This window comes from Lontra canadensis, unplaced genomic scaffold (genome assembly GCF_010015895.1).
Source record: "Lontra canadensis isolate GAN:19392208 unplaced genomic scaffold, GSC_riverotter_1.0 scaffold29, whole genome shotgun sequence".
NCBI lineage: Eukaryota > Metazoa > Chordata > Mammalia > Carnivora > Mustelidae > Lontra > Lontra canadensis.
Genome location: NW_022631023.1, coordinates 1 through 67,755, shown reverse-complemented (window position 1 = coordinate 67,755; position 67,755 = coordinate 1). Strand labels below are relative to the sequence as shown.

Here is a 67,755-nt window from a genome sequence, read left to right as displayed (position 1 = left end):
TATATATATATATATATATATATATATATATATATATATGTATATGCCACATCTTCTTTATCCATTCATCTGTTGACGGACGTCTAGGTTCTTTCCATAGTTTGGCTATTGTGGACATTGTTGCTATAAACATTTGGGTGCGTGTGCCCCTTCAGATCTCTACGTTTGTATCTTTAAGGTAAATACCCAGTAGTGCAATCGCTGGGTCATAGGGTAGCTCTATTTTCAGTTTTTTGAGGACCCTCCATGCTGTTTTCCAGAGTGGTTGCACCAGCTTGCGTTCCCACCAACAGTGTAGGAGGGTTCCCCTTTCTCCGCAGCCTTGCCAGCATCGGTCTTTTCCTGACTTGTTAATTTTAGCCATTCTGACTGGTGTGAGCACTTTTTCATGTGTCTGTTGGCCATCTGGATGTCTTCTTTGCAGAAATGTCTGTTCATGTCCTCTGCCCATTTTTTGATTGGATTATTTGTTCTTTGAGTTTGCTAAGCTCTTTATAGATTTTGGATACTAGCCCTTTATCTGATATGTTGTTTGCAAATATCTTCTCCCGTTCTGTCAGTTGTCTTTTGGTTTTGTTAAAATTGTATTTATTGGAGAGAGAGCGAATGAGCCCAAGCAGGGGGAGGGGCAGGCTGAGGGAGATACAGGAGGAGGGAGAGAGGGAGAGCAGGCTCCCTGCTGAGCAGAGAGCCCAATGCCGGACTCGATCCCAGGACCCTGAGATCATGACCTGAGCCGAAGGCAGATGCTCAACCCACTGAGCCACCCAGGCACCCCAGCGGATACAATTTTTAAAAGAAGAATAAAATTTGAAGAATTACGTGCCTGACTTTAAAACTTAGCGTAAAGCTGTGTGGTAAAGACAGTGCGGTATTGGTGACAAGACAGACACATGGGTCGATGGCTAAAGTAGAGACACTGATCCCTAAAAACATGGTTAACTAATCTTTTAACGGGAGCAAGATCAGTTTAATGGAGAAAAGATAGACTTTTCATTGGAAGATATTGGCATAGTTAGTTGGCCATCCACATGTGAAAAAGAAAAGAGCCTCATACGTTCTTCCAAAAAATTCAAAATTGATTCTAGATCTAATAGCATAGACTGTAAAACTATAAAACTTTAAAAAGAAATCTTGGGAGAAAATTGTCATGGGTCAGGCAAAGAGTTTTTGGTTGATTCTTAAGTATGATCCATTAAAGGAAAAGTGCATATGTCAGACTTTATCAAAATTAAAAATGTCTGCTCTGTAAAAGAAAATGAAAAAACATGGTAAGAGTGGGAGAAAGTATTTGCAAATCACATATTTAATATGTGTCCTGAATATACAAACAACTCTCAAAATTCAGCAGGAAGAAAGTAAACAACCTAAGTGAAAAATGTGCAAAAGACTTGAACAGAGAGTTTGCCAGAGTATACAGATGGCTGAGAAGGGAGCGTGTGAAGAGACAGGAAGCACCGCAGTCATCGGGGGGACACAGACTGTGGCTGCACGTGGCGCCACTGCACGCCTGCCGGGATGGCTGCGGTTTCTGTGATTCCGAGTGCCATGGACCGCCGAGGCTCCCGGCACGGACGCAGCCGCTCTGGGGTCATTGGGCAGTATCCTCTGGAGGTACCGGTGCACATGCTGTGTGACCCGGTGATTCCAGTTCTGGGTACTGACACGGAAACGCCGGCGGTGCCCACACAGAAAGCTGCACGTGCTTACACTGCTCCAGTTAAAATTGCCAAAAACCTGGAAACAACCCAAGTGTCCGCCAGCAGGTGACTGGATGAGCGTCTGGGGTTTATTTGTATCAGGGCTGCCGCCAGGCGATAGAGCATGAGCGGCTGGTGCCTGGGTGCCAGGGACAGACCCCAGAGAGCCGGGTGGCATCAGTAAGGGTAACGGAATCAGTGTGATACTGTAACAAGGAAAGACATAGAACAGGATGGAAAGCACAGGACAGAACCTATTAGTGTAGAAAAAAGTTGTTATTATGAGGGAAAGAAGCCAGTCTCAAAAGTACGTACTGTGTGATTCCCTTTGTGTGACATTCTCCAGAAGAGCTGCGGGGAGGCCGCTGAGCGGTTTCCGGAGGTTGGGGCTGGTGGGAGGAGGGTTTTGGGGTCATGCAGCTGTTCTGTGTCCCGATTGTGGTTACACAGATCCATACAAGGGTTAAAATCGGTAGACTAACTGATTTACCATAGATAGTGTAATAAAATAGAATTAAAAATTATCTGTATATGGTTTTCACCTGCATGCGTGTCTGTGCACGTGAAGAAAAGTCCTTGGGATAAAGTGCCAAGCGAGCAGTGGTTCCTTTGGTGCTGGGTTTACTCATGACTTTTGTTTAGGTTTGTGCTTCTCTGACTTTTCTGAAGTTTTCCATACTGAACATCCACTACTTCTGAAATGAAAACCGCCTGAAATTATTTGAGAAAAAACCCTTAGTGGCTTCCCTTCAGCCACAGAATGAAGTGCCTCTAGCCTTACCCGCACACTCCCCGCACACGGCCATTCCCCACAAGCTCCCTGGCACACTCCAGCACACTCGTGGTGCGCTCCCGGCACGCTCCCGATACACTCCCCGCACTCTTCACACTCCCTGGTTCTGACACAAAGGCTGGCTTCCTGCCGCTGCTGACAGCCAGCGCTCCCGCCTGTCCGGGGAGCTCTGAGGGTGGCGGGTGCTGTTAGGCTGCTCTTATGACTTAAGTGCCATGTGAACCTCCGCGGCGCGCCTGCTTTTAATGTTTCATGTTTTTAGGAGGTGATTTCAGTGAATTTACAGGATTGTGAAAATTCTGAGCATACCCCAGGCCAAGTTTACACAGTCTGACAGCGGAAACTCCGCAGCCCTTTGGGGCTGTTAGAAATGGGGTACCAGCTGGCGTGGGGCGGCGGGGGACGGGGGGAGTGAAGTTGTTTCCTGACGGGCGGCCGCCTGGCTGTAGACTCAGTCTCACGGGAGCTGGTGGGACGCTGGCCGAGGCCGTGGTAAGGGTCAGCGCCACCGCTGCTGTGGGTATAGGTCGGCTCCCTAGACAACTGGTCACAGACGCGGCCTCCGCCGCCGTGTCCCCTGTGTGTCTCCCTCCTGTGCAGTTTGAGTTCATGATCGAGTCGATCCTGTACGCCCGGGACGTGTGGCTGAAGGAGGGCGGGGTCATCTGGCCGACCACGGCCGCGCTGCACCTGGTGCCCTGCAGCGCCGACCGGGACTACCGCAGCAAGGTGCTCTTCTGGGACAACGCCTACGAGTTCAACCTCAGTGCCCTCAAGTGAGTGTGGCGGGGCGTGTGCCCGTGTGTTCTGCTGCGCGGGCTGGGGAGACCCGAGTGCGGCCCGAGTGTGGAGCCCGCCACGGCACTGACGGGGGTTCACGCCAGGCCTGAGCACTCGGCAGGCTGACCCTCGAGCCTTTACACTGGTAGCAGGTGTGATGGGAGTTAGTTAGCAAGGCTCAAATATAGTGGGAAAATGTGGTCACGGTTACAGATGAGGCCTTTATGGGTACATGGTCTGTTAACACACAAATACGTGTTCCTACTAAGATCTCTTCGGTTTTAAAGGATCAGAAAAGGTTATTTGTGAGGTCATCCCTGGCAGTTTGCAGAGGAAGCAACGCCCCAGAGTGCTTGTACAAGTGGTACGCACTTGTACCACTGAACTTGGTTGTAATCTTAAAATGATTGGCTGATGAGGCCTTCATGTTCTCGCTGTTGCTGCTCATAAGAAGATGGTGACAGGGCTGGCATGCCATGGTTGTCTGGGGGTGCCAGCGTCAGTTTTGGGAAGTAGGGGGCCCCACTGCTCAGTACTGCAGGACGTCTCATGTATGCCATGAGGGCCCGGTGAACATGAACGTCTGCTGGGTGCAGAAGAAGGGAGGCTCTGGGCCCTTTTGCCCTTTATTAGGCAACTCAGAAAAAGAGACGATAATGCCAAGGGAAGACGCCTTCCCCAGTTAACATGTTGGACCACTGCACTCTCAACCCAGACCCCAAAGGGGATGGGGAGGAGACGTCCCCGGCAGAGCCGGCCCGTCGTTCATCTAGGGCCAGGTGTGCGGTCTAAGCTGGGGGCCCAGTGATGAAGGCAGAGTGGTCCTGAGACAGGAAAGGACAGAGCAGCGGCACAGGACGGGCCCGTGCAGTGTGTGTGGGAGACGTGGGGCGTGAGGGGCACAGGCGGCAGAGTGTTCTGGGCCACAGATGAGCCCCTTGAGACTTCTTTCCTTCTCTCATACTGTGCGCTGAAATTTAATTTCACATGGACTTAAGAGTTTTGTGTTAAAGCATGTGCATCAATTCTCAGAATCGGTGGGGGCCCATGTGTCAGGTTTTCGATGGAAAGAAAGTGAATAGAAAGAAGGAAAGCACCGCTGGACTCGAGTCTGTACAAACGGACAGCCTCCGCGTGTCAGCAGCTTTAAAAGGTTTAAAAGGCAGCCGCGGCTTGGAGGGAGGTGCCCGCTGGCAGACCCTAGAGTCAGTTAGGAAAAGCTGAGTGTCCAGTGAAATTACAGCCCAGTCACAGGAATAAGCAAGTCACAAAAACTAAATAAAGTCACCAGTAAATATTTGAAAGAAATCCCAGCATCATTAGTGATTGAAATGCAAATTAAATGCCAGTTTTGCCAACCGGATGGACAAAGATCACATTAAAATGGCAGTTGGTGCTGTCTGAGCTGCAGGTGATATGGGGGAGGCGAGCCCGTGTGCCCAGAGCTGTGGGTGCGGGGGGCATCCACCACCTTCCCCGTCGGTTCTGGGGCCACGGCGTGCTCTGGAACACACAGCACAGGGAACAGACGGTTCCGTAGAGCGTGGCCGGATTGCTGTACATCCGTCCGATGGATTAAGAGATGGTGACACCGGGAGGCCACAGACCACATACGCAGAATGGCTTCTACTTGCATAAAACATATAAATCAAGCTGCAGGGGAGAAAATGACTGTAGCAGAGTGCCGAGGCAAGGGCATGGGAGACTCAAGTTTTTTCTTTGGACTTTTCTGTATTTTCCCAATTCTTTATATGTGCATAATTATTTTTATCAGAAAAATATTTTTTAAAAACTTGGCCATATCATGGCATCATTAAAATGTTGACTTTTAATTGTTATTTTAGAAGTTAGTGCTGTGCTTAATTTTTGAACCATTTCCCTTGGTAAGTGGCGACTGGGCAAGCACCACGTTCCGCGGTGGGGTTAGGCGCAGTGACAAGGAGGGACGGTGCGGGGGCTCAGCCCCTGTGTGCGGGGATCCCTCCTGAGAGTCGGGCTGATTCAGGTCATAGAGGGTCACCTAGAACAGGAGTGTCTTATTTACTGTGAATATCTTACTGTCCTGTACTCACCCTTCTTGTGCTGTGAGATGACGTGTCCACGTGATGAGGTTGGGTCAGGCGAGTGAGCCGCGCTGGGCTCCCACGGACTCTGTCCACGTGTCAGGAGGAGGGCGGTGGGATGGGTCTGGGCACTGCCTGCGTGGGAACGGTTGGTTTCCAGGAGCTCAGGCCCTGCGAAGAGGGTGGAGGTGGGAGGCGCTCACACTGCGGTCTCGCCAGGCCGCCTGTGGGGACCTCCAGCCCGTCTCCGTGTCCTTGTGCCGCAGGCCGTGGCTTGGAATTCCTGCGAATGCTGGAGAGAAGCAGCGAGTGCTGTGGTCGTGCATGTGTGTGTCAGAGCCCTAGATGTTGGTCTGCGTCTCTGAGCAATGCCTTTGACTTTTTCCCTAGATCTTTAGCAATTAAGGAGTTTTTTTCGAAGCCCAAGTATAACCACATTTTGAAACCAGAAGACTGTCTCTCGGAGCCGTGTACAATATTGCAGCTGGACATGAGGACTGTGCAGATCGCGGACCTGGAGGTGAGACAAGACGTGCGCTTCCCTCTCATGTTGTCAGCGGCGCACGCACACCGAGACTTCTCTGCGAACATCATGAACCTTGCTTTGATTTTCCCAGTCTTTGCTTTTTTATGTTTGATTTTGTATTTTATACTTTTAAGTTATTTTCTTTACCGCTGGCCTCTTCAACATCATCTGTTCTTTTCATATTTATGTTTAATATTTTCAGCGTCTTTGGATTCTAATACATCATATCCGGTTTCTTCAAGGACTGAATTAAAATTGTTTTCACTACCGTTGAGGACAGAATTCTTAATTCTTACTTTCACTTCCCCCTGTTGCCACGAGGTGGCGCATGTGGCCGCGGGACCTCATTTTACGGTGTGCGGGAGGTGCAGGAGCAGCGAGCGAGTGTGGGGTCCCGGGCAGCCCCTGCGGGGTTCCGACGGGCAGAACAATGTGGACACTGAACTCTGGAGTCTGCACGTAGTTGTGCAGAGTAGAGGTGGCCTGGAATTTCACTTGTGCAAAGAATTGGGAGGAAATTCGGTTCCACTCACGTCTGGGCGGATGAGGCCCAAATTGCTTGAAACCTTTTCTCATTATCTGCAGCATTTGGATTTCTGATGCCAGTTTTAGTAGTTTCAGGAGGAGGAAGTTTTACGTGGTGTTGGAGGTGTTCAGCTAAACCGGCGAGTCCCGTCGGCCGTTCCTGAGCTAGACGGTTCTGAGGGCAGTGCAGGGGGCGGTGGGGTCTGTGAGGCGGGCCCGGGCGGACAGTTGCTCGTTCTTGCTCTGGGGGACCCTCGTGGCCCAGTCCTGTGCTTACAGAACCCGTGCCCCCTTCTTACTGTCCACTTCACAGACGATGAAAGGCGAGCTGCACTTCGAGATCAGGAAGGCCGGCGCGCTGCACGGGTTCACGGCCTGGTTCAGCGTGCGGTTTCAGAGTCTGGAGGAGGACGAGCCCCAGCTGGTGTTGAGTACAGGCCCCTTCCACCCGTGAGTGTGCGTCTCCCGCGGGGGCCCCCGCCAGCAGCCCGGGAGGAGCTGACGCAGCTGGCCTGCCTGCGGGTGGTCAGCCCTCTGGCCGAGACCCAGCAGTCCTGGGCCGCGGAGCAGGCTGTGCGGGCCCTGGGTGGGCGAGTCGGGGCCGGGCCCCAGCCGCCCCCGTGCTGGGCTCCCCTGGGCTGCCCTCTGACCCCTTCGTGACTAGGAGCAGACTTGGTCTTGGCCCTGGAGCTGCGTTAGCGTCCCATGGTCTCCTAGAGCTCTAGGGGCTTTCCACTCCGACTTTCTGGGAGAAGGTCAGTGCTTGAGACAAATTTCTTTAAACAAGATTTTACTTATTTACTTGTTAGAGCACAAGCAGGGGGAGCGGCAGCCAGAGGGAGGAAGCAGGCTCCCCGCTGAGCCAGGGAGCCCGATGTGGGACTCGATCCCAGGACCGTGGGATCGTGACCTGGGCCGAAGGCAGAGGCTTCACGGACTGAGCCCCCCAGGTGCCCCTTGAGACCGTTTTTCACGCAGTAACGTGATGCCGCTCACTTGCTCGACACACTGGGAAGCTGACGTCTGCTTCAGTGGCTGACAGCAGCCCCCGTGGGGATGCTGCCTCCCTCTGGGGCCTTTGTTGTCCTGTTCGGTAACTGATCTGGACCAGGGAGGGTTGCGGCAACACCCGGTTAGATGCTGGCTATGGCAGTGGGCCCAGATGCCCTTCTGGAAAGTGGGGGCAGAGGCGAGGGACTGTGCACCCTGAGTGTCCTGTGGAGGAGGCGGGGCTGGGGCTCTGGCCAGCTTTCCTTCCAGGTCCCACGAGCACAGATGTGAGGTGAGGGTAGGACCATGGCAGACACGCAGGGGACGGTCCTGTGCCCAGTGGTCTTCCCCCGGTGCGTCTACACACAGGTGGTGTAGGCGCGCAGGGCGCAGACACGGGACAGGCGCTCTGTGAGGGCAGAGAGAGACCCTCCCAGTGGTTGAGGCAGGAGGGAGAGTGGGCTGGTGAGGGGGACCGTGGGCCGCATGCCAGGTGTGGGGTGGTCGTGCCAAGCTGTCAGAGCCGGTAAGACCTGAGGAGCTCGGGAGTGTGACTGCGTCTCCTCGATGTTACGGCTGTCCCGCTCACCTTCCACCGGACTTGCCCGGGAACGACGACTTGTTGGGCTGCAGAAACGGGGACTCCAGCACTGGCAGCTCAGAGACCGAGCAGGGGACTTTGGGGAGGTGTGGGGCTGTGGCAAGGAGCGAGGGCCCTGGGCCCGGCTGTGTGTGCTCTGAGCCACCAGTGCCAGCTGCCCTCCCCCGCCCGGAATCTGTGCCGTGTCCAGGAGCTGCCGCCGCCCTGGGTCATAGTAACTCAGTCCCTGCCCCCACAGAGGCTGTCCGGGTTGTCGGGCTGGGGTGCGTCCGTCCTGCGGGGAAGCCTGGAGGGTCCGGCTCCAGCGTGGTGACCCCTGCCCCGTGCCTTGCAGAACCACCCACTGGAAGCAGGTGCTCTTCATGATGGACGAGCCTGTCTCCGTCGTCCCGGGGGACGTGGTCACGGGCTCGGTTGTGTTGCAGAGAAACCCCGTGTGGAGGAGGCACATGTCCGTGGCGCTGAGCTGGTCTGTTACTTCCACGCAAGACCCCACGTCACAGAAAGTGAGATACTTAGCTGTAAAGTCGTGCGGGGGCGCTGGTCTTGGGAGACGGGTCTGGGGTGATCATGGTGGCCAGCCCTTGACCAGCCAAGACACGGCCTTGTCCGCTGCATTATTTTTCTGATCCTCCTGATGGGAAGAGGATGCTGTTATGTGCAGAACAGGAAATAGAGGGCAAGAGGGTGAGTCTGTGACGGCAGAGCCCGGCCCGGCCAAGGTCCACCCTTCCTGTGGCCAGGAGGCCCCAGTGGAGAGCCGGGAAGGCTGGGGGCGGACGCGGGGCCGGTGGCGTGTGGCGTAGGGGTGTGGTGTGGGTCATCTTCTGACCACGGCGGTGGTTTGAGGGTAGTGGAGCCATCCTGCCCACTGTGAGGCTGTGGCCAGCTGGGGCCTGGGGCTTGGTGTCTCACAGAGACTGCTGAGCTGGGGACACTCAGTGGTTAGTGTAGAGCAGAAAAGAAAATCAGATGGTTTGTCTGTATGTTTCAATACCTCTTTTATACTTTGTTTATGCTGATTTCATGTTAAAAGTTTTAATGTGTATTTAGAAAAATTTCTGCAGCTAAATGTCGTTCTTTTGTACGACATTCAGTTATCAGGAAATACTGCACGTTAATCATCCTGCAGTGGTTGCTGATTTGATGGCTTTGTTTTCGTTGTCTCTGCCAGGGTGGAGAGAAGGTCTTTCCCATCTGGAGATGACAGCTGACGCTCTGTGGGGAGCGGGGAGCTGACCTGACGCTGCAGGAAGGAGCCCGAGCGATGAAGACGCCCTGGGACAGGAGCCCCCGTTCTCGCTGCCTGGCGGGCGACAGCACCCGCCTCTGCGGGCTTGGTCCCGTCGTCAGAGTCATCTGCCGACCGCGCCAGTCTCGGCGGGAAGTCCCTCGCCACCGTCACTGCCTGTGTCCGTCCTCTAGAAGTAGGCTGTGTTTGCAGGTGTCCACCAGTGGTGTCCACAGTGCTGGCTTGTGGGTGAGTTGGTGGCACAGTGTCCCTAGCTAGGTCTAGTTCTAAACTCGTAGGACACACACACATCACCCTTGTCGTCCTGTGAAAGTGACTGTTCACGCATCGTGTGTCGTGGTGTCCTTGCTGCCCGAGCCCCCCCCCCCCCCCCCCCGCCATGCAGGACGTGGGGCTGTCCCAGGCCGTGCGGGCCCCGGAGCTGGCCGTGCATGTGACGGGGCTCTGCATGGGTAGTACAGTTGTAGAGATGTCTTCCAGATCCATTCTGTGTCGGCACATTGCATGTGCCCAATAAATATTTTTAAATAAATGATGCTGGCGTGTAACCCATTGCTGTGCGCACGCTCTGTTTACAAGCGTAGGGTCACGCTATCTGCGTTGCTTCGGAACCTTTCTCCTCTGATAGAAACTTCTATGCCTGGAGGGACAGGTCCACAGTTTTTTGTATTGTTTGGATTTTTAGTTAACTTTTTATTGAAATACAAGATCTACAGCCCAAACTGTGTAAGTCATGAGCCTGTAGATGGGCAAAATTTCAGAGCGGACGTCCGTGTACCAAGCGCTCAGGCTGAGACACTTGAGCCTGCCGGGAGCCTCCAAGTGCCCCTTCCCCTCGGTACCTCCCAAGGGTAGGTAATGCCTAACTTCTGACACCACAGATCGCTTTTGCCTGGTTTTGAACATTGTGGAGTGGAGTCATAAGTTCTGTATGGACGGTTTGTGTCCTCCCAAAGCTCCTAGGTCGAAAATGACCTCCCAAGATGACGCCATGAGAAGGCGGGGCTTTGGGGAGGTGGTTAGGCCGTGAAGGGGAGCCCCCTGTGAGGAGACTCGTGCCTTTGGAGGAGGGAGTCCAGAGGGCATCCTGCCCCTGCCCCCACGGGAGAACCCAGCAGAGGGTTGCTATCTGGGAACCAGGAGATGGTCTCTCCAGACACCAGATGCACTGGAGCCTTGACGTTGGGCGTCCAGCCCTGCAGACTGTGAGAAAGAAGCTGCTTCTGTTCAGCCACATGATCATGGCGGGACGGTGTGACAGCCGTGCAGGCCAGTGTCCTTCGTGTCTGCCTCCTCCAGCTCTCGGGACATGTAGGACACCTGCCCGCAGGTTGTGTGTCGTATCCCGCCAGCTGGTGTGCCACAGCTCGTGTCTTCCTCCCCCATGGGGGGACGGCTGGGCTGTTTCCCATGTCTGGCTGCCACGATGGGTGCCCGTATGTATGTGCACGCCCGGAGTTCAGCTTCACTAGGGACAGCCAGATCGTGCTTCAGAGGTCCCTTCTCACGGCCGTGAGACGCCCGGCACCGCACACCCTCGGCCCCCACTGTCGTCTGCGGTTTGCCTCTAGCCCGTCCTGGCACCAGATGGTTGTGGGCAGTTGTCTGTGTCTCACCAGGTCTGCAGGGCTCTTGAGGGCTTCCTGCAAGGAGTCCTGTGAGTGTCGACTCTGTGAGCATCAACTCTGAATTGTCCTTTCCTCGCTTTAAAGTGTTTTGATAAACAGAAGTTCTTAAGTTTTATTTTGTCCAGTTTGACATTGTTTTTCTTTATGGGTAATACTTACTGTGTCCTGTTTAAGGAATCTTCTCCTCTTCCAAGATGTGTGAGATGTTCTGTCGTCTTGTGTATGCACGTATTGTTTTATCCTTGGCTTGTCGATTGGCCTCCACCCGGCCGTGGTCCCTGCCATCGACGTGAGGGAGGGGTTGAGGTTAACGTCCCCCAGGAGGCGGGTGCTTCAATCGTGGATTCCACCTTGTTTCCTTTCCTGATGCACCAACACCTGATTGTCCTCTAGAACTGCTTGAGTTGCAACTACGTATCTTGATGTGTTTTCAGTTATCTCCAGGTTCCTATAATCTCTAATTCCCATTCTGATTTCTTCTTCTTCGTCTGTTGTACCATGGGCTACTTAGAAATTGTGGCTTACTTTTGAAAGATGGGATTTCCTAGTTATTTTTTCTTATGAGTCTCTCGCTGAATGTCACTGCGGTCTGAGAACAGCCAGGGTAATTTCGCTGTCTTGGAACTGGTCGACTCGCCGGTGTCTGCTGTGTTCACAACTACTTGCGTGCGTCTCCGGTCGGACACAGAGCTCACAACACATCCTTGAGATCAGGTCTGTCAGATGTCTTGTTCACGCAGTTGGCTCTTGACTCAGTTTTTTGTCTGCTTGTCCTGTCAGCAGGACTTGGAGTCTCTGAGTGCTTGGGCAGCCGTAACCAAGTACCGTCGGTGGGGCCGGAACAGCGGCTGAGCTCCGGAGGCTGGGAGGGTTGGACAGTTTGGTTCCAGATGGCCGCCTTCTTCATGTGTCCTCCCACGACAGGGCGATGGAGCACGGGTTCTTTGGTGTCTCTTTCTGGAAGGGGACACATCTGCCTGAAAGAGGACAGCACCTCAGCAACCTCATTTAGCCTCACTGCTTCCGCGAAGCACTTGTCTACAGTCACCTGGGTGTCAGGGCTTGGCTGTGTGCTGAATGTTGGTGTCCCTCCAAAATTCGTATGTTGAAATCTGATCCGCCCACTGTGATGGTGTAAAGAGGTGGGGGGTCTCTGGGAAGTGATTAGGTCATGCCTGGGATAAGTGCCCTCATGGAAGAGAGCCCGGGAAGCTCCCTTGTCCCTTCCTGCACATGAGCACGCGGCGAGAAGGCTGTGTGGGAACCAGGAAGCGGGCTCTCACCAGACACTGCATGTGCCGGCACCTGGATGTCGGCCTCCCAGGCTCCGGACTGAGACATGAGCCTCTCTTACAGCCCCGAGTCTATGATCGTCTTAAGAGTGCCTGGAGCAGACAGGCCTCAACCTCTGGAATTTGAAGGACACAATTCAGACCACAGCATCCTGCTTCATTGCCCAAAATTCATGTCCTTCTTGAATGCAAAATACATTCATTACATCCCAGCAGCCCCAAAGTCTTAACTCCTTCCGGCACCTACTTCAAAGTCTACACCAGACCCCGGGGCGGAATTCCTGTCCTGTGGCGAGCTTCTCAGTGCTGCTGGGCCCGGCGCCCTGCAGACACTGCTCAGAAGAGAACTTGGAAGAACAGAAAGGTAGAAGCCCAGCAAGCAAAATCCACCAGCTCTTCCGGATCGTGAACGCTCTGTGGTCGGATGCCCCAGAGTGGTGGGCGAGGCGGGCCTGGTGCCCGACGCTTCCTGGCTGGCGGGGCTGCACCGGGGTCCCACGTTTTCCCGACTTTTAACCTTTGCTCTGCGGCTTTGGTCTTCGGTGGTTTTATCGTCTTGTCTCTGTGTATTCTTCTTAAGCAGCGCGGAGTTCGAGAGCTTCTTGCGTCTGTGGAGGGCAGCATTCCTCAGTCTTGGTGCAGTCTGGGGTTTTTGCTTTCCGTGCGTCTGCCCTGTGTTCTCTCTTCTCTGCATTCAGTCCCAGTTGCACGTTTGCCAGCAGACTATTGCCATGCCTCACGGCACTCACGGTCTTCTTTTGGTTCTTCTGGGTGCCCGTGCTTCTGCCTCAAGCTGTCCTATCTGTGCCCGGTCCTGGGCTCTGGGGCGCTTTCTTGTCCACAGCCACGGGGAGCATGGGGGACAGAGGCCCTGCTTGTTTTCAGCACCTGGGAGACGCCCAGCAGATGGTGCCGATGAGCTCCCCGCCTGGAGGATGGGAGGAGGGGGAGGCAGCCTGGAGCCAGCAGGACAGAACTGTCCTCAGACACGGGCCGGCTCAGATGGGGTGTCTGGGGCTGCTGAGCTGTGTGTTGTCCCGGGTCTCCGTGGTCGCGTGCCAAGGAAGCCAAGCAGATCCGCAGCAGACATGCAGCCGGGATGGCCAGGGACCTCAGAAAACCCAGTGGGGTTGGGCGACCCACGGGGGACACACGCTGTGCCTGGGAAATGGGGCAAGCTCAGAGGAGTCACTTTGTAGGTTTGGCCAGCACGTCTGCAGAGTGTGGCAGTCTCCCGGGGCGGGGGGGTGCTGAGTGTCCAGCCCCATGAGGACGTGTGGGAGGTATGGGCCTTGCCGGGGTCCGTGAAACCCCAAGGGGCCACTGCCTCTGGGCATGGGAGGTGGGTTTCTGTGGACTTCGAGGAGCACCAGGCTTGGGGAGGACCTCGGGGACGGGGAAGGCCCTGAGTAACAGGCGAGCCACCAGGGAGGGGCGCAGCTCTGTCTTCAGCTGGTTTACCGGAGAGCTGGACATGGCAACATGGGGGAATTAGGAGTCCCTCTCTTACCACCTGACCCTCCCCACAGCCGGCTCCTAAATGGAGAGCAGTGGGTCCGAAGGGCTGGGCAAACTTGTAAACAGTGTCTCTCTGGCTGGTCCCATGACTCAAGGTTCTCCATCTCACTGAAGATGCCAGAGCAGGGGCAGTGCTCACTAGAAGCCCTCGCTCCCAGGGGCACGGAGCATGCAGGCTCTGTGCCAGGCAGGAGCCCAGGCTGGATGCAAGGGGGCTCTGTAAGCCTGGATCTCCCTTCTCATCCCAGGGCTTACCCTCTGTAGCATATCTGAAGTGCAGCCGGGGCTTGCTCGCCCTCCAGCACATCTGGAGTCCAGCCAGGGGCTCACTCTTTCTGCAGCACATCTGGAGTCCAGCTAGGACTCACTCTGCAGCCCATCTGGTGTCCAGCCAGGGGCTCTCTCCCTGCAGCACATCTGGAGTCTAGCCAGGGCTCGCTCTCTCTGTAGCACATCTGGAGTCCAGAAGGGGCTCCCTCTCTCTGCAGCACATCTGGAGTCCAACCAGGGTCTCTCTGCAGCACATCTGGAGTCCAACCAGGGTCTCTCTGCAGCACATCTGGAGTCCAGCTGGGGCTCGCTCGCTCTCCGCAGCACATCTGGAATCCAGCCAGGGTCTCTCTGCAGCGCATCTGGAATGATGAGGAAAACCTGTGGAGCTCTCCCCACAGGCCTTGGAAAAGTAGCCAAATGAAACACCCCTCCTTCTTTAGTTAAAAATGTTACTGCTTATCTAGATTTAAAATGACCTTTTGTCTTCAGTGAGAACATGTGTAATATTTATGAGTCTAAAAATGAGGATGGAACACATGTTTTGGTACAACAAGTTTTAATTAGACAATAATAGATGCAACCTAAATATTTGATTTCTAAAAATGAAATTAAAAAAAGACTTAGGATAGATATTCATGTTATACAAAGTTGGATTTTCAAATGTGTCTAGAATCATGGTAGCCCACACCAAACACGTTTCTGTGTCCTTCTGTCACAGTTGGGCTGGGACCCCTCAGCGGTGTCCAGAGCCTCAGAGCATGGTGGTCACCTCGTACACCTGTCCTCCCTGAAGCCCCTACTCTCAGCAGATGACTGTGCTTTCCATATCTACTGAGAAAGCAACTGTAAGAGGGCTTCTGCACTCTGGGAGAAGAAAATCAACAAACTCAGAAGGTTGGGTGATGGTAGAGCTGTGAAGAGAGTGTTCTGGATGCTTATATCAAGAGCAACATCTGTTCCGTGGGTTGCCTCTTGTTTTGTTGACTGTTTCCTTTGCTGTGCAGAAGCTTTTATCTTGATGAAGTCCCAAAAGTTCATTTTCACTTTTGTTTCCCTTCCCTTTGGAGAAATGTCTTGAAAGAAGTTGCTGTGGCTGATGTCGAAGAGGTTACTGCCTATGTTCTCCTCTAGGACTCTGATGGATTCCTGCCTCACGTTGAGGTCTTTCATCCATTTTGAGCTTATCATTGCATATGGTGTAAGCAGTTGGTCGAGTTTATTCTTCTACATATAGCTGACCAATTTTCCCAGCACCATTTATTGAAGAGACTGTTTTTTTCCCACTGTATATTTTTTCCTGCTTAGTCGAAGATTATTTGACCATAGAGTTGAGGATCCATATCTGGGCTCTCTATTCTATTCCACTGGTCTATGTGTCTTACCATGCTGTCTTGGTGATCACAACTTTGTAGTACAGTTTGAAATCAGGTAATGTGATGCCCCCAGCTTTGTTGTTGTTTTTTTCCCAATATTTTCTTAGTAATTCAGGGTCTTTTCTAGTTCCAAACAAATTTTAGGATTGTTTGCTCCAGCACTTTGAAAAATGCTGGTGGAATTTTAATTGGGATGGCATTGAAAGTACAGATTGCTCTGGGCAGTATAGACATTTTAACAATGTTTATTCTTCTGATCCATGAGCTTGGAATACTTTCTCATCTTTTTGTGCCTTCTTCAGTTTCTTTCATGAGTGTTCTGTAGTTCCATGAATACAGATCCTTTACCTCTTTGATTAGGCAAATGACACTACAGACAAAGGGCTGATATCCACGATCTATAAAGAACTCCTCAAACTCAACACCCAAAAAACAGGTAATCATGTTAAAAAATGGGCAGAAGACATGAACAGACACTTCTCCAATGAAGACATACACATGGCTATCAGACACATGAAAAAATGTTCATCATCACTAGCCATCAGGGAGATTCAAATCAAAACCACATAGAGATACCATCTTATACTAGTACTAGTTAGAATGGCCAAAATTAACAAGACAGGAAACAGTGTATGTTGGAGATGATATGGAGAAAGGGGAACCCTCTTACACTGTTGGTGGGAATGCAAGTTGGTGCAGCCACTTTGGAGAACAGTGTGGAGATTCCTTAAGAAATTAAAAAATAGAGCTTCCCTATGACCCTGCAATTGCACTACTGGGTATTTGCCCCAAAGATACAGATGTAGTGAAAAGAAGGGCCATCTGTACCCCAATGTTTATAGCAGCAATGGCCACGGTCGCCAAACTGTGGAAAGAACCAAGATGCCCTTCAACGGACAAATGGATAAGGAAGATGTGGTCCATATGCACTACGGAGTATTATGGCTCCATCAGAAAGGATGAACACCCAACTTTTGTAGCAACGTGGACGGGACTGGAGGAGATTATGCTGAGTGAAATAAGTCAAGCAGAGAAAGTCAGTTATCATATGGTTTCATGTATTTGTGAAGCATAAGGAATAACATGGAGAACATTAGGAGAAGGAAAGGAAAAATGAGTTGGGGGAAATTGGAGGGTCACCCGGCAGGGAGCTGGCTAATGCATGTGCAGCCATTTGAGTGCAGACAAGATCCCTGGCCGCAGGACCACCAGCTGGCAGTCGCTCTCTCTGCAGGGCCATGAAGGTTCTCTGCTCTGCCCTGCCTTGGGCTGACCCCGGCTGGGGGGGTGGGTCACAAGTCCTGTCTTGGGCCAGGGCTGCAGCCCTCTGAGCGTTTGCCTCATTCTGGCCAATCCATGCACCACAGGTTCTCTGGGTGTGGACAGTCCTGCTCAGCAAGGGGGACGAGAGGCCCCATGTCTCACTGGGGTTTTCAGCGCTGTGGGGCTGAGTCTTCCACACAAGTCGCCACCCACCTCCAGCCAGCACCAAGGGCAGGAACTCCCTCCCCACTACACAGCTGAGGTGGGTCCAGAGGCAGCACAGGTGTCACCTGAGTGTGGAAGATGATTGGTGCCAAAGCAGGGGGACCTGAGGACCAACCTCTGGGGGACCCAGAGCCTCTCATCAGCAGAGGACACAGGGACCATAGACGACCTCACTTAGGTACATCGCGTGGCTCTCTTGCCACCCATTAGAGCCAGTGGATTGTCCGCCCGTGGAAGTACCTGGTGCAGTTTTCCTTTAAGTAGGAGGCTCTTGGAAGTTCCTTCAGTGTGTAGAGCCTGGAAAGAGACTTAGAGGTCACTCGCGTCAAGTCCAACTTTGTGTCACTCTCCCACTCTCAACTGTGCCTCAAATGCTGTTGGCCTTATTGCCTGGAATACCATGGCCCTCTGATGCTCTTCGTGTCTCGGGGCGACTGCCGTGCTCCCTGGCTGACAGGTCTCTGTGTCCATCAGTTCTGCCCAGTTTCTTTGGAGCAGTTTAAGTAGGGAGAGCAGCTAAAATGGTGACCGACCCTCACATGCAAACTCGGGCCCTTCTTTTCCACCCACTGACCCTGCGTGGACCTCCGCTTTCATGGGCTTAGTGGGGGGAGTGGAATTTGTGGCCTCCAACCCAGTATCCCCACCTGAGCAGGGTCACCCTGGGCTGTGGCCGGCAGGGACTGGGACAGGGAGCCATGGCTGAGGGGCTCTAGCCCTGCATGCCTCCAGGACGGGTGTGCACCCCTATCTGGTGGGCCCAGAGGGGCTTCCTCAGCTCTCCCATCGGGACCCTGCTTCTGGGTGCCCCTCAGTCAGGCTTCATCGGGCTGGGCCCCTGAGGGTTTATATTCCTCCCCCAAAGTGAGGAGAGCCAGTGAACTCTGGCCTTCCTCCCCGCCAAGGCTGACACTCACGCCAGCAGCTGGTGAAAGGAGAGGAGGGCGTCCGGGCCCTGGGATCCCTGGACTCTGACCCAAGCAAACACTTGTGGTCTCTACAAAGAGGGTCCTGTGGAGAGTTTATGAGGAAACCTACAAGCAGCTGTGGGGCCATGCAGGAGAGAGGAACAGGGCTGGTGTCCAGACACTCGAAGCCGAGGACCAGGGACTACTGGTGCCGTCCCTACATGTCAGCCTCCAGTGGGAGAGCACAAGTGCAAAGCGCCTTGCTGGTTGAAGCTGGCCCAGCCAGAGGAACTCAGCAGCCCTTTCTGGGTGAGGCTCAGCTCTCCCCCCACACCTGCAACCCTACAGGCACAGGCCAGGTCCTTGGTTGGAGCCCCCAGTGGGCATGGCACGGCTGATGCCCTGAGGAGGGCCTGTGTGCACCCTTTGCCTGGCTGCGTGGGAGGAGGAGACTCAAGGAAGCACCCCCTCCCCAGGAGTGAGAAGGGGCAGGTGGGAGGACAGTTGTAGGGGAGGAAAGTCAGAGGTGACCGCAGGGCTCTGCCCTGGTGAGGGCCGGGCTGGGCCAGGGTGGCTCTTGGGTTAGACACTACCTTTGCCTGTCTGTAGCTCTCTCCTGGGAAGTTAAAGATCATGACATCATCTTTGTGATGACCCAGAACGTTGAGAGAAGCCCGTCTGGGATGGATGCCACGTCCCAGCCTGTGACTGTGGCCACTCCACTTTCACAGGATGTGAGAACACGCAGAGTGGAGCCCCTACAAAGGCCTGGTAGTCCTGGCCTGGTCCTGAGCAAGGAGGGAAGGTCCTTGGAGCTGAGCGGCTCATCTCTGGAACCCTCCCCTGCAGCTTGAGGCAGCCCGGAGGCCTGGGGACTGCATGTTACTGGTATTCAACATAGGCTTGTGTTCCGAGTTTATATTCGCAAACCTTTAAGTTATATGATAAAGATAATTTAGGTTGACATAGTGAGATAGAAGTTTTTTTCTTTAGAAATTGTCCATACATTATCCATGCAAGAAATAATTGACCTGACACAAGACACATGTCCTCAACTTGGCAACATGGTGAGAGGTAAGCAGGATACAGTGCACTTTACTGTGAAAACCAACAGCCACTTCCACCCCTGCCAGAGGCTTGCGACGGTTGTCTTATTTCCAAGGGGACTTCATGTTCCCTGCCCACGTCATGAGGGTGTGTCGAGGGTCAGGTATATGGAAATGCATGGGAATCTGCAAGGCAAGGGGTACACTCCATCCAGCCGTCCCTCTGTCCACTTGTCCACCCATCCCTCTGTCTGCCCATGCGTCCGTCTGTCTATTCATCTGCCTTTGTCAAGCTTTCTTCGCTGGTCAGCCGCATTCACACTCGGGAACTCGGGTGCTCACAGAGCCGTGAGAGCCTCACTAACCCTCTTCTACAGACTAATAAATGGGACTTGAAGAGGTTAAGAGGTTTTCCCAAGGTCACCCAGCTGCCAGGCAGGCGCTGGACGGACCATGTGTTGTGACAGGCATCGGCATGACGGACGGTGATTTCGGGTGTGTTAAGGGAAGGCCCCTTGTGGGTTGGGAGGGGCTGGGGACAGGCTGCCTTCTTCATTGCCCTGCAGCCCTTGCTTTCTCCCTAATGCGTGGACCTCGTTGGAGCTGTTCTGCTCCACTGCACCGGGCCCAGAGGGCCGTGAGTAATGCGGGAGGAGCTGCGACCTTTGGGGAAAGCAAAGGGTTGGCTTTTGGGAAGACTGGCCACATCAGCTGGGGGTACTGTTAAGTGTGGCCTGGGCAATGAGTCCCATTTTAGAGACTAAAATGCCATTTCATAAGCTCACTTGGAAGTGAAAGCATTTTCTGCCGAGCGAGGAGCTCCGCACGCATTGAGAGCAAATAGGTTGTGGTGATGCTGGTGAAAACGATGACCGTGGACATTTACGGGTCTTATGACTTATGCCGGCCTCTTGACGGAGGGAAGACAGCCAAGTTTACAAAATGGAGATGGGCTACATGTTCAAAAACACATAAAAGTAGAGTTTGAGTGAAGCCCTAACTGGAGCCGGTTTTTTTAATGTGCTAGAACATAATTAATATTAAATGACTTCCAAAATAAAAACTCCCTGGGAAAACACACTGGAGCCTTCAGCAGTCTACTCTCTTTTCCATCCAAGGGCAATCACTCACCTCCAAAATTCATCAAAGTTCAGTCTGAACACAGAAGAGACAAAATGGAGGCAAGCATAACCTCAATATTTGCAGCATTATTTCTTATTAATTTGATGTTTCATGTTGCCCTTTTCATATTTTGGGGAGCTATATTTATTGAAATATTCTCCCTTAAAAAGTACTGTATTTGTCAGGATTCTCCCAAGAAGCAAAACCAATAGGATTTCTGTGCCTGCACCTCTATCATCTCTCTATTTCTACACCCACCCGCATCTCCTGTACCTTTATTCTGGTCATCAAGATCAGCATAGATGGATTGGTGTCCTCTGTCCCGCAGGCTGGAGACCCAGGAGACTCATGCCGGAGTTTGAGTCTGAAGGCCGTCTGCTCTCAGAAACCTTTGTTTCCCGGGAAGGTCGGGCTCATCTCCACTAAGACCTTCATCACCCTAGAGAGTGTCACCTGCTTTACTCAAAGTCTAACAATTTAAATGTTAATCACATCTCACATGTGCCTTCACAGAAAGGCCTAGCCAAGTTGGCACAAAATTCGCCATCACAAGTACCATTCTTTTTGTTTATTTAAAAAAATATTTAGTTATTTAAATATTCTTTAAAAAAATGGATCCTGCCTCTAGTCAAACACTTAGAGCTAACTTCTACTCTGCAGGAAACAGATGGTAGAAGGACAAATGGAGCAGCCGTCCACGGGGCTGCAGGCCGGGTCTGAATTCAGCAATTCCGGAGGAAGAGTGCACGGCTCAGCCCCCTGACATGGCAGTGACAGGACAGAGCCCGTCCACTCTCGCAGAGGGCGGGCTGAGAGAGAGGGCTGTGGTAAAGAAGAGGGTTGGGGAGACACAGGAACAAAATGCAGTGCGTACTCCATGTCTGAGTCCTGATGGGAATAAAACCAACCGTGAAAGAACATTTTTCTTTTTCAGACAATATGGCAAGTTTAGATTTGAAATAGGCACAAACTGATACAAAGAAACTGTGGTGAATTTTCATAGGTGGGAAAATGCCATCACGGCCAAGTAAGAAAACGTCTCTCTCTCTCTCTCTTTTTAAGATTTTATTTATTTATTTGAGAAAGCGAGAGCGAGGGAGAGAGAGAGAGAGAGCAGGGGGAGGGGGAGGGAGAGGGACAAGCAGACTCTCCCCTGAGTGAGCCCAACTTTGACCCCAAGACCCTGAGATCAGGACCTGAGCTGAAATCAAGAGTCAGACACTGAACCAGCTGAGCCCCCCAGGAGCCCCAGGAAATGTCTTTTTTTATTTGAGATGAGACTGACGGTTTTGCAGGTGAAATGACATGATGTTTGGGGTTTTCTTTGAAATTATTCCAGCAAAAAGAAAGATGAAGATTAGTGAAACAAATATGGCAAAATGCTGATAATTGCCAAAGGTGGGTGATGTGCATGAGAGGCCCACTGCTCTATTTCTGTGTATGTCTAGACATTTTCACCAATAGAAGTATAAAATAAGTAAACTTGTTAAATATTAAAATTTTGCATATTTACATATACATATAAATAGGTATTAATAGATCTATTAAATTTTATATTGCTTTTCCATATAAAAATCTTATGTAACAATTTGAATTTATGTTGGTAAAATTGTATTTGTTGAAATTCTTTTCAGCATCTTTCAATGCACCTTGTTTCCAAGATAAAAGTCACATGCTTCCTAGTCTGTTACAGCGATAAAACCCAGCTGTTCCTGCCTCATTCCCATCTCTGCACTAGGACATAAATCTCATTAGGGGAAATGTTTGTTCACTGATATGCCCTAGCACCTGTAAACTAATATTTGTTGAATGGATAACGGTTTTTTTTTCCAGAAAATACTCTAAATTGTGAATAATCATTTCATAAATTTGAGCAATGTTTCCATTCAACACAGCCTGATGAGGAGCCAATCCAACTTTCCAGTAATGAATGAACGAGTATAGTGTCAGCTCTTATCTTCTTTTCAGAGTTTCTTTTTTATAATCTATACATTTTACAAACTTGGTAATATAGTACGGTCACGGGCAGATGACCAACGATTCACATTGAGTTGTTCTAGGAGCGCATTTATGAATCTTAGCAGAACACATGTAAGAACATCTCACACTTTTCTCAAATGCAACCTGACACACAACACAGCTCAATAAAGGGAAGTCAGTTTGTCCTGACCAGGTGGGTTTATTCCTGGGTTATCCTAATAACACGTTTTATCTATAAAATGGTGTGCTGTCAGGAAACCCAGGAAGTAGGTCTGAGTCTGCAAAGCCCAAAGCAACATCAGACGAAAATTTGATTCATAGCAAGTAAGCAATGTTTTTTTAAAAGATTTTATTTATTTATTTGAGAGAGAGAGAGAGAGAGAGCACACGCAGGGGGAGGGGCAGAGGGAGAGGCAGGCTCCCCTCAGAGTAGGGAGCGGGATGTGGGACTCGATCCCAGGACTGTGGGATCATGACCTGAGCCAAAGGCGGACGATTTACTGACTGAGAAACTCAGATGCCTCAAGAAATGTTTTCCGAAGGACAAAATTCTTTGTTGGTTGCTTCTTGAGACCACAGAGCCAGCAAAAACGGATTTTAGTGATTTAAGACAGTGTTACACTGTTAACCGCTTATTCGGGCAAGGCCACCAAATAGCCAGCCAAGAAAGAGAAAATTGTTGGAAGACTTCAAGCTGCGTTCTCCACTTCTCACGCAGAGCTGCATGACTCCCAACCAGGAAAGCGTTGACCTTAAAAGACAAAAATGTTTATTTTTACCAACAAAATGGGTTTATCCAGGAACCAGAGGAACTGCGATCAGCACCTGTTGGGAACCACAGGCCGGTCTGGAGAACCGGGGTGCGGAGGCTCTGTTCTAGGGAAGAGGGGGTGGGCGGGGCTGTGTGGACCCTAACCCTCTGCAGGGCTTCGGCTTCTCCTTGCGGCGGGGATGGCAGCTGCTGTGCGGGGCTGAGAGGAAACCTTCCGTCTTCCTGGGAGCTGTGAGGGAAGTGGTAAGGCTTGTCCTTCCCCTCCAGGGCCTCACGACTTAACTTTACTTTATTTTTAAAAGATTTAATTAATTAATTTATTTGTTGGAGAGAGACAGAGGATGCACACCAGCAGCGGGGAGGGCAGAGAGAGAGGCGGGCCCCCCGCTGAGCAGGAGCCCGATGCGGGGCTCGATCCCAGGACCCTGGGACCATGACCTGAGCGGAAGGCAGACCCTTGAGGACTGAGCCCCCCAGGCGCCCCGTCCTCCTGACTTTGTATGAAGTGAGGTTTCCTCTACTTCTGGAAAGTACTGGGGGAGCGGCGGGGAGGCCTCTCTGGGCGGCGTCAGGGGCCCACGGACTAGCTAATGGGACCGACCTCGGGCTGCCCCCGGAACGGCTCCGTGTGTTCACTGCACGAACGCTGAGCTTCTGGGCCCGGCGTCGGGGCACAGGGGACGCAACGGGAAGGTCCGGCCTCCCGTGGCCTGGGGTCCGCGGCGCAGAGCCGCGGGGCAGCGCAGCGCGGCTGAGGCCGCCGAGACGGGGCGGGGGTGCAGGGCCTGGGGCGCGCCAGGGGAGCTTCTCGGGGGCAGCGCGTGCGGCGACGCGGAGCCACCGAGGCGGAGCCCGGGGAGGCCCCGCGGGTGCGGAGGGCGGAGGCCCCGCGCCCCGGAGCTCCCGAGGCGGGAGCGCGCGCGGATCCGACCCCGCCGTGCGCGCACCACCCGGTCCACGCGGCTTTGTTCCGGCCGCGAATGGACCGAGACAGAAATCGGCGCACAGAAGTGGGTGTCGCCGTGACGAACACCTGGAAAATGCGGCCGTGGCGGTGGACCCGGTGCCGGGCAGAGGCTGGAGGCGCTGGGAGAAGCCACGAAGGGTTAGGGTGGACCGGGCTGGTTCCGCGGGGGCGGGAAGGGGCGGAGGGGGCTGTAGAGCTCTAACCCGAGGAATTGCGGGGTAAACCTGTTGGTGGAAATGCGGGGGGTGAGGGCCATCCTGATGGCCTCCGCCGGACACGGGGAAGGGCCATCCTTGCCGCAAAGGGGTAAAGAACGTATCCTAGTGGTTTACTGACGGTTGGGGTTAGGTTGGGGTTAGGGTAGGGTTAGGGTAGGGTTAGGGTTAGGCTTCCAAGGGACGAAATCCGATGCTTGGCTGAAGCGCTTTCCAAGCCAGCTGTGGAAGGTGCGCCTTGGCCACTCGGGACTGCTTATAGCAAAATGTGAGAAGAGAGACGTAGAATTATTAAGCAAAAAGAAAGCAGAACTCAAAGATTTGGCAAATTCTCAGCTTATCCATGTTGCAAAAACAGAGAACACTGGTGTGTGGCCTGACTGCAGGGTAGGCCAGCTCCACAGAAGCCGGAGCTACTCCCTGAGACAAGGGAAGATGCAGTTCAGAGACGCACAGCGCTGCCGCAACAGTGGAAGCGGGGCGGCCGGTGCCTGGGGTCCTCGGCAGGTGCTGCCCCAGGTGTGGCTCGGTGAGGCTCCTGTGGTGCCCGCTGCGCTGGCCTGCACTCCAGAAGGTGCAGGCCAGCTGCGGGGCCATCTCTCCCCGGTGCGCAGTGCACGGGCTCAGGGTGCAGGACACCTCTGCCAGGTTTTGAAGGACAGAGATGGCCAGCGCCATGGGCACAGGACCCCAGGCCTGGAGAGCTGCCATGGGCCATCCCATGGTGTTACCACCCCATTGTGCTTGCGAGGCAGGCACTGTACTGCAGAGATCATTCTTAACCCTTAGATCTTGTGAAGTTTGCCTTATGGCTGGACTTACTTGGGATCCTTGTCCCCTTTCTTCTTCACTATTTCTCCACTTTGGAGTGGGAATGTGTCCCATTGTCGTGTCTGGGAAGTACATAACTTCTGTGGCTTCAGAGGTTCCCATCCAGAGAGGAATCTGCTTCAGGAGAATCCTACCTCAGGTCCAACATCGGCCTTAGACTTCAGAGCAGGTGCTGGAGTGGGTTAAGACTCTGGGACTGCTGGGACCGCGTGAGTGCATCTGCATGTAGGAAGGACACAAATTTTATGTCAGGGGCTGAATTCTGTCCTCCCAAAATTCATGTTGAAATCCTAGCCCCCTTGTGTCATGGTATTAAAAGATGAGACCTTTGGGAAGGTGAGGTCATGAGGGTGCAGACCTTAATTGGGATTAATGTCCTATAGAAGACACCTCTGGGAGCTCCTGTGCTCCTTCTGCCACACTGAGGACACAGTGAGAAGATGGCTGCCTGAAGCAGGAAGTGGCCCTCCCCACAGACTGAGTCTCCGGACCCTGCCGACTGTGAGGGACACGCGTCTGGGTGAAGCCCCCAGGCTGTGCTGTACTTGTGACAGTGCCAGAATAGACCAAGAATGGTAACCTGTAGCGTGGAATATCCTCCCAGGAAGCAGACAGGGTTCCTGGGGCCCTGGAGGCATTTAAGGAGAGGACTGTAGTGTTGTCTCATTTCTGTATTTAATGGTGCGTGTATGCGTGAACTTTTTTCTAGTTCAAATATTGCATAAATATGACTCTTTGAGACACCAAATGTGACAGTAGGCAGCAGCCTGGTTTTACAGAAGGTTACTTTCTGGTCTGTTCACATTAATACTGAAGGTTTTAGCTGTGTGCTAGAGCTCGTATTCTGTGAGCTCATGGACTTCTCTCTGGAAGTAGGGGTTGACCGCCTAGTAGGGGTTGACACACTCTCAAATCTGCATGTGTGTGTATGAGTGTGTGCAGTCTGTGGGGTGAGTGTTTCTGCCCTAAGATCTCCACAGACTGCCCTGTCAAGGGCCCCAGCTCCCACGTTGCACCCGACACCTCCTGACTCCAACACAGGCCACCTCCACTTGGGTTCTGTCCTTGTCCTTTTGGGCTATGGTTTCCCTCCTTCAGTGTAAATCCCACTTCCTTGTGGTGTCTGGGGTCTCTAGCTTGTGGTGGTGTGTGGGCACCATCTTTACCGAGAGCATGTCCTCTCTGCCACTGGCAGGGATAGGGTGGGATCACAGCTCCATGCTGGCTCAGGAGGGCTTTGCTGGGCAGAGCATCACTCTGGTTACTAGGATACAAAATGCAGCACAGACAAGCCATCTTTAGGTCATTGGCAAGCCCGGTCCCCCACTTGGGGCACAGCTGGGGGCATGACAATGGCAGCTTCTGGATCTCACTGCCCTGCTGCTGAGGGCCTCCCCATCCCCCAGGGCTTCATTGTCCTGAGGGTCCCACAAGTTCTTGGACACTGTGCAAGGTCCCCATCTGTCATCCTGCTGTGGCCCCTGCAGAGGCCTCTGCCTGAGTTCTGGGCCCTGTGAGCTGTGGTGTCCAGCATCCCTTTGGGACCCCAGTCCTGTGAGAGCCTCTGCAAGAGTCCCCCAGACACCCTGGGAGCCATGGGCTTGGTATTACCTTGTGGATGAGATCACTTCTGGGCCTGAGCAAAATGTAGCTTATGCAAAGTGGGTATAAGGAATTCTTCTGCTGGAACAGAGGGAGCAGCTGAAGTCACCACGGCCTTGGCTGCACGTGTGCCGCGGGCACTGGTCAGGGCTATGGTTGTCAGGGCGGCCAGTGTTCACAACACTGTGTTTCCAAAAGGCTGACCCTCCCCTGCACTCCTAGTGCCTTCTTCTTCCTCTCCCCACTCCCACCCCAGGACTGCATTTGTTTCTTAGACACTTGTATCTTTTTTTCTCCGATTCCTGCCAAGCCTTGGGAGCCATGCTTTTCATGCCCAGAGCAGATGATCAAGGTGTTTTCTTTGTTTCGGCAGATAAGACCACTTAGTGCAGACACATTAAGCCTAACCCTAACTCTAACCCTCCGTGGGAGCCACACATCACATTTTCTTCCTTCCTTACACACACACACACACACACACACGGGGTCAGGCCGCATCCATACTCCAATGCTTAAAGTCAACATTTGAGGTACCTCTTCACAGATGTGCAGTAATAAGCGTTCAGACTTGTTCACTGAGGAATTACTTGTAAGAGCAAAGCATTGGAGTACGTACAATGTCCAGCCAGCGGAGACTAGTTGAATTAATTCTGCTGTAGCCCCAGAATGGCCTCCTATGGAGCCGTAGAGAAACAGCAAAGTTTCTATGAACTGATACGGCCTGATTCCCAGGATTTGTTGTTAAGTAAAAGTAACAAGGTAAAAGGAGTCTATTAGTACGCTGCTTTTTGTGTAAGAAGTGAAAATACAAACAAATACACATGTGTACATGGTAAAGAAACCATGAAAGGTAAACCAGAAATCCAGGAACATGGTTGTCTCCAAGAGATGGTGGGGACGGGTGCCCTTGGAGCCGTGCCGACGCGGCAGTCGAGCAGCGGTGGGACGTGTGGCCTGGGGGTCCTGCGGCGGGGAGGAAAATGGGGCAGCTCCACAACATTCTGGTTCACAGCAAAGAATACCCATGTGACCCTCTTCAATGCATTTGCATCTTGGAGGGCGGTATTCTAAGCAGGCAAGCACGTCTAACTGCAGGCGTCAGGGAAATTGGAAGAGATCCTTTAAATTTTGAAGTCTGTCAGGGTTTTCTTCTCCACAGTTCCCCAGAATGCCTGCTGAGTGACAAGAGTGTCACTTTATGTATAAGCCGAGGGAGGCCGATTGCACCCAAGATACGACAGCAACAACACCCGGAAAGATGGGCAGGTTATCGGACCTCTTTCAGATTTCATTTTCTTCACTAGATTTCCCCCGAATGCAGCAGTGAGATTTGAGTCATGAGCTGAGTGGGGAGCAGCAGGGGTGTTGAGTGAGTCTCTGAGAGTTTCTGTCGTGTGAAACCTCTTTGCTGAAGGCGCCCACCGGAGCTGTGGAGCCCAGAGACACCACGTGCGGGCGAAGGTAGGGGAGAGGAGGGCCGTCACTGCTCTACGGATTTATTTATTTGTCTGAGAGAGACTGAGAGTGAGAGCGATCACAGAGGCAGAGGGAGCAGCAGGCTCCCCGCTGAGCAGGGAGCCCGATGTGGGGCTCGATCCTAGGACCCTGAGATCATGACCTGAGCCGAAGGCAGACACTTCACCAGCTGAGCTGCCCAGGTGCCCCAGTTTTGTCTTGTTCTGATTAAAGATTTTTTTTCCATTACACAATTATGGCACGTCTCCTCTTGGTGAAGACAGATGTCAGAGGAGAAAGAATTCCATACTCTTGCCGCCTGGAGACGGTTGCCTTCCGTGTAGCCTGTCTGCAGACGAACGGCCGCCTCATTTTTGGACTCACCTGCTGTGGCCTTTCAGACATCTGTGTGTGGGGCTGCACCCTCACGGTCTGCTGCATCCCTTCCCAACAAACCAGGTGCTCTGTCAGGCCTCCCCCTCCTTCCTCTTCCTTGCAGAGGAACCCGTGTTTCTCCACAGCCTGCCTGCCAGCTCTTGCAGACAAATCCCACACTGGTTGAGGACCCCAAAGGCCTCAGGCCTCTCTCCTGAGCTCCAGATGGGGGAATCTGGTGGTCCTGGGACCTAGAACCCAAGTCCCTTCCCTGAGTGCTCCAGGCTTTTGGGCTTCAAGGCCTAACTTGGCCTCGAACGAGTGGCCTCCCCAGGCCTCAGTTTCCTCATGTGTAAGGATAATTCCGTACCTTCTCCAGAGAGTCATCAGGAGGGCTCGGTAAACCGTTGAGGATGTCTCCAACAGCAGTCACAGACAGACACCAGACAAGCCTTCGCTCCCTGTCCCTGTGGCCTTCACCCCGTCTGGCCAGGAGCATCTCTTGCTCAGTCCATCCTTGTCCCACCTTTGCCGGTGATTCTGGAACCTGAAGGGCACCCTGTGGTAAAGGAGACATTTTGTTCCTTGAGAGCATGGGGCTGCGGGGAGGATGCAGGGCCAGCTTAGAAAGCCTTTCACCCCAAGGCCAGGGCCAGAAGCCTTGAGGGCTCCAGGAAGTCAGTGTGGTGGCTGTGGGACCGGGAGCACAGGGGGTGAGTCCTGAGCTCCGAGGCTGGCCACACAGCCAGCATTGCTTTCATGTCCTGCTGCCTGATGGAGCCCACTCTGCTGTTGTCTGGCCTCCCCCCGGTGAGGCGGCAGAGGAGGGGGGCATTTGTACCTCTAGACCAATCCTGACTGCTGAGGCCAACCAGGAGCCCCATGTTTCCAGGGACAGCTTGGGTCTGGGGATGTGGCTTTGGCCTGTGGGGGGAGGTCCAGAGGGGTGGCCCACATTCTCTGCTACTGTGAGGCACACCCCGATGGCTGCCCTCACCTTGCTAATGACAGAGGTTGAGGCTCATATCCGGGAAGAGAGGCTGCGGGACCAGCAGCAGACAGAGCCTGCTGCCACGAGCTCTCCTCACCGGGGCCTTGAGGCTCTCGTCCTCTAACATCTTCCAGGATCTGGCCAGAGCTGGGTTTAGGCAATGGTGCGCGGATCTGTCTTCAAAGGAGATGCAGTGACCTCTCTGCCGGACAGCGCACGGTCTGTGCTCACCTGGGCTCACCAAGGCCAGGGGATCCTCAGCTGCCGGTCACAGTCCTCCGGCCCAGGGGCAGCTGTCTGGACAGGGAGACACACTTCCGCACATCCTGAGCGCAGAGTTGCTGAGGACGGGGCTTCCACCCTGGCAGCGTCTCAGGGTGGCTGCGGGTCACTGTTAGCCTGGTTGTGGGTTCGTTTCGGCAGATCCGGTGGGACTCCGATAGTCCATGTCCGTTTCAGAGGGTCATTGTGGAAATCGAGTGACATGTCAGGGCCTTCTCAGGGGCGGAGTGAAGGACACACATGGGTCCACACGGTTGGGCTGTGTCTGTCCTAGACAGGGCTGTGGAGGCAATCCTCAGCCCCAGGAAACCACTGGTGGGAGAGGTTGTGGGCCCAGGGAGAAGGCGCAACCGTGGCTGGGGGTAGGGAAGGTCCCAGGCCAATTTGCACAGGGGCCCAGCTGCCTGTGTCCTGTCCCTGTTCCGAACAGGAACTGGCAGGGCTCAGGGTCCATTGCACGTCCTTCCCCGCACAGGACCAGCTCCCGCCACTCTCCCCATTTCCTGATGAGGAGACCCTCAGGATGAGGCCTGGGATTCGGACCCCTTTCCAGGGGGCCCTGTACCCTCACCACTCGGGGAGCACGGGAGGCATCCTTGCTCTGTGTTCTCAAACTTGGTTTCTTGGTTGAAGCATCGGGGAGACAAGATCTGTGGGTGTCGTTTGTTTGTGGCCAGGAGCCTCCCAAGCTGGACTGAGCCCCTCGGAAGGCCTCCCCACCATGCAGAGTGTAAGCCTAATGCCAGGGGTAGACAAACTCTGAAACCTAAAAAATTAGACCCAATCTGTGTACTCATGTGCATGCATGAAAACAACACTAACTAGTATGTGCAGGCTTTTCCATATGGTTGTCAGGTCAAAACGAGTTCTTTCTTGGTTGAGATAAGATTCTCACTTCCAGCCCAAGATCCTGGGTTTCCACAAGTCAGTCAGTAAAGCTTTGGGTCCACACAGGTCACCACGGGGGCCCCCAAGAGCCTGAGAGTTTTCCAAGGAGAATAAGGAAAACAGGATGGGGAGGTGGGCAGATGCCCTTCCACAATGAGCCTTACGATATCCATCTTCCTTGGATGTACTCATGCGTGTATGTGTTGGGGTGGGAAGAGTCCATCTAGAGGGTGGCAGGGTAGCACCCTTTTCACACTTGAGTCCCTTCCCCAGACTGTGTCATGTGCCTCCTGCAAAGTTCCTGAGTGTTTAAAGACTTTCCAGTTATCTTTCCTTTATTGATTTCTAGTTTGATTCTGCTGTGAAGGAGAACATCCTAGTCAAAACTTCAATTATGTTAAATTCATGAGGCTTGTTTCATGGCTCAGGATGTGGTCTATTTTACTCCATGTCCCCTGGGCACTTGAAAAGAATGTGCATTCTGCGCTTGTGGGTGGAGCACTGTATTCCTGTTAAGGAGCTGCTGGTTGGTGGTGGTACTGAGTTCCTTCCGAGCCCTGCTGATTTCCTGTGTAGTTAGTTCGGCAGCCCTCCAGAGAGGACTGACGGAGCCTCAGCTGTGTTTGTGAATTTGGCTAGCTCGCCTCTTAGCACTAAACGGTTTTGCTTCATGTGTTTTGTAGCTCTGTTGTTTGGTGCATGAATGGTTAGGATAACGATGTCTTCTTGGTGGGTTGAACTTCTCATTGTGATATAATCTCTCTGTTTCTCACACTTTTCTTCGATGTTAATCTACTTTACCTGATACTAATATGGCCACTCTTGTTTTCTTATGTTGATATTTCCATGATGTATTTTTCTATCCTTTTACTTTCAAACTGTCTATATTGTTATATTTGAAGTGAGTTTCTTGTAGACAGCATACAGTTGAATCACATTTTCTTATCCAGTCTACAAATCTCTATCTTTTAATTGGTTTAATGAGACCATTTATATTTCATGTAGTTCATTATATATTAGTGCTATGTCTGCTATTTCATTTTTTGTTTTGTTTCTCCTGTTTTGCACACCTTTGTGTGGATTACTTGAGCAATTTTTAAAATTCCAATTTGATTTACCTATAGTGTTTTTGAGTACTTCTCTTCATATAAACCTGACTTGACAATGGGGTACCCATATATTTGGTTAAACATTATTCTAGGTGTGTCTGTGAGGGTGGTACTGGATATTAACATTTGATTTGGTAGAGTAAAGCAAATTGTCCTCCCCAATATGAGTAAACCTCATCTAATCCATTGAAAGCCATAATAGAACAAAAAGGCGGAAAGAGGGTGAATTTGTTTCTCTGCCTGCCTATGAGGGAGGGCATTGGTCCTGCAGACTCAAATTCAGAATCAAGTGCACCATTGGATCTTCTGGGTCTCCAGTTTCTCTCTTGCTGTCTTGTATATAAGATTCATATTTATGTATCTTGTTCTTATTAGTGTCCATATTTTATAGGCTAGTGAAGTGTGGAAACCCTACATTTCTGTATGTTCCTTTACACTCCCTTATTTATGATATAATTATCTTGACTAATTCCTCCACATTAATTTAGGTATAGACAGTTCAGATAGTGTTACACTTTTGCTTCACCTGTCAGACCTAATTTAGATGTTTCATGTTGAGAAAGTCTACTTAATCTCCCACATTTTTGGTCATTCTTTCTTTCCGATGTTCTAATTTCCTTTGCTATTGTCCCCTTTCTCTTCAGAGCTGTCTTTCAGCCTGTTTTATAAAGGGTAGTTCTGTTGGTGACGGATTCTTTTAATTTTCCTTCATTTGAAAATATCTTGACTTCTTTATTTCTGAAGGATATTTTTTATTGGACATAGGAATTGAGATTGACCTTTCTTTTCTTACAGCCATTGAAAAGGAAGTGCTCACTTCTCCTTCTTTTTTTAGAGATTTATTTATTTATTTGAGAGAGAGAGAGAGAGAGAGAGAGAGAGTGCGCACACACAAGCGGGGGGAGGGGCTGATCCCCCACTAAGCAGGGATCCTGACTTTGGGCTCTGGGACCAGGACCCTGGGATTATGACCTGAGCTGAAGGCAGATGCTTAACAATCAACACACCCAGGTGTCCCGAGTGCTCATTTCTTACGTCCATGATTTCTGATGAGAAGTTACTCTTATTCAGTGACCTGCAGATAGGTGCTACTTTCAGCTAATGCTGCAAATTTTTTCTTTTGTTTTGTTTTGTTTTCAGAAATTTGGCTGTAATGTGTCTTGGTGTGGATTTCTTTGAGTTTATCACTTTTGGATGTTCTCAGCTCTTGAATCTCTAGGTTTATGTCTTTTTCCAGATTTGGGATTTTTTTCAGTCATTATTTCTTTGAGTACTTTTTTGGTCTTGTTCACCTCCTCCTTTCTTGAACTCTGATGGCACACATGCGAGAGCTTTTATTATAGTTCCCTAAGTCCCTGAAATTCTGTTTCCCCCCTTACCAATCTATTTTCTTGTTGCTGTTTAGATTGGGTAATTTCTCTTGTTCTATCTTCCAGTTCATTGATGCTGTTTTTGACTCCCTTGTTTTGGGTCCATCCAGGGAATTTATTTCAGTTGTTACACTTTTCTGTTCTAAAATTTCCATTTTATTCTTTATGTTTTCCACTTCTTTTCTGAGATTTTCTACTTTTTAATTTGTTTCATGTGTTTTTTTTAATGGTGGTTGTTGTACAATATTTGCAGGTAATTCTAACATCTCTGTCAGTCTGTGTTTGCCTCTGTTGATCATCTTTTTTCATTCATGTTGGGCTATCTCTGGTTCTTGGTATGACAAATGATTTTCAACTGAAACCTGGATATTTGGGATACTATGTTATGAGACTCTGGATCTTAATTTAGCTCTCCCATTTTAGCTGGCTTCTCCTGTCACTGCTGTAGTAGGGGAAGTGGGAGCACTGCCTCCTTACAGCCACGGGGGGTAGAGGTCCAGTTTCCACACTTGGCCACCATTGACACTGAGGAAGGGGTTCTTGTTATTTCTGGGCAGGAATGAGAGATCTGGCTTCCCACAAAGTCCCTACTGATGCCTGTGGCTGAGTGGGGTTGGAATGGCTTGTCACTGCTCCCTATCTGGTCTCCACTGACACTGCTGGGTGTGGGATCTTGTTAGCACTTACTGGAACACAACACTCTCTACTTGACATTCTCTGACTACACCCTGGTAGAGGGTTTGTCATGCCTGGAGAGGGTGAAAATGTAGTTCTTTGCTCACATGAGTGAACAAGTATTTTCTGTGGTGTTTGTTTGAAATACAGCTATCATGTCTAGACGTTTTCTGTCTTGGTAAGATGGTTCCCTTTCTGGTAGTTTGACTAGAGAGATGCAGTTTTTGTTGGAGCCTTCTTAGTCTGTACTCACTGTGTTTCCAACTGGCTTCTTCAGCTCCAAGTCTGGGATCCATTAAACAAACAAACAAAAACAAAACCCAACCCAGCCAAAACCAAACAAAGGGAACTCAGTGTGGTGTTATTCCCTGCGTTTTAATGTTTCTACTTGTTCTGTTTTATCCTCTCCACTTCAGTCTTTTTTAAGTGTGAGGCTGATGCATAATGTCTAGGGTTTTCAGTTGCACTTAGTAAAAGAATAGGGGAAAAAAAGCTCCATTTTACTGGAAGTAGAATTCTGTATTACATTTTTTTTTTAATGGAAAAGTGATGTACTTTTTCTGTGAAGAGATAATATGAAAATGAAACAATGCAGTTCCATCCAGGTATGATGACTGGGAAAGTACCCAGCTGAGCCCTGTAAAAAAATAGATGTTTATGGTGCTATAGACTTCAAAACACCCTACTGGAGGATTATCCTTGATATAAACAAGACCCCCTACATCATGTCCTGAGGATCTTACACTGTGGAAAGTGCCAGTATATGTAACTGGTCCTTCTTACATTAGAAGCATAGGGTGAGTTTTAAGAAAATATTTTTAAGATTATGGAGCATCATACATACAAATGAATAGTAAAAGGAACCCCATGAGCCCACCACTGGTGATTAAAACAGAACCTTACCAAGATTGGGAATACTCTGCTCACCCCTCCCAGTCACATTGTACTTTTTGCCACCCCTTGCTCCCACAATTTTGACATTTAGGATTTATAATTCTTTAATATGTGAGTATGTTTTTAAAAGATTTTATTTATTTACTTATTTGAGAGAAAGAGAGAGAGAGTGAGTGTACAAGGGGAGAGTCAGAGGGAGAGGCAGAGAATCTCAAGCAGACTCCCAGCACTGAGTGCAAAGCCCAATGTGGGGCTTGATCTCATGACTCTGAGATCACAACCTGAGTTGAAACCAAAACCAGGAGTTAGACACTCAACCAATTGAGCCACTCAGGCACCACTCATCATGTATTCTTTATAAAATATTATTTCATTTTAGTTATTTTAAACTTTGTATAAAGGGTATCATACTGTGTGTATTTTTCTGTGATTTCCATGTTTCACCCGACGTTATGTTCTGACACTCACTCATGTTAATGCATGCAGTGGTGATTCAGTAGTCTCCACTGGTGAATGCAGAACCTCATCACATGGCTATTACAAAATCCACTTGCCTTGTTGGCGATCACTGGGTTGTTTCCAGTGTCTGGAACACTGTTCCACAATGTCTGCACATATCTTATATTATACCTGTGTAATCTTTTATCTTCTTGTGTGTATCTAGGAAGAGTAGTGTTGAGTCAAATGGTGTGCACTTGTTCAACTTCACACAATAATGCCAAATTATTTTCCAAATTTCTAACAATTTAAACTCTTACTAGTAGAGTGTAAGATGTTCCACGTCTTTGGGTTCATCTTATTTGTAGCTCTCTGGGCTTCCTGGACCCAAGTAGGGGAATTATTGGATCATATATTTATATCTATCTTTAATTTTTTGAGGATCCTCCATATTGTTTTCCATAGTGGTTGCACCATTTTGGATTCCCAGATACTGTTGAAAGGCATAACCAGAAAACCCAACTCTGTTTCCCTGTAAGGGTTTCCTTTTCTCTACATCCTTGCCAACATTATTATTCCTTGTCTTCATGATTCTAGCCATTCTGACTGGTGTGAGGTGATATCTCATTGTGTGAGCCTTTGATTTGCATTTCCTCAATGATGAGTGATGCTGGGCATCTTTTCATATGTCTCTTGGTCATCTGTTTGTTTCCTTTGGAAATGTCTGTTCAGGTCCTCTGCCATTTCTAAATGGATTTTTTTTTGGTGGTGAATTGTATGGAGTTCTTTTTTTTTTTAACTTTATTTTTTCAGGGTTCCAGGATTCATTGTTTATGCATCATACCCAGTGCTCCATGCATTACATGCCCTCCTTAATACCAGCCACCAGGCTGTATTTTGGATATTAACCTCTTATTGGCTATATAATTTGCAAATATCTTCTCTCATTTATCAGGTTGCCTTTTGTTTTGTTGATGGTTCTTTTCTCTGTGTAAAAGTTTTTTATTTTGGTGTAGTTCCAGTAATTTATTTGTCTTTGCATTTCATGTATAGCATACGTCATGCATAAAGGTCACTAATTTTTAATGTATTTTAAAAAGATTTGCCAATTCTTCCTCCCCCCCCCCACCTTTTTTTGCTTTTGTTCTTTATATCCTGTTTAAGAAGCTATGGAGACTATGACTCTAAGAAACAAACTGAGGGTTTTGGAAGAAAGGGGGGTGGGGGGGATGGGTGAACCTAGTGAGATTATATATATATAGGTGATAACCCCTAAAGAGAACCCAAAATTCCCTCTAGGAAACCCCCTACCTTACTTCCAGCCCATGTGCTTGGGGGGACCCCTGACCCAGCTCCAGGAGTGGTGTCCATGACTTTGGCTGAGTGGGAGGCATATTCCAATTTATGAAGGTCCTGGAGGGGAACCTAGTTCAGCCCCTCCCAGGCTAACTCATACAGACCCTGCAGCAGTAGAGGTCCCTCTGGTCATTTTATGCCTTTTGAGTTCTGATGGAAGAAGCTCCCTTGGTTCCTGGAGCTGGTTGGAGCCTGTCACCTTAGAAGGTGGTGTGTGCCACATCCCACAGGAGAGAGAACAAGTACATCCAGCCTCTCTAGCCACCTGAAACTGCTTGTTTATGACCTCAAAATCTGCTCACTCTCTATTCCCTTTTACTCCACCCTTCCTAATCTGTCTCCTCCTGGCCCGTCCTAGCCCTGGGCAGTCAAGCACTTGGCTTCCCCTCCATTTGCCCCAGCTTCAGGAAGCAGTCCTCTGAACCAGTAACAGCAGCACTCTCACAGCATGGGCACAATATGAATCATGGTAGCTGTAAAGAATGTTTGGGGAACTGTCTACAGTGTCCTGAAGCATGTGCACCAAGTTAAAAGGACAGTCATCAAATTATTTTCAAGTCTTACTCAGTAGAAAGGAAGAGTACCATTTCATCATCTGAACTCATCAGTCAGGCTGATTTTCACACACACATCTGCTTCAACTCCTCCTGCTTGGCACAGACCGCAAATACAAGAGAACCAGAAAGCCTGCACTCACCAGAGTCAGACCTATAGGTAAACACATACATATACGTGCACACATTTACGATTTGCTTTAATATGCTGAATAATAATTACATTAGTCAGAGGTTATGGAATTACTGGCCATGGAACACATGATTTCTTTTAAAATAATGTAATAATATTTTGCTGAAGGTACGGGTTATATTTGATTAAAAGTTACTGTTTCCAAGATGTTAATGAAACCAAATATAGCCTTGATTATACTGTACCCAAATTATTAGGAAGGCTGATTTTGTCCTTTTAATGATTCGTGAGTCTGGGACAATTTGGCTGCCTCAAGGTACTCATGAGGGATTTGTGCTTTACCTAGTGGGAATTCTGTAACTTCTGGAACAAGAGTGCAATTCACAAGACACTGAAGGTTTTTGGTCAACATGAGCACATTTTGTGGGGGTGAAGAACAAAGACACAATTTGGACATCACCTTGGGGAGTTGCATAGCTGGTTGTTTGTCAACGTTAGCTAATGAGGCTCCTCGAAAAGAACTTGGTGTTCCATGTTTTTAAAATGAGTTCTATGATTGTGGTTATTTTTGGCTTGATTGGGTACACACTGGGACCTGGTGTGGTTGCTGCACTGAGACTTCTGGAGCCTGACTTCCTAACTGGGCTGTGGCCTGGCTCCTTTGCATTCTCATCTCTCCTGCTCCCACAACCCTGGAAGGCTGGCTGCCCAAATAACCTAGCTTGCATCGGTCTCCTCATCATCTTTACTGCTGCTGAGCACAAGCAGAAAAACAGATGCTTTGAGAGTCTCTGGGAAAGGCAGGGCTGCTCAGGGAAGTCGGCCCATGTGACTGTTGTAGTTTGTAAAGTGCCCCAAGGAGATGTCATGGTAATTGATTTTAATTTTTTTTAATAAAGTAATACATTTAATTCTTAAAAATATAAGTGCTCAGGGGGGGCTGAGGGCCCACAACCCTTTCTTATCTTTGTGGGCTCCAGTCAGATGCTCACCTAGTGTCTTACTTGCTCCTGACTTCTCACTCAGCTTGTGGGGGAGGCCGTGGGGAGTTTAGTGGTGGTTGGGGCAGCATGAGGGACCCTGGGCTCCAGAGAAGGGGAGAAGGAGAGGTGGCATGGAGTGAGAAGGAAGTCCCCATGCCCAAGCTTAGCCTGACTGAAGTTCCTCCTGGAGATCACCCTGTGCCTTGAGATAGGACAGAGTCTCTCCTCCCCACCTTTCCACTCCATGCGTTCCTGTCTCCAAGGACCAGCCCAACTTTACACTCATGAAATAGACTCTTGTACACTGGTCCCTGAAAGATATTTTCTGGGGCAAGTTCCGAATGACTCACGTTCTCATGGATGTGGTGGACTCCCCTTGCCTGTTACCTGGAGATTATTGCTCACAGCAGTGTTATGGGTGGGGACGACTGTTAGTTGGTGCCAGCGGAGCCTGCCTCCCAGTGTTACATCCCCAGTTACCCTTCATTTTGATTCTGGCCTTGGCCAGAAGCACCTGTCCTAGCAGAGTTTTGATAAGCACCTGCACATCGGGGCTTGGCTTCTTGCAGCACGTCACAGCCAAGGAATCCTGGTGTCTCACTTGAGAAGCCACAGGGGAGGGAACCAAGGAGCCTGGCTGACACTCAACAAGCTGCCACACATGTGAATGAGCCCGGCTGAACTGCCAGATGACCATAGCCACGTGAATGATACAGGCGAGACCCACAGAAGAACCAACAAGTGGAGCCCACCATACTGCAGAACAAAAAGCAAACAGAGGATTGTTATTTTAATAGCCTACATTTTGGGGGTAATTTGCTACTCCACATATGAATGAAACACCAGATGTATTCTTGTGAGCTGTGCATTGGCTGTCAGTGTTTCATTATAACCCATAGTAGTAAATAAACAACACAGAGAAATGGAATGTGCATATGGCTACGCATATAATGAGTCTGCATTTCGCAGGGATCTCTTAAGTAGCTTTAAAAAATGTGTGACCCAGTTGAAAATACCATGGAAGGGTAACTCTTCACACCAAGGCAGCCCTCAGATTGCCCAAGAGCATGCACTGTTTTGTGACTGAACTGTTTATTTTGGACAAAAAAACATAAAAAGTACTCCAAACAGACCATAAAGCTGCCATGTACAGATTCTACATGAGGTTAGAGCATTTCCCCATGATTTTCTGTTTTGAGAGAGCAGGTGAAAGCATTTATGGGTACTGGTGAACACTTCTTTTTTTTTTTTTTTAATTTTTTATTTCTTTTCAGCTTAACAGTATTCATTGTTTTTGCTCCACACCCAGTGCTCCATGCAAACCGTGCCCTCTCCAATACCCACCACCTGGTTCCCCCAACCTCCCATCCCCCACCCCTTCAAAACCCTCAGATTGTTTTTCAGAGTCCATAGTCTCTCCTGGTTCACCTCCCCCTCCAATTTCCCTCAACTCCTTTCTCCTCTCCATCTCCCCTTGTCCTCCATGTTATTTGTTATGCTCCACAAATAAGTAAAACCATCTGATAATTAACTCTCTCTGCTTATTTCACTCAGCATAATCTCTTCCAGTGTCGTCCATGTTGCTACAAAAATTGGGTATTCAGGGGGGCACTTGGGTGGCTCAGTGGCTAAGCCTCTGCCTTCAGCTCAGGTCATGATCTCAGGGTCCTGGGATCGAGTCCCACATCAGGCTCTCTGCTCTGCGGGGAGCCTGCTTCCTCCTCTCTCTCTCTCTCTGCTTGCCTCTCCGCCCACTTGTGATCTCTGTCAAATAAATAAAATCTTCAAAAAAAATTGGGTATTCATCCTTTCTGATGGAGGCATAATACTCCATAGCGTATATGGACCACATCTTCCTTATCCATTTGTCTGTTGAAGGGCATCTTGGTTCTTTCCACAGTTTGGCGACCGTGGCCATTGCTGCTATAAACATTGGGGTACACATGGCCCATCTTTTCACTCCGTCTGTATCTTTGGGGTAAATACCCAGTAGTGTAATGGCAGGGTTATAGGGAAGCTCAATTTTTAATTTCTTGAGGAATCTCCACATGGTTTTCCAAAGTGGCTGCACCAACTTGCATTCCCATCAACAGTGTAAGAGGGTTCCCCTTTCTCCACATCCTTTCCAACACATGTTGTTTCCTGTCTCGCTAATTTTGGCCATTCTAACTTGTGTAAGGTGGTATCTCAATGTAGTTTTAATTTGAATCTCCCTTATGGCTAGTGATGATGAACATTTTTTCATGTGTCTGATAGCCATTTGTATGTCTTCATTGGAGAAGTGTCTGTTCATATCTTCTGCCCATTTTTTGACGTGATTATCTGTTTTGTGTTTTTTTAAAATTTATTTTCAGCATAACAGTATTCATTGTTTTTGCACCACACCCAGTGCTCCAAGCAATCCGTGCCCTCTCTAATACACTTCTCTGTGTGTTTTCTCCAATCTCTTGGGCCACAGGGTCTTAGTTGATGTTTCAGTGTTTTAGGTCCAAGGGTCTAGGATGGCTGACATTCTATACATGAAAGAGCATCAACCATCACCTGATCTGATGCTGTGGAAAATGAATGTGGTGGCTTTTCTCCTACCCCTGCCCTGCAGCGCTCACACGGTTTTTGGTAACTGCTGGTGGACCTGGTAGCATCAGAAGGGTCCTTCCACTGGGTTCTGACTGGGTTGGTCCCCTGGCCTCTGTGTTCCTGTGCTGTGGTTTCTTCACCATGCATACATACAAAGGAATTGCGTTGAGCACCTACTATGTGCCTGGTTCAGGTGACACTGGTGAGGAAGTCCAGTGGTGATGGTACTTGATGACATCTGGTCCATTTAGTTCCTGAAAAATGAGTCCTGTCCTGGAAGCCACAGAAACTGGTGGAAGTGCTACTATCACCCTCGACCATTCTGAGTACTTTATGGAAGGAGAAGGAGTGGCCACCAGGCTTTCTCCTTTTGCTTTGCTGGGAGACTGAGGTCCATGCACCTGCTGCCTCAAAGGTGTACCACTATCCGGATCTTCCATATATCATATTCCCGTGCCTTCCTCTAGGGCAGAGCGCCATTCCTCCTACACGTGGGCTCCACAGAGGACCCACTTCTCCCGTGTCCAAGATACTGGGAGAAGTCCAAACCCTTTCCAGGGGTCCAGGCCAAAGGGTACACATCCCTTCTCCATGTGTGGCTGTCAGCTTGTCACTGTGCTGTAAGTACCATGTGTCCAGATGGCCATGATGGCAAACAGCTCTGAACTTGAAGTGTCATCAAGAAGGCAAATGTTGGAACATGTCCATTGTGTCCCTTTCCTATTAATTTCGTGATGCATAAGTTACTTTTTAAACAAAGATGAGAATTCCGCATATGTCTTGAGTATAAAGTGCACAGAATGAAACAAAGTAAAAAACACATATCTTTGGGATACAGAGAATAAGCTTTCATGTGTGTATTTATAGACATAGAAGAGTTAAATATTCACCCAGCAAGATGAAAGTTAAGATTCTTCAATTCCAGGGAAAAGGTTAGTAAATAAGGCTTCAAATCATGTCCACAGAGAGGGTCAAAAAGCACAACACAGTCTTTCTAAGTCAGAATTTGGAGGAAAACGTGCTTCTACTTGGGCCTGGAATCCCAGGTGCTATGGTGCTGTGTGCTTTGTTTAGGTCACACTGCTGTTGGGAAAACGAGGAACAGAGCAGTTAGAACAAAATTACAGAAGACAAGCGTTAACCCAGGGACTCTAAAAATGATACTTGTTTATAAGAGATATAAGTTTGAGGCTTTACTTAGGAATTACTTTGGTTTCAGATGAAAGTCTAACAAATTTGGTCTTCTGATTTTCTAACTTACAACAGGGGGAAAATAGAACACTGGAAAGCGGTGTGAGCTGAGGGAGCCCGAGGAGGTCAGAAATGAGAAGCGGCAGTATGACATGAGAAGGGGGGCAGAAAATCCAGAGCAGTGAAGGGGGCTCCCAGTGAAGCTATACAGGGCAGCATGGGTTCAGGGAAACCACATTCCAGCTGAGCCCCGAGGACAGCCCTACGTCACCAGAAAGGCACATCTGCTCCTCTGTGTGGGGCGGGAGGGGTCACAACACTGCTGGTGTGCCTTCTATCTGAAGTTGCATTTGGGGGTGTGCATTGCAGTTATGTGCAGAATCTGTATGTGTGGAGGTCCTCGTTCCCTGCCAGCACGAGGCAGTGAGCAATGTTTGAGCAGTAACCTATTGATCAGTGTTGGAAATGGTGGTGAGGGAAGCACAGCAGAAGAGGGTGTCGAACTCAAAAGACTTACAACCAGTCCAACTCTGGGTGTCCAAAGCTGGGCTAAATTACATGCAGGTGTCCAGATGGCTCAGTGACGGTCCCGGAGAGTGCAGCTGGAGGACCCACCAGGTCATAACCAGGCTACTCCCAGGGGTAAAGCCGCTCCTGCTATCATTACTGGCCTCAGTCAACCAAAACTGACAGCGACCTGCTCCACTTGCAGAATCCCTCTCCTGTCCCTGCACTGTAGCCTCACACCAATGCTGTGCTTAGGACCAGACGGGCTGGCGGGATCTGCCTCCTATACTGGCCAGCTGGGCTGAGGCTGCCACACATCCAGATTTGCCAGCAGCTCTGCACTGGACCGGTGAGGTGGAGTGCCCCTCCCCACTACCCACAAATCCCCATGGTCCTGCTTGCCAACACTTACCTGGAGCTGGACGTCAGGGCTGCCCTGCATAGATGCAGGTGGCCAGGCAGGGTCAGAAGTGCAAGGAGGAAGGGTCAGGCTGGACTGCACCTGTTGTCTCCCCACAGCACCTGGGGCTGGGATGACCAGTCCGTCCTTGCTGTGCCTTGTGACTTCAGCTGGGCTATTGCCTTGACTGCTGCCTATGCCTGGGGAGCTACTCTTGGAGGACAGGAAGGGGCTCAACTGCAGGGTCCTGGGAATGGCATCTCTTGGGCAGCCCCCCAAGGGCTGGGTACTTGGCAACACTTCTCTCACTGGCCCACAAGCTTCCTGGGTCTGCAGCCCCATTTGTACCCATGGCTGCTGCTTGGCAGCTGGCCAGAGGTCCATGCTAGATGAGTCCTGCCTAGCCATAGGTCTATGCAGGAGCTCCTGGGAAGGACAGGCGAGCTCCCTGAGAGCTGGCTCACCACCAGGGAGTGAGGTGGGTGCTTTTGACTCCCAGTGGTGTCCATTAGGATACATGATGCTCCCTGTACTGACAGGGGTAAACCCCAGCACATAGGAGGAGTGTCACTTGCTGGCCCTGCCCACAGACGGCACAGGTGGGCCATGGTCGGCCACAGGTGGTGGAAGGAGTCAGGTTGGGCCTGTCTTGCTCCCTGCCCTGCCTCCGCCTCCACCTCGACAGGTACCAGAGCTGGCTGGTCCTGGACTGGGGAATCCCAAATGCTTTGCAAGGGATAGGTGCCATGGAAGGTGGGGTCTGGGGTGATCAAGGGCTCTTGACACTGTCCACTGTGTGAAGCTGTCCAGAGCATGGGTTCTTTGCAAAAATCCAGAACACCAGGGCCCAGCTGAGCCAGGTATTCAGGAACATTTTCTCCCAAAGGGAGTAAAAACGTATGGTTTGGCTGAAACACCTGGGCAGGTTGGCAGGGGCTGAGGTCAAATAGTGCTGGTTTCTGGCCTATCCTGAAATTCAGAGGTTCTGCCTGGCTGTGCTGAGGCTGACAGTGTGGAGGAGACTGGAATGTCGGGCCAGAGATGAGAAAGGGCTGGGTGTGTGTGCGAAGGGAACTGGGCACTGGCCTCATGTGCTGAGGCAGGGTTACTTCCATGGCCAGTGGGCCTAAGCCCAGAGAAGACTGTGGCTTCAGGGTGTGTGGAGCACTTGTGCTGGCTGGTGAGGGCAACGCCACATTCCCACCGTCATGAAGAAGCACTTTCTTTCCCCAGTGGGAGACCCCTCCATGGCTGGGTGGCAGTGGCTAGCAGTTCTGAGACTTTACAGGGTCTAGGTCGGCCCTGAGAAGGCTCTCTTCCCACAGACGCTGGTTGAGGTCATTGACCCCCAGGTGCTGGAGTGTGGAGCAGAGATCAGGCTGCTGGTCTGTGTCCTCCATCAGGGTCTCAATCAGAGCCAGGAGACAGCTGTCTTCCTCCTCCTCCTCTTCCTCGAGCTCATGTCTGTCATTGGACCCCCACATCTCCAAGGGTGAGCCTTGGCGGGTTGGGGCAATGCAGGGCAAGTACATGGATTCATCTTGCTGCATCATGGCTCCCAGAAGAGAGCCTGGGTGCAGAGGGCCCTGACTAGCGAGGGTGCTCTTCCTCGCCCTGATCCTATTCCTGGCTGGGAGGGTAGTCACAGGACTCGAGGGGCTGCTATCATACAGGATGGCTTCCCCTGTGGTGAAGGTGAATGGCAGCTGCAGGGCCCTCTTGCACAGGTGCTCCTCCCCCTCTGCATTCCTGCAGTGAAGAAAACACAAGACCATATCTGAGAATGGGTATAGGAATGAGAAAGGGGGTCTCCTGGTCAGGGGACAGTAGGGGCGACGTAACTGAACAAGTGAGCAAGTGCTGGACATCATCTGTTTTGGTTTTTCCATCCAAGGGAGAAGCCATAATATTGAACTTGCTTCTCTTTTGCAGTACAAAATTATGGTCAATACTTTCTGTTTTGAATTCAGAAGTAGTCTGAGAGGAAACTGCTTAATTGTGGGTTGAGTACTTCCAAAACACATGTAGACATTTCCTAAACTTCAATTTTACTTTGAGAATAAATCATTATGCAAATATGATACATGCACTGGGAAAAATAATTTCCCCCTCCTTCCCCCTCTCCCTTCCAAAAGATTCAAGGCACATGGCTGTTATAGGGCCACCCTGACAGTGATGTAACACCATGCTCAGCAAGGTGAAAACCCTTCATTTGCTGGCCTGACCCCACTTGGAATCCCCCATTTGGTTTGTAGCTCCACAAAGGAAAACTGAGCTAAAATGGAGTGTCTTTGGCAGAAGCTGACCAGGATGCTATGGGCATAGGAAACCCCATCTCTGGAGGGACCTTTCGAGAAGCTGGTATCTCACCTTAAGATCTCTGGTCATAGCCTATGTCTACTTTGTACGATATGAATACAGCCACTCTGCTTTTCTTGTACTTAGTGTATTACATATCCTTTGTATTATGTCTTGTTCAACTAATTTGTGTCACTATTTAGAAATATATCTCTTGTGCTTGCTTCAGTAGCACATATACTAAAAATATATCTCTCGCAGAAGGTATAAATGGTTGAGTGCTTTTTAAAAAATCCATTTTGACAATCTGTGTGTTTTAATCGGAGTGTTTCCTCCATTAACATTTAATGGCTTATTGGTATGTCTGGATTTGGGTCTTTTATATTATATTTCTGCTTATCCTCCTTCCCCCCCCATTCACCCCTTTCCTGCCTAGATATATTACTTTTTAAAGAAATTCATTTTCATTTATATACTGGATTTTTGGTTCTATCTTTTGCATTATATATATATATTTTTTTTTTAATAAATTTTATTTTTTATAAACATATATTTTTTTTCCCCAGGGGTACAAGTCTGTGAATCGCCAGGTTTACACACTTCACCGCACTCATCATAGCACATACCCTCCCCAATGTCCATAATAACCCCACCCCTCCTCCCCCCAGCAACCCTCAGTTTGTTTTGTGAGATTGTCACTTATGGTTTATCTCCCTCCCAATCCCATCTTGCTTCATTTACTCTTCTCCTACCCCCTTAACCCCCCATGTTGCAACTCCTCTCCCTCATATCAGGGAGATCATATGATAGTTGTCTTTCTCCGATTGACTTATTTCGCTAAGCATGATACCCTCTAGTTCCATCCACGTCGTCGCAAATGGCAAGATTTCATTTCTTTTGATGGCTGCATAGTATTCCATTGTGTATATATACCACATCTTCTTTATCCATTCGTCTGTTGATGGACATCTAGGTTCTTTCCATAGTTTGGCTATTGAAGACATTGCTGCTATAAACATTCGGGTGCATGTGCCCCTTTGGATTATATTTTTAATGGTTGCTTTAGAAATTATGAAATATCCTCTCAAGATTTCAATGTCTACTTAGAATTAGTACTGCGCCACTTTACATAAAACATATGCATCTTGCAATGGTCCATGTACTAACACCCATCCTTTATGCCAGAGATGTCATATATATTTATGTATGTTATAAATTCCATACTATGTTATATTTTTGGCTTTAAGCAGTCACATGTATTTTTTAAAAAGGAAAAATAATATTTTATATTTATCCACATGTTTACCATTTCTCATCCTGTTCACTTCTTTTTCAAGATTCAAGGTCTTAGTGGATACCATTTTCCTTCCACCTGATATATATCTTTTAGCATTTCTTACAGTGCAGGTCTGCTGGCAATAAATTGTTGAAATTTTTTAATGAAAATGTCTTCATTTGCTATTATTTTTGAAGGATATGTTCACCGGTCACAGAATTCAGAGTTGACAATTTGTAAAAGCACTTCAAAGATACTGTTCTAATGTCTTCTGATCACCATTGTTTCTGTTGAAAAGTCCACAATAATTTGAGTTGTTTCTTATATGTAATGTGTTTTTAATCTTAGATTGCTTTAAAAGTTTTCTCTTTATCTTTGGTATTCAACAATCAGACCAGAATACGCCTTGGTATGGCTTTCTCTGTATTTTTCCTTCTTGGAATTCACTGAGGCTCTTGAATCTGTAATTGTAACTTTTGCCAAACTGGGAAGTTTCTGGTCATTGTTTCTTCAAACATGTATACACACACATGCGCATACATATATAGATAGACAAAATACATGCATAGATATATTGCCCACTCTGTTTTTTCCCCCCTGGGGTTCCATTGACTTATGTTAGATCTTTTAACGTTGTCCCATAGATCCCTGAGGCTGTTTATTTCTTTTTTCAGTATTTTTCCTCTTTGTTCTGCAGAATGGATGACTTTATTGATCTAGCTTCAAGTCATAAACTCTCCTGTCATCTCCGACCTGTTGTTAAATCCACCCAGTGAACTTTCTATTTTCGGTACAGTTTCTGCTTTTCTACTAGGAGTTTGTATCTTTTCAGGCATCATACGCATATTTTCTTTTGTGTTTGTAGGCATAATTATAGTAGTTGCTCTAAGATTTTTATTCAGTGGCTGGGCCATCCTAAGGCTACTCTCCATTGATTGCCTTTATTTGGAAACTTTCCAGTTTTTTCATATGCCAAATAATTTTGGGTTGCATTCTTGGCCAAATAACAAGTAATTTTGGATTTAATCTTAGAGATTGTGATGATACATTGTAGATTTGGATTCTATTATGTTCCTCCAAAGATCATTGGTATTTTCATTTTGTTCAATTGGACAGAAAGTGCAAATTCTGTTTCCCTTGTGATGGGCAACAGCTGAAATCTCTGTTCTGTTCTTTTGGCCTTAGGTTGGCTCATACATCCCACACATGCATGGTTCAGGGGTTAGCAGATTAGGGTTGAGTTTATTCATAGAATATGAAGGCTCTTTCTCTTTGGCTCTCTCTCTAGAAGAGAGATGTTAAAAAACAGAAATTATTTTTTCATTTTGCAGTTGCTGCAGTTCCTCCATTCTCTGTTGTCTGGTTCTTGTGTCATTAGGACTAAATTTTTCTATTGGAGTGTTTAACTGCCCAGCACCAAGTGAAGTCTTCCCTCAGACCAAAAGCAGTAGAACCCAGGGAGCTCACCCAGTGCCATTCTCTTCTTTCAAGCACTGACTTTGGTTAGTTGTTGTTTTTAGTATTTTCTCCAGAAGTTTGTAGTTGTCGTTATAGCTGTTACTTATGAGAACACTGATGCAAAAAGGGAAACTTCACCAGTATCAGAAGCAGAACCATTCCAGGAAAATTTAACAAAAAGAGAATAAAACATGGATACATTTTCATAGTAAAAGGTATGAGGTAAAGGCTTAACTTTCCCCATCCGCCAAATGGCTAATCTGTTGCCCCAACCTCACTTTGTCCTGTCCTTGTGGGTCTGAAACGCACCCTTAATTGAACACTTCATCTTCCACGTGTTCACGCGTGTCTGTTTCTTGACACCCTGCCTCTTCATTGCTCTACTTGGCGTTGGGACAACTCTGTGCAATACGCTTGGCCGGAGAATAAGCTGGTACAGCCTTTCTGGAAAGCAACCTGATGGCAGTACCAAGGGTCTTTGAAAAGTCTGAACACTTTGACCTAAAAATTCCACTCCTGAGCATCTAATGAAATCAGAAGAGCAGCCAGATATTTACACACGAAACTGCTCATCACAATGCCTCCCTAATAATGAAAAAACCCTTCCAAATTTCAATATTTAATGAAAGGCTATGACGTGTCACAAACAGGAGTCTATTACACAGTCAAAAAGATTTCCAGGGATAATTCTGGTATGAGAAATTGCTTTTAACGCATCCTTATGTGGAAAAAACCAGAATGTAAAACTACCTACAGGATATAATTTCAAGTATAAAACTTAAATACGAGCCAAAACATACCTGAAGGAAATGCACCCATAATCGATAACCATCTTTCTGAGCAGTCGGGTCACAGCCGATTCTCCTCTCCCTGTCGCAGTGTTTTTCATTTTCTGAATGTTCTAGAACGGGCTCGTATTTCTCTCACACCCCACCAAGCGGACATTCCTCAACGAAGCCGCCAGACTGCGACCCGCGGGAACCAAAGAGCGACAGCGGACGGCGCCGCGGAAGATCTCCGATGCTCCCAGGGAGCAGAGTGAGGCGCACCCGGGAGGACGTTCTCCGAAGCCGGGGCGGACTCCGGCTCGTCGGCAGTTCCCGTGAGGCGCAGCATCCGCGGAGGCCGCAGCTCGGAAAGCAGGAGCTTCCGCTGCGGGCGGCGTCCTCCGGCCTCACCGCACGTCCGGCCACTGTCCGAAACGCGCCGCTAGTTGAGACCGGCCCAGACGGCTCCCACGGGCGGCCTCATCCCCCTCCGCTGCCGTCCACCCCGTACGCGAACCCCGAGGTGGGGCTCGGCCCTGCAGGCTCACCGGCCGCAAGAGCACGTTCCGCGGGCGTCGCGCTGGCAAAAGCGAGCGTCGTCGCGTCTGCAGGCGGACCGGGCGCAGCGGGACGTGCAGCTCGTCCTTCCCGGAGCAGGGGCCGGTGTTCGCCGCCAGAGCGCCGACGGCGGAGACCAGCCTGCGGAGCCGCGGCCCGGGCGGCTTCCCGCGCAAACGCCCGCACGTCACGACGCCCAGCGGCGCGGGGGAAGGCGGCCGCGCGCGTCCAGGAGAGGCGCCAGCCGGCCGTCAGCAGCGCGCCGCCGAGGCGCGGGAGAGTCCGTCTGGGAGCGCCCCGCGGCCGGGTTCGGAGACACCGCGCGACCGGACGCCCTCTCGGCGGGGCGTCCCGGGAAGCAGCGCGCGCGGGCTGGGCTTGGTGGCTCGGCGGCCGCAGGCGCGTCCCCGACGGGACCCGATGCCCACGGATTCCTGCGCCCCGCGCTGCCGGCCTCGCCCGCCAGGGCCCACGAGCCCGCGGCCGTTGGGCGCTTTCCCGCCTCACCACGGCCCGGGAACGCAGCCCGCCGTCCGCAGCCAGACCGGAGAGCAGCCGGGGCTGCGCTGTGCCCGCGACGCCAAGGGCGGGAGAGGCTGACGGCCGGCGGCGCTCGCGGTCGCACGGGCGTGGGGCCGTCCTTCACGGGCTCGCTGTTACCACACGTCCTCGGGCGGCGGCGGGGGGAACCTCATTTCCCGCCAGTTCGCTCTGCCGTCAGGTACCGCGGATGTCGGGCGGCACTTACGTCACGACCGTGCGTCCCCGCGGGGGCTCACTTTCGACAGGCCCTCCCTTCCGGCCGGCCTCATTTACGGCGGGGCCCTCGCTTACGTCAGGGCCCGCTGTCGGGCCGCGATGCGGTCGGGTTGGCCGTCGCGGAACAGCAGGAGGGCGGCCGACTGCACCCACAGCCAGCCGGCCTGCTTGGTGAGCAGCCGGAACACGGTGAGGCCGCTCTCGCCCGTCCTCAACACTGCGGGGTCGGGCGAGAGGGAGACTGTGCTCGCGGAGCCCGCCCCCCCCCCCCGCCCCGCGCCAACCCCGAGGGCGCCCCCGCACTCACGCCGCACTTGGTTCTCTGTGCAGTGCATCATGTCCGCCGCGTGGATGAACTGGTAGCCCGAGTCCCGCCTGCGGAGTTCGCTGTCCGTGTCCCCAGCACCACCTTGCCTCTGCGGGGACACAGCGCACCCCTCGTCGTGCAGCCCCGGCCCCGCCCTCCCCAGCGCCTCGCAGGAAGCCTTTGCTGGCGGGGAGCAGCCTTCCCTGGTCCCTCCAGGTCCGGAAGGTCCAGGCACCTGCCCTCGCGCGGGGCTGGACCTCGAGGAGAGGCCCCGCACTGGCCGCAGAGTGGTGCCCTGTCGGACGCACTTGTACCGCACAGCGGCCCCAGAATTCCGCTTCAAGCCTGTGCTGTGGACGGGGGGCTGTGCTCCCCATGAGCCCGGTTAAGGGCGAATTCTCGGTGACCCCCCAGCATGCGAGGGACCAGTGTCTTTGAGGAAGAAGTAAGACTTGCAGGGGACAGTACTGACAGTAGAGCCAGTGCTTTCTGGACTGTGTTCTAAGGGGCGCCCCAAGAAGGGTTCGGTGCTCCAGTGAAACTTGGAACACTCGGGGCCAACCTAGTTAGTTAGATTTTTCGTAATGGGGCTGCTTCATGGTTCACTGTGATTCGTTACTGGAAGTCTCTGAGGGGGGGACAAGTGGTACTTGGGATTTGCTTTCTGCATCATACTAACCCTAGACCCCATATTCCCCCACTGAAGTTTGCTGCATTGCCCCTGTGAGCAGCATCTTTTCTGCTCATTCACAGAACCTGTTTGGACAGGATTGGCCAATGGTTCTTGCTTTGCCTTTGGTTCCAGACTCAGGATTTGGGCCATAATTACTCTTGGAGCACTCTTGCTTCCTTAGGAGTTAGGGATGTACCTGGACTCACAGGCTATAGGCGTGAAATCCAGTTTGTGTTTTGTTTGGAAAAGAAATGTTTTATTTTGGAGCTCCAGGATGGTGAGTGGCTGGTGAGGTGTTGCAATGGCAAACAGGGTGCCTTGAGGAGACCTAAGGGTGCCGTCTTCTGACCTCTTCTGTGCAGGGAGGAATTTTAGATGTCCATGGAAATTCAACTCCTAGAAAAAGTAGACCCCAAACATAATGAGAAAAGAGAAGAGGATGTTAAGTAGCTGAAATAGTCGATTTAACTTTCCTCTTATGGAACTCAGAGGGACCGTACCCGCCTTGTAGTTGAACAGGCTCGGTCTAGGTGTGTGTGCAGGTTTGGAGCCTCCTCATTCTGCTCTCCCATTAAGCCCTGATCATTTTTCAGGGCTTCTCAGTCCTCCCTTAGGTCCCTGACCCACACAGCCTTTTTCACAGAGCTGCAGAGTTACTTGAGCTGTGAGAGGGCACACATTTCTAGGAATTGGTAGACACTGTTAGCTAATTTGGAGGATGGTGAAGGAGGTGGATGTTAACTTCCTGAGTTCACCAGGGATCTCCACTTAGGCTGTAATATAGGTAACAGTAAATCCCAAGTAAAACAAATCCCGTAACTTAACCAGGCAGAGGAATGTTCAAAAGACAACGTGTGTTCTGAAATGGCAGTGAGCTGAAGGCCAGATTCACCATCCTGGGTGGTGAGGAGGCCTGGCTCAATGCATGAGTAGTATCCCATCTGGGCAGAGCACTGGTGTAGAAGTTTCTGAGCCTGTAAGGACAGTGTGATTACCAGAAACCCAGAAGAATTGTCCAGCAGGCAGTGGAACCGACAGACAAAACTTCTTTCCAGATTGGATGGGTCCTCCAAGGGCTGATGCTTCAGGCTGTCCGTGGAGGCACCACTAAGTGAGAGAAACCTCTCTAGGCAGAGCTGGGAAGACAGACACATGAGGAAGCTCTACCAGAACACTCATCACCATCGAACTGAAGTATTTATAGTTCTCAAAGAAGCTGGTGGGTGGAGAGAATGTGGGGTCACAAGCCCTGTGGCCCAGTGAACCTTGGCCTTCCCAGTAGGAGGACCTTGATCCACCACCCAAGCTGGCTTTCTCATTCTTCAGATGCCGTGTGATCTGATTCCTCCCAGCACCCCTTCCTGCCCAGGCGCCTGCCAGTTAGTTTCCCCTTCATTGTGTCCTTCTCAGTGGCCTCCTGGCCATTCCTTATCTATGCTAACTGCACTTCTGCCTCAGGGACTTTGCATTCCTGGTGTTTTTTCTCCTGGCACTGCCCTCCTGTTGTGGAGTGCTGGTTCAGCTTGCTCTCTTTCCTGTCATACGGGTTTGTAGGGAAGTCTTTGCAGAGGATAATGAGAAAAAACCCAAACTCTTGGGTTAAAAATAGAAGGTTCATTGGAGCCTCATTAGAAAGTCAAAGATGAAAAAACCAAATTTATTCTCTTTTGCTGTAATTCTCAATCTGACAAGTCAGATTGTAGTTACATGGATGGTTTTCTCTGTGCCACATGAAAATTGATTGGTTTAGACAAGTTCTACAGAAGAAGAAAGGCAGGCTAGAGGGAGGAACAAAGGAAGGCTTATGATCTGGTAAGTGTTACTACTTTCGTAATCTCATTTGGTAAAACCCCTAGTACAGTGCCTGGAACATGGTGTACCCTCAGTAAATGTTAGAACATAACACACACACACACACACACACACACACATTTCAAGCACACACCAGCTTGAATGGGGTTTAGTTGGGTGGTCTTCAGACATTTTCCCGGCATTTTAATAGCACTGCATTGAAGTTTTATTTTGAAGAACTGTCCTGCGTATACTTATGAACATATAGGTACGCTGCTGTATGTTTTCTGCTACTGCAGGGGTATGGTGGTGTAAAAGGTATTTAAAAATAAGAAGTTATATGCAAAATTCCAGGATATCCATTGTTAAGGATGTAGTTCAAACTTGGCAGTGCCAGGAGCCATATGAAAGTCTGAACCTCAAACTTCTTTTCTCTTTTGACGCTAGCTGGTCAGCAGGGACGGGGTGGAGACTCAGAGGTGAAAAGCTCAATGCTGAGGACAGGCTAATAATCTAATGGGAAAGAGAAAAAGGGAAGACCTATTTTGGGATAAGTAACTTTCCTGCTGGACTTAATGGTGAGTCAAGAAAGAGTCTTGTGCGGGGTCTGGAGTGGGATCGAGCTTTGGAAAGAGATGGGCTGAAATCCCAGCAGCCAAAGCTGAACCGAATTAAAGCTGTGTCTTAGGAAGTTACACAACTGTATCTTATAGTCAGTCTTGTAGCTTTATTCTTGCTTAGTATTTTAAGTTATCTTTCACAAAGGCATGTCATTATTAGTGTGCAAGCATTGGCATATGGATTTATTTTTTTCCAACTGAAGCCTCTCATTTTTGAGTATTTTATTTTTTTCTAACCATCCCTCACAACAAAGGAAGAGTCTTTCTTCGCATCCTGTGTGGGTGCATTAAATGTACTCCAAATCCTTGCAGAGGGTCCTGTGTCTGCACTTACAAAATGGCATTTACTGTAAATGACAGTATTATTGCCTTTTGCCTACGGTAACCCACCAGTTGGCACATACTCTGGCCGTCATGTTGTATACTCACCACAGACACAAATCTGAGTCCCTACCAGCTTGATCATGGTTCAGGGGATGCACTTGTCTAGGCAGGCAGGGTATTCCTCCGGCGTGAATCTTCTCACGCGCTAGTTGGCTCCATCTGGGCAGACATCCCTCTCCTCATCTGAACATGTATTTGTCCAGGCAGCTAATGTTTACTTTGTCTCAGGTACTCTTCCAGGTTCTGGGAATACGTCAGTGAACAAGATTGGCAAAATCCCTCCGTGCATCCTACTGGTAGTAAAATCAGCAGATACTCATGCCTCGTGTATTTTCCAGTTCCTAGGAGGATCAGGTGAGGTCATGGATAAGAAATGGTTCTCAAAGATGCAGAGTCCTACGCCAACACACTGCCCAATTCCCGATGCAGCCCCTCCTCCTCTCTTCCCCTCGTATACCTGGGTGAGTGCTCCTTCAGTGCTTAATGAAATAGACATTGGAGCTGAGAAAGCCCGACGTCCTGGTCTCATTTCTTCCTCATGGACTATAGGGTTAAAACACAGGTACAGGGTTGATTTTTCATTTAGTCCCTTCCCCTCACAAGCCTCAGTGACCTACGGTGGGTGTCCTGCGCTCCCTCTCTGCTGACAGGTGCTGCATCTGCAGGCCAAAGAAACTGGCTCTGGAACATGGCTCTGTCCTTGTGGATCAGCTCGAACACGCTCTGATAGATGACATCTGACTGAAAAGACCAAGCGGCAAAATCACACTCCTGGGGATGCTTCTTGCCTTCGCCAGGCTATGTGTGACCTGTTCACCTCAAATGTCCCTGAGTCATCTCTAGCACATCTGATCTTTCCAGGTATCCTGGACTCGCCTGTCCTTGTCCCTCCCCATGCTGGGGGCTGGCTGGTGCATGTTGTTTCTGTTTCCCTCTTCTGGCTATGCACAGCCAAATTCTTAAGCTGTTGCTGCCCTCGGGCCCAGAAAATACCCATGAGGTGGGCACTCCCATGGCGTTGGAGGCCATGCCTGTATTGTGTCTTGAAAAGGGTGGCAGTTCTTGGGGCCAAGGGTAAAAAAGGAGACTGCCTAGGAGGCAAGTTACAAGTCATCATCAGGGAGATGTCTGAGGTGGGGGGACCCCTAGGAAGCCAATGAAATAGCCCTGGAGAGTTGGCTGAAAGCTCTTTGGAAGGAGAATGTTGAGTTTCTCAGGAAGTCAGTCCTCAGCTCTTCTGGGTAACACAATTAGACTGAATTAGAACAAGACCTCATTTCCAGGGATATGATGGTCATGACAATGTGTCTCTCAGATTTCTGATGGAAGAGCATGTGAGGTTGCCCCTCTTGGATGCACAACTGTTTGTGTTGGGGCCACAGTTCCTACAGATTGCTCCCAGCCAGTGACTGGGCATGGCAGGGACACCAAGGCAGGTCTGTTCGTGGGAGAAGAGAGTCTTGTTCTGTGGGTGACTTTGGATTGAGGATGCCCCATTGACACTGCACTGCTGTTGGAGACTCTTCCACCCTTCCCCATTCCTTCCCAGGCTCTTGCCCAAGGGTCAGATGTACTGCCCTCAACCCCTGTTCCCTCCCAGTTTCTCCCAGGATTTTCTCCTGAGGAATCTCTTGTTCATCTCACCCAGCCTTGGCATCTGCTTCTCAGAGGCTCTAGGCTACCATGCCTTCCACCAGATGAGGAAGTCATTACTCTGGGAAGGCTCAGTGGAAGACTTATGATGTCTATGTGCGGGATTGAGATGGAGACCCAGGTCTTTGAAATTCCATTATAGCCCCATGGAGACAAGTATCACATGGCCTCGTCTTCTTCCCCCAACTAGATTCAGCCAAACTCTTCAAATGAAAAGTAAAACCACTCACTTGATGAAATCCCAGGTAGTCTTGGACTGTGGGAGAGACGTAGAAAACATAGCTATCTTCTGTAACTGCCATGAAGAAGCCATTGAGAGCCTGGGGGAGAGGCAGAGAAGAGTTAATTCTGGTTTATTCCTTATTCCTCAGTCTTGTGGAGCTTCTAATGGCCAGGATCAGGGTCATGAGGAGTTTTCATGAGGTTCCTTTTGGTTCCTTTTGGGGAGCATTGCCACTCATATCCTGAATTGTCACTTCTAAAGTAGATCCTGGGATATCCCATTACAAATATCGCTCCTCACACCAGCTCCTGAGAGAAAGCATGTGGGTGCATGTGTATAGGTGTGTGTCTGAGGCAGCCAAGTAGAGCCATATTCCAGGTTCAATCTATTGAGAACACTGCAAATTGAGCAGTTAAACAAATACACATGCATGTATTGTTTTTCCCTCTGCATCTCTCTTGTGGGCCTCACCCTTTGCTTAAACAAATCCATTCACGGGTTCTCACCTGTAGGAGATGACAAAGCAGCTCCATGTTCTCCACTGGCCGAGGCTGCATGTTGATCTCACCTGGGCAGGTGGCTAAAAAAAGTGCTCACTTGTCCTCCCATCCCTTCTGGAATCCACCCTATTAGAAACTCCGCATATAAATTTTTAACCATTTCCTCTGGGGATCCTGAGGAAACATCCAATCTTAGGACAAGGTTTGGGTTATGATTGAGATGCATTCTAATTTTAAGCTTTCAGGGGAACCATGTGGTTATGGTTTGCTTGTGAGGAAATACTAGTTAATCTACTCTGCTCCAGAAGCCTCATGTATGCATTCAGGGTTGTGGAAATAAATGAACAACAACAAAATTGGGGAAAAGCAGAGGCTATGTGTTCAGAGCTTGCTACAGTAAGGGAGTCAGACACAGTCACCTGAGTTTTAGCAAAGACTCAAAGGCAGACATAGAAGGAGGGAAAGCTTCATAGTGGAGAAAAGGGATGGCTTCAGGTGTGACCTGACTGGAAGCTGTTGACATGGGGTGGCTGGAGGTGGCTAACTAGATGTAGCATCTCCTATGTGACTGGTTAGGGGAGCATATCCGGCTTTCTCTCTTTGGTTGTGAGTTGGAAGCAGGGAAAAAAATTAGGGAAGCCGCCAGTTATTCATCAAGTCCTGGCCATTCTGCATTGATTGTTACAGAAGTCATTGTTCTGCTTCCTGAATGTTACTAGAGATAGTAGTCTGATTTTCTAAAAGTCTGACTTACATAGGCTGACTTTGAGGATAAATGTTTATTGTAAACAAGGGTTTGGATTCCTGGAAAGGGTGCTGCAGGTTGTGAGTCAGAGTTCTATTTTTTTTTAATTTTATTTTTTATAAACATATATTTTTATCCCCAAGGGTACAGGTCTGTGAATCGCTGGGTTTACACACTTCACAGCACTCACCATAGCACATACCCTCCCCAGTGTCCATAACCACACCCCCCTCTCCCACCCCCCCACCCCCATCAACCCTCAGTTTGTTTTATGAAATTAAGAGTCACTTATGGTTTGTCTCCCTCCCAATCCCATCTTGTTTCATTTACTCTTCTCCTACCCCCTTAACCCCCCATGTTGCATCTCCTCTCCCTCATATCAGGGAGATCATATGATAGTTGTCTTTTTCTGATTGACTTATTTCGCTAAGCATGATACCCTCTAGTTCCATCCACGTCATCGCAAATGGCAAGATTTCATTTCTTTTGATGGCTGCATAGTATTCCATTGTGTATATATACCACATCTTCTTTATCCATTCGTCTGTTGATGGACATCTAGGTTCTTTCCATAGTTTGGCTATTGTAGACATTGCTGCTATAAACATTTGGGTGCACGTGCCCCTTCGGATCACTACGTTTGTATCTTTAGGGTAAATACCCAGCATTGCAATTGCTGGGTCATAGAGTAGTTCTATTTTCAACATTTTGAGGAACCTCCATGCTGTTTTCCAGAGTGGTTGCACCAGCTTGCATTCCCACCAACAGTGTAGGAGGGTTCCCCTTTCTCCGCATCCTCGCCAGCATCTGCCATTTCTTGACTTGTTAATTTTAGCCATTCTGACTGGTGTGAGGTGGTATCTCATTGTGGTTTTGATTTGTATTTCCCTGATGCCGAGTGATATGGAGCACTTTTTCATGTGTCTCTTGGCCATCTGGATGTCTTCTTTGCAGAAATGTCTGTTCATGTCTTCTGCCCATTTCTTGATTGGATTATTTGTTATTTGGGTGTTGAGTTTGCTAAGTTCTTTATAGGTTTTGGACACTAGCCCTTTATCTGATATGTCGTTTGCAAATATCTTCTCCCATTCTGTCAGTTGTCTTTTGGTTTTGTTAACTGTTTCCTTTGCTGTGCAAAAGCTTTTGATCTTGATAAAATCCCAATAGTTCATTTTTGCCCTCGCTTCCCTTGCCTTTGGCGATGTTCCTAGGAAGATGTTGCTGCGGCTGAGGTCGAAGAGGTTGCTGCCTGTGTTCGCCTCAAGGATTTTGATGGATTCCTTTCTCACATTGAGGTCCTTCATCCATTTTGAGTCTATTTTCATGTGTGGTGTAAGGAAATGATCCAATTTCATTTTTCTGCATGTGGCTATCCAATTTTCCCAACACCACTTATTGAAGAGGCTGTCTTTTTTACAGTGGACATTCTTTCCTGCTTTGTCGAAGATTAGTTGACCATAGAGTTGAGGGTCTATTTCTGGGCTCTCTATTCTGTTCCATTGATCTATGTGTCTGTTTTTGTGCCAGTACCATGCTGTCTTGATGATGACAGCTTTGTAATAGAGCTTGAAGTCCGGAATTGTGATGCCACCAACTTTGGCTTTCTTTTTCAATATTCCTTTGGCTATTCGAGATCTTTTCTGGTTCCATATAAGTTTTAGGATTATTTGTTCCATTTCTTTGAAAAAAAATGGATGGTACTTTGATAGGAATTGCATTAAATGTGTAGATTGCTTTAGGTAGCATAGACATTTTCACAATATTTATTCTTCCATTCCAGGAACATGGAACATTTTTCCATTTCTTTGTGTCTTCCTCAATTTCTTTCATGAGTACTTTATAGTTTTCTGTGTATAGATTCTTAGTCTCTTTGGTTAGGTTTATTCCTAGGTATCTTATAGTTTTGGGTGCAATTGTAAATGGGATGGACTCCTTAATTTCTCTTTCTTCTGTCTTGTTGTTGGTGTAGAGAAATGCAACTGATTTCTGTGCATTGATTTTATATCCTGACACTTTACTGAATTCCTGTACAAGTTCTAGCAGTTTTGGAGTGGAGTCTTTTGGGTTTTCCACATATAGTATCATATCATCTGCAAAGAGTGATAGTTTGACTTCTTCTTTGCCGATTTGGATGCCTTTAATTTCTTTTTGTGGTCTGATTGCTGAGGCTAGGACTTCTAGTACTATGTTGAATAGCAGTGGTGATAACAGACATCCCTGCCGTGTTCCTGACCTTAGCGGAAAAGCTTTCAGTTTTTCTCCATTCAGAATGATATTTGTGGTGGGTTTTTCATAGATGGCTTTGATAATATTGAGGTATATGCCCTCTATCCCTACACTTTGAAGAGTTTTGATCAGGAAGGGATGCTATACTTTGTCAAATGCTTTTTCAGCATCTATGGAGAGTATCATATGGTTCTTATTCTTTCTTTTATTAATGTGTTGTATCACATTGATTGATTTGCAGATGTTGAACCAACCTTGCAGCCCTGGAATAAATCCCACTTGGTCGTGGTGAATAATCCTTTTAATGTACTGTTGAATCCTATTGGCTAGTATTTTGGTGAGAATTTTTGCATCTGTGTTCATCAAGGATATTGGTCTGTAGTTCTCTTTTTTGATGGGATCCTTGTCTGGTTTTGGGATTAAGGTGATGCTGGCCTCATATAATGAGTTTGGAAGTTTTCCTTCCATTTCTATTTTTTGGAACAGTTTCAGGAGAATAGGAATTAGTTCTTCTTTAAATGTTTGGTAGAATTCCCCCGGGAAGCCGTCTGGCCCTGGGCTTTTGTTTGTTTGGAGGTTTTTGATGACTGTTTCAATCTCCTTACTGGTTATGGGTCTGTTCAGGCTTTCTATTTCTTCCTGGTTCAGTTGTGGTAGTTTATGTGTCTCTAGGAATGCATCCATTTCTTCCAGATTGTCAAATTTGTTGGTGTAGTGTTGCTCATAGTATGTTCTTATAATTGTCTGTATTTCTTCGGTGTTAGTTGTGATCTCTCCTCTTTCATTTATGATTTTATTTATTTGGTCCTTTCTCTTTTCTTTTTGATAAGTCTGGCCAGGGGTTTATCAATCTTATTAATTCTTTCAAAGAACCAGCTCCTAGTTTCGTTGATTTGTTCTATTGATTTTTTTTGGTTTCTATTTCATTGATTTCTGCTCTGATCTTTATGATTTCTCTTCTCCTGCTGGGTTTAGGGTTTCTTTCTTGTTCTTTCTCCAGCTCCTTTAGGTGTAGGGTTAGGTTGTGTACCTGAGACCTTTCTTGTTTCTTGAGAAAGGCTTGTACCGCTATATATTTTCCTCTCAGGACTGCCTTTGTTGTGTCCCACAGATTTTGAACCATTGTGTTTTCATTATCATTTGTTTCCATGAATTTTTCCAATTCTTCTTTAATTTCCTGGTTGACATATTCATTCTTTAGAAGGATGCTGTTTAGTCTCCATGTATTTGGGTTCTTTCCAAATTTCCTCTTGTGATTGAGTTCTAGCTTCAGAGCATTGTGGTCTGAAAATATGCAGGGAATGATCCCAATCTTTTGATACCGGTTGAGACCTGATTTAGGACCAAGGATATGATCTATTCTGGAGAATGTTCCATGTGCACTAGAGAAGAATGTGTATTCTGTTGCTTTGGGATGAAATGTTCTTAATATATCTGTGACATCCATCTGGTCCAGTGTGTCATTTAAGGCCTTTATTTCCTTGTTGATCTTTTGCTTGGATGATCTGTCCATTTCAGTGAGGGGAGTGTTAAAGTCCCCTACTATTATTGTATTATTGTTGATGTGTTTCTTTGATTTTGTTATTAACTGGTTTATATAGTTGGCTCCTCCCACGTTAGGGGCATAGATATTTACAATTGTTAGATCTTCTTGTTGGACAGATCCTTTGAGTATGATATAGTGTCCTTCCTCATCTCTTATTATAGTCTTTGGCTTAAAGTCTAATTGATCTGGTATAAAGATTGCCACTCCTGCTTTCTTCTGATGTCCATTAGCATGGTAAATTCTTTTCCATCCCCTCACTTTAAATCTGGAGGTGTCTTCGGGTTTAAAATGAGTTTCTTGTAGGCAACATATAGATGGGTTTTGTTTTTTTTATCCATTCTGATACCCTGTGTCTTTTGATTGGGGCATTTAGCCCATTAACATTCAGGGTAACTATTGAGAGAGATGAATTTAGTGCCATTGTATATGCCTGTAAGGTGACTGTTATTGTATATTGTTTCTGTTCCTTTCTGATCTACTACTTTTAGGGTCTCTCTTTGCTTAGAGGACCCCTTTCAATATTTCCTGTAGAGCTGGTTTGGTGTTTGCAAATTCTTTCAGTTTTTGTTTGTCCTGGAAGCTTTTAATCTCTCCTTCTATTTTCAATGATAGCCTAGCTGGATATAGTATTCTTGGCTGCATGTTTTTCTCATTTAATACTCTGAATATATCATGCCAGCTCTTTTTGGCCTGCCAGGTCTCTGTGGATAAGTCTGCTGCCAATCTAATATTTTTACCATTGTATGTTATAGACTTCTTTTCCCGAGCTGCTTTCAGGATTTTCTCTTTGTCACTAAGACTTGTAAATTTGACTATTAGGTGACGGGGTGTGGACCTATTCTTATTGATTTTGAGTGGGGTTCTCTGAACCTCCTGGATTTTGATGCTTGTTCCCTTTGCCATATTGGGGAAATTCTCTCCAATAATTCTCTCCAATATACCTTCTGCTCCCCTCTCTCTTTCTTCTTCTTCTGGAATCCCAATTATTCTAATGTTGTTTTGTCTTATGGTGTCACTTATCTCTCGAATTCTCCCCTCGTGGTCCAGTAGCTGTTTGTCCCTCTTTTGCTCAGCTTCTTTATTCTCTGTCATTTGGTCTTCTATATTGCTAATTCTTTCTTCTGCCTCATTTATTCTAGCAGTGAGAGCCTCCATTTTTGATTGCACCTCATTAACATTTTTTTTGATTTCAACTTGGTTAGATTTTAGTTCTTTTATTTCTCCAGAAAGGGCTTTTATATCTCCCGAGAGGGTTTCTCTAATATCTTCCATGCCTTTTTCGAGCCCGGTTAGAACCTTGAGAATCGTCATTCTGAAGTCTAGATCTGACATATTACTAATGTCTGTATTGATTAGGTCCCTAGCCTTTGGTACTGCCTCTTGTTCTTTTTTTTTTTTGTGGTGAATTTTTCCGCCTTGTCATTTTGTCCAGATAAGAGTATATGAACGAGCAAGTAAAATATTAAAAGGGTGGCAACAACCCCAGGAAAATATGCTTTAGCCAAATCAGAAGAGATCCCAAATCATGAGGGGGGAGAAAGGGGATAAAAACAGGTTCAGAAAGAAAAAAAAAACAATTAAGAAAACCAATAATGAAAAAATATAAAAAGGAAAAAAATATATATATTAGATAAACTAGTTAAGAAACGTTAAAAAAGAAAAGGGTAAAAGTTAAAAAAATTTAGCAGAAGAAGAGAAAAAAAAAGAAAAAGAAAAAAAATTAAATTAACTGCAAGGCTAAAGAATCATGGGGAGAAAGCCATGAGTTCGTGCTTTGCTTTCTCCTCCTCTGGAATTCCGCTGCTCTCCTTGGTATTGAACCTGCACTCCTCGTAAGTGAACTTGGTCCTGGCTGGGTTTCTTGTTGATCTTCTGGGGGAGGGGCCTGCTGTGGTGATTCTCAAGTGTCTTTGCCCCAGGCGGCGTTTCACCGCCCTTACCAGGGGCCGGGCCGAGTAATCCGCTCGGGTTCGCTTTCGGGAGCTTTTGTTCCCTGAGCGCTTTCCGTAGAGTCCGGAGGACGGGAATGAAGATGGCGGCCTCCCAGTCTCCAGCCCGGAGGAGCCGAGAGCCCGGGGCCCCACTCCTCAGTGCGCCCTCGGAGAACAGCGCCCAATTACTCCCGTCACCCTGGCTCCAGCCACGCTCCGAGCTGACCGAGCCTGCGACCTGTTCAAGGTAACCCCGAGCTGAGAGTCACTCCTCGGCTCCGTCTCTGCAGCCGGCTTCCCCGTTCTAATACCTGTGAGCTCTGCGACACTCAGACACCCCCGGTCCTTCTGTGACCCTGCGGGACCTGAGGCCACGCTGACCCCGCGCGGGCTTCACCCCGGTTTAGCCTCTGGAGCGATGTCCCTCAGCGGAACAGACTTTTAAAAGTCCCGATTTTGTGCTCCGTTGCTCCGCCGCTTGCCGGGAGCCGGCCCCTCCCCCCGGGGTCTGTCTTCCCGTCGCTTTGGATTCACTTCTCCGCCAGTCCTGCCTTTCAGAAAGTGGTTGATTTTCTGTTTCCAGAATTGCTGTTCTTCTTCTCTTCGATCTCCCGTTGGATTTGTAGGTGTTTGCAGTCTTTAGATAAGCTGTCTAGCTGATCTCCCGCTGCCTGAAGTAGTCTCAGCTGCTACTTCTCCGCCGTCTTGACTCCTCCCAGAGTTCTGTTATATACGGTCTGGCCATTGTCTGCTTGTATATTCAGTCTCCTAGGATAAGTGTGCGAAAGATGTGGTTCTTACATACAATGGAATATTATTCTCCCATCTGAAGGGATGAATACCCACCATTTGCATCCACATGGACGGAACTGGAGGGGATTATGCTGTGTGAAATAAGTCAGGCAGAGAAAGACTATTATCATATGGTTTCACTCATAAGTGGACCATAGGGAATAGCACAGAGGACCACAGGGGAAGGGAGGGAAAACTGAATGGGGGGGAAGTCAGGGAGACAAACCATGAGAGACTCTGGACTCTGGAACCAAACTGAGGGGTACAGAAGGGAGGGGGTGGGGGGATGGGGTAACCAGATTAAGGGTATTAAGGAGGGCACATGGGGTGGTGAACACTGGGTGTTATACACTACTAATGAATCGTTGAACAATATATCAAAAGCTAATGATGTACTATATGTTGGCTAATTGAACATAATAAAAAAATTAAAATGAGGAAAAAACCCCCAAACAAAAAAATCCCCCCATATAAATAAATAAAATCTTAAAAAAAGACCCAAATAAATAAACACAGAAATGAAAGACATTAAAATTGATAACAAATAAATATATAGTATTATAAGAGACTACTACAAACATCTGTGTTTCAAAAAACAGGAATGACCTAGAAGAAATGACCTATATTTGGAATCTGAAAAGGCTGAATTCATAGAAACAAAGTATACTGATGAGGCTAGAAGGTGGCAGAATTGGGAAGATGTTAAAGGGTACAAATTTGCATCTAGAAGATGAAAACTTCTGGGGATTATGCACTGCATTGTGATTATACTTAATATTGTATTATATACTTCAGATTTGCTAAGACACTAGACCATAAATGTTAGCACAGAAAAGAAAGAGTAATTATGGGACACGGAGCTGTTAAGCGAATGCTGTAGTGGCATCATGTTGCAATATATAAATGTATCAATATGTTGTATATCTTAAACTTACACAATGTTGTATATCAGTTATATCTTAATGAAGATGTTATAACAAATAGGACTGAAGAGATTAAGGCTACTGAAAGTGCAAATGAGACTTGTGGAGTGACATTAGCAAAATGGCAGACTATAGAAGGTCCCATAAACACTCCTGTGGTGGAAAATGAGAAATAAGTGAAATAAGCCAGGTGCAGAAAAAGAAATGCTATAATAGATCTCATTTATATGTAAATTTTTAAACAGTCAAACTCATAGAAGCAGAGAGCAGAATGGTGATTGCTAAGGTATGGGGATAGGTTGATCAAGGGGTACAGAATTTCATTTATATAAAAGGAGTAATTTCTGGGGATCTCATGAAACTGTGACTGTAGTTAAAAGTACTATGTCCTATACTTGAAATTTGCTAAAAGGGTTTATCTTAAATGTTCTCTGTACTAAAAAGATAACTATTTAAGTGAGGAATATGTTAATTAGCTTGTTTTATATTACTTAACAATATATACATCTAAAACAAGACAAAATCAGAGAGGGAGACAAACCGTAAGAGACTCTTAATCATAAGAAACAAATAGAGTTGCTGGAGAGGAGGGGTGGGGGGGATAGGGTAACTGGGTGATGGGCATTAAAGAGGGCGCGCTATGTAATGAGCACTGGGTGTTATGTAAGACTGATGAATCACTAAACTCTACACTAATACACTATATGTTAATAAATTTAAATAAAATGGAAAAATTAAGAAAAGAAATATCAAGTTGTATGTCTTAAATATATGCAATTACAATTGTCAATAATTTAATAAAACTGGAGCAAATACAGGCCGAAAAAGGGGGGATAATGAAAGGTTTTCTCTTTCCTGTCTCTCTTCCTAGGTAAGATCTAAGAAGTGATTATTCAGAAGTGGTGAGTCAAGCCAGAGGTTATGCCTGTGACTTGTCATAGCTCCTCAGCCCAGAGCGGGGAGGAGGGCCCCTCTGACTGACTTATATCACCTAGCATAATACTCTCTAGCTCTACCCATGTCATTGCAAATAGCAAGATTTCATTCTTTTATATGGCTGAGTAATATTCCATTGTGAATATACCTTGTCTTCTTTGTCTATGCACCAGTCAATGGACAGTAAGGATGTCATCATAGTTTTGCTATTGTAAATAAGGCTGCTATAAACACCAGGTGCATCTATCCCTTTGAATTGGTATTTTTGTATTCTTTTTTTTTTAATTTATTTTTTTTAAATTTTATTTTTTATAAACATATATATTTTTTCCCCCAGGGGTACAGGTCTGTGAATCGCCAGGTTTACACACTTCACAGCACTCACCATGGTATTTTTGTATTCTTTAGGTAAATACCTAGTAGTGCAATTGCTGGGCCATAGGGTAGCTCTTTTTTAACTTTTTGAGGAACCTCCATGCTAATATCCACAGTGGCTGCACCAGTTTGCATTCCCACCAACAGTGCCTGAGGTCTCCCCTTTCTCTGAATCCTTGCCAACACCTGTTATTTCTTGTGTTGTTGCTTTTAGCCATTCTGACAGGTGTGAGGTGTTATTGTGGTTTTGATTTGCATTTCCTTGATGATGAGTGATGTTGAACATCTTTTCATGTGTCTGTTGGCCATCTGTATATCTTCTTTGGAAAAATGTCTATTCATGTCTTCTACCCATTTTTTAACTGGATTATTTATCTTTTGGGTGTTGAGTTTAGTAAGGTTTTTATAGATTTTGTATACTAACCCTTTATCAGATATGCCATTTGGAAATATCTTCTCCCATTCTGAAGGCTGCCTTTTTATTTTGTTGATTATTTCCTTTGCTGTGCAGAAGTTTTTTTATTTTGATGAAATCCTAACAGTTTATTTTTACTTTTGTTTTCATTGCCTCAGGAGACATATCTAATAAGAAGTTGGCTGATGTCAAAGAGGTCGTTGCCTCTGTTCACCTCTAGGATTTTGATGGTTTCCTGTTTCACATTTAGGTCTTTCATTCATTTTGAATTTATTTTTGTGTATGGTGTTAGAAAGTTCCATTTCATTCTTCTGAATGTTGCTGTCCAGTTTTTCCAACACCATTTGTTGATAAGACTACCTTTTTCCTATTGGATATTCTTTCCTGCTTTGTTGCAGATTAGTAGGCCATCCAGTTGTGGGTCCATTTCTGGGTTCTCTGTTCTATGCCATTGACCTACATGTCTGTTTTTGCACTGTTACCATACGGTCTTGATGATTATAGCTTTGTAATTTGGCTTTAAGTCTGGGATTGTGACGCCACCAGCTTTGATTTTCTTTTTCAACATTACTTTGGCTATTTGGGTCTTTTCTGGGTCCATTCAAATTTTATAATTGTTTGCTTTAGCTCTGTGAAAAATGCAGGAATTCAGCAAAGTCACAGCATATGAAATCAATGCATAGAAATCTGTTGCATTTCTATACACCAGTAATGAAGCAGCAGAAAGAGAAATCAAAGAATTGATCCCGTTTACAATTGCATCAAAACCCATAAGATACCTAGGAATAAACCTAACTGAAGAGGTAAAAGAGATGTACTCTGAAAACTATAGAACACTTATGAAAGAAATTGAGGAGGACACAAAGAAATGGAAAAACATTCCATGCTCAGGGACTGGAAAAACAAATATTGTTAAAATGTTTGAAAAACAATCTGAGGGGTTTGAAGTGGCGGGGGGTGGGAGGTTGGGGGAACCAGGTGGTAGGTATTAGAGAGGGCACGGATTGCATGGAGCACTGGGTGTGGTGCAAAAACAAGGAATACTGTTATGCTGAAAATAAATAAAAAAATGATTAAAAAAAAAGGAATACTGTTATGCTGAAAATTAAAAAAAAAGTCTATACTACCTAAAACAATCTACATATTCAATGCAATACCTATCAAAATAACTCCTCTTATATTTCTAATTTCAGTAGAGTTTTATCCTTTTCCCCCTTCAGTCTGTCTAACTAAAGTTTTGTCAATTTTGAACTGTTCGTGGTTTTTCTGTATTGTTTTTTCAATTCTTTTTTCAACTCTTTTTTCAACTCTTTTCAATTCCTTTTCATTCTAGTCTTTATTACTTCCTTCCTCTCTGTGTTTTGGGTTTAGTGTGCTCTTCTTTTTACAATTTCTGAAGGTGAGGTTATTGATTGGAGATCTTTCTTTTTCTTAAAAATATAGGCATTTATTGCTGTAAGTGTCCCTCAAAGCACTACTTTCATGGCACTTGATAAGTTTTGGTATGATGATTTTGTTTTTGTTCATATGAAAGTATTTTCTAATTTTTCTTGTGATTTCCTCTTTACTCATTGGTTATTTAGGAAAGCATTGCCTACTTTCTAAATATTTTAGGTATTCCAGTTTTTCTTCTCTTAGAATTTCTAATTTAATTCCACTGTAGTTGGAGAAGTTTTTTTTCTAAACAGAGGAAAATTAAAAAGATTTATTGATCATATGAAACTTTATTTCATTATATATATATATTTTTTTTTTGTTTTATTTTTCAGTATTCCAAGATTGTTTATGCACCACACCCAGTGCTCCATGCAATACATGCCCTCCGTAATACCCACCACCAGGCTCTCCCAACCCCCCACACCCCTCCACTCCAAAACCCTCAGTTAGTTCCTCAGAGTACACAGTCTCATCGTTTGTCTCCCTCCTCTGATCTGCGCCCATGGACTGGGCAGCCCCCACAGTGGTTCCCGGGCATTCCCGAATCCGTCCTCCCAGGGTGGATGGCCCGTGGGCCTGAGAAGGGGACAACATGCTTGGCTGTCATTTCCCAGCTGATTGAGGAAAGTCTGTGATTTCTCCTGGTTCCCTCTCTCCTGTGTTTAGTGTCTGTCTCTGTCTTCGTCTTGGTCTCTGTGTCTGTGTCTGTTTTTGTGTGTCTCCCAGGAGCAGGGTCTGT

The 67,755-nt window shown here is 48.2% G+C and overlaps 2 protein-coding genes across 2 annotated transcripts in view; one reads left to right on the top strand and one right to left on the bottom strand.

Moving 5' to 3' along the window:
• PRMT2 (protein arginine methyltransferase 2) overlaps window positions 1-9,222 on the top strand; it is a 33,279-nt gene extending 24,057 nt beyond the window's left edge. Inside the window, exons 7-11 of the mRNA XM_032865172.1 lie at window positions 3,094-3,269; window positions 5,727-5,856; window positions 6,701-6,837; window positions 8,313-8,484; window positions 9,153-9,222. Of these exons, the coding sequence (XP_032721063.1) occupies window positions 3,094-3,269; window positions 5,727-5,856; window positions 6,701-6,837; window positions 8,313-8,484; window positions 9,153-9,185 (648 nt within the window). The 3' untranslated portion in view covers window positions 9,186-9,222. The remainder of the gene's footprint in view (window positions 1-3,093; window positions 3,270-5,726; window positions 5,857-6,700; window positions 6,838-8,312; window positions 8,485-9,152) is intronic.
• Window positions 9,223-43,688: 34,466 nt separating this feature from the next.
• On the bottom strand, window positions 43,689-55,747 carry LOC116872323 (aryl hydrocarbon receptor-like). The gene is given in 10 exon segments (XM_032865505.1): window positions 43,689-44,172; window positions 49,615-49,756; window positions 49,847-49,936; window positions 49,939-49,955; window positions 50,716-50,915; window positions 51,515-51,626; window positions 51,670-51,682; window positions 53,932-54,055; window positions 55,198-55,287; window positions 55,697-55,747. Coding segments are annotated over 10 exon segments (1,323 nt in total).
• Window positions 55,748-67,755: the final 12,008 nt, after the last annotated feature.